General features: G+C 25.5%; 2 protein-coding genes across 2 annotated transcripts; both read left to right on the forward strand.

Annotated features, from left to right (window-relative positions):
* Window positions 1-5,400: 5,400 nt before the first annotated feature.
* On the forward strand, window positions 5,401-7,685 carry LOC145836036 (eukaryotic peptide chain release factor GTP-binding subunit ERF3A-like). The gene is made up of 5 exons (XM_082943828.1): window positions 5,401-5,738; window positions 5,975-6,534; window positions 6,657-6,847; window positions 7,130-7,243; window positions 7,515-7,685. The coding sequence occupies exons 1-5, from the start codon at window positions 5,401-5,403 to the stop codon at window positions 7,683-7,685; spliced, it is 1,374 nt and encodes a 457-aa protein (XP_082799954.1).
* A 17,264-nt stretch (window positions 7,686-24,949) lies between these two features.
* LOC145842783 (bifunctional peptidase and arginyl-hydroxylase JMJD5-like) lies at window positions 24,950-41,491 on the forward strand. The gene is made up of 8 exons (XM_082950268.1): window positions 24,950-25,163; window positions 31,208-31,339; window positions 32,149-32,227; window positions 35,520-35,659; window positions 37,517-37,602; window positions 38,634-38,799; window positions 39,651-39,817; window positions 41,273-41,491. The coding sequence occupies exons 1-8, from the start codon at window positions 24,957-24,959 to the stop codon at window positions 41,334-41,336; spliced, it is 1,041 nt and encodes a 346-aa protein (XP_082806394.1). The 5' UTR covers window positions 24,950-24,956; the 3' UTR covers window positions 41,337-41,491.
* Window positions 41,492-72,089: the final 30,598 nt, after the last annotated feature.

Here is a 72,089-nt window from a genome sequence, read left to right on the forward strand (position 1 = left end):
TAAATGCTTATGCTGTATACTTTTGGTATATTACTAAAATTCGTTAGATTACAAACAGTCTTAAATAAACCAGCTATAATAGTAATAATTAAAACTACACTTTAGAATAAAAATTTACAAGAAACTAATTATTTAAAATTTATTTAATAGAAGGATCTGAAAAGTCTAGTTTGGTATATAAACTTTTTCTGCTTAGAAAAACTGGGCCTTATGATTGAATACATAAGGCTTTTAGAATATGCAGTTGAAAATAGTTTTCCACTCTCACTTAAACTGAAAAGTTATTTTATTTTTTATTTTTAGCACACTCAGGATTGTCCAACAAATGTTGCCTAATCGCCGAGAAGTATTTTTTCGTTAGTTTCTCCGAACAGCCATCAAAACAACTTTTCAAAACTTTTGGTACATGCTGACCGATTCTTACATGAAACCTTTAAGATGTTTTCCCCACGTAGTCACTACCACAGTGACAACTAAACTTATAGATGATGTTACTTTTTCTTGGGTGGGAGAAACATCTTTGTAAATTCCACTTTTAGGAATCTACTTAATAGGTAAAAAAGTTTTTTCACTATCAAAAATTATTTTTATTAAAAACATATTTAAAGTAGTTTTACAGCATCTTTTCCATGTTTTCCAACTACCTAGCACAGTGTTTCACCTTAAAGTTAGCTACAAACTAAAAATAGATCCAAAGTGTGTTCTTTAAAAAACCTGGAAGAAATTCAGAAAACTTGGAAAAAATTTCTCCAAATAATTTGGCAATTTTTAATTAAAGAAAACAAATAAAGCTTTGACTATTTGCTGAAAACCAAAAACCAGAAACTTTACCAATGCCATTAGCTTGCTTTTAATCTTGCACTTCTTTAAAATTTTGAACACTTAATAAACTAATACGTTATTTCACGCGATGAAACTTAATTTTTATTTAAAAGCATGCTGTAAAATTTAGACCATAGTTGTCAGGAAGCATTTGATGTAAAAATTTTTTCCTATTTATTAAGAGAAAACTGAGCTTTAGACAAACAAAATAAAACACGCCTGAGTGAACAGCTACAATTAGTGAATTTCTAAACCTTAAAAAAGTGGTCTAGACTAGACTTTTTTCAACTAACCTAGTTGCATTTATATGATTTTTTTCTCCTTTGGTTCAATGAAGCAATTTTGTAAAGAGCCAAAATGTAATCTTTTTTTTTATTTTTCTGTTTAACTCTTTTGCTGGTTAGTCAGTCATGCTGAGCATATAAAATTTTATAAGTAGAGAGTTTTACATATATCACATTGAGTTTATCTTACTTAGCTTAACTATTTCATTTGTAAATGATTTTACCATTAGTTGTATACTTAAAAATGTTGAAAATCCTATAAATGATTAGATGTCAAAATTTTGAGATACCCCCTAAACTTTTATGTGGTTAATTTTGAATTATTCAGCTGTAAAAGCCATAGTTAGATTTAACTTTTATAGCTTTATCATCATTTAAGCTTAACATCAATAGGCTATTTAACCCTTTAAATCTAGCATTATTTTGTTGATACCTGATCTAAAATTCTAGTTCAGTTTTAATAACAAAATTTAGGAGGCAAAGTTATGGTTTCAAACTTTCTTCTCAATTAAAAATATTGGTTTACAGGGTTGCCACATACTCAGGCTACTCAAGTAAACTAAAGTTAATTGAAAAAATTGTAAAATTAAGGCTGGCTTAGGAAAATTCAGGCCATATAAGCATAGTTTAAACTTTTTTGATGTCTCAGGCCAGCAATGGAAACTTTAAACCTATTTGAACAACTCAGGCTACTTTTGACATTTTTTATAAGTTTTTTAGAGTTTTCATTACTTCATTTTTTTTTTTGTTAAGAAATAAGTTCTTATTTTAGTATTTTTAAGTAACTAAGCTTGATTTTTTTTTTCTGAATATTTGTTCTAATATGAATATCAATTTGTTTCTATTTTATTTTTAATTCAGCTTGATTCAAGCTAGCTTAATGTCACTCAAACGAGTTTTGGCTTAATTATGCTGGATAAAAAATTTGAGTATAGTATCAGTGTTAAAACTTAAGTTCGAAATCCTTAAGTTAGGTTATACAAAAACATAAGTTTTATTTAAAAAAAACCTTGAAATTATAATTTACTACTTCAAATTGCAAATTCATATTACGAAATCCAAGGTTTAACTGATTTAAAACTTTGTAAACATTTTCAATTTAAAACCAAGGACAGCTCAAAAGCCTATGCTATACTTAAAAATAAAAATTATCAGGATTACCGAAAAACTTAGAATTCTGGAAAAAGATAGAATATGACAATTTAGGCTAAAAAAACCTGGAATTTTGAACAAAAATCACTGAAAAGCCTGGAATTTTAAACAAATGTAATTTTTAAATCTTCAATTTTAAAGAATTGTTTATATTAAGTATTAAAGTTTTAGTTTTACACAAAAAATCTACTGTGTACATAAAAAAAAAATTATTATTAAAAAACACATTTTAAGTACCTTTACAGTATCTTACAATGTTTTCATACTACTTAGCACAGTTGTTCTACTTAATTTGAAATATAATGGTAAAATTTACTTAAACTCTAATTTTCAAACATTGCTAAGAAAGGATAAAATAAAAAATACACATGTAACTTTAAGTTCAGTCCCTCATGCTATTTAATAAAGTATAGAGCTTTCTAGAAAATCTTAATTTAATAAAATGGCTTTTATTTTATTAAAAACTTTTTCAAAATTTTATTCATTTTTCTTGTAAAATTGTTGAAATAAGTTCTTCAAAGGCTAGTCTTAGATATAAATTATTTGTAGTTTTTGTTTTAATTTTATTTTATCAGTTAAGCCATAATGTGTAATTAAAAATTTTAGTTTGTTAAAAATGCATTGAAAACTTTACTTAGAAAAGTTGATCAGTTTGTTAAACTTGTTCTCAAAATATTATAATTTAAATTAACAGTTATATTTCTAACCATTAAAAATAGTGAAGCACAAATAAGTATTAAACAATTTTAAATCAGCTGTATCTAATTTTAAAAATACTTTTATATAAGTAGTTTAGATGGTGCATTGTGTTTTAGTTAAAATTTTCTTTATTTTTATATAACTGACTATATATTTTTTAAATTCTTTTAAACTAAATTATTTATGTTAGACTGCACTAAATTAATTGTAAAAAATAGTTTAGGTGCATAAACCTCTTAGTTTTAATAAATTAAAAATTAAAGAAATGTTTAATTTTAAGTATACTCCTAAAACATTTTAGAAAAGTATTTACTTACTCAAATTTTTTATAAGCTCAGATTATTTATTGTAATGAGGTTTTATGTTCCTAAATACTATTTACTTGACACTAAACTTTTGGCAGGGTTACCCTACACACTAGGAAACCAAAAAGCAATTTTTAGTACAAAAAAATTTAGAAGTTATAGATAACACTTTTTTTTCTAGTTGCAGACTATTATTTAATTCTAATATGCTATCCTCAGATTTTTTTCCTCCTATACGTGCAATTTGGTAACTATATGTAAATGTTTCAAAACTAGTTATCATTTAATATAATTTTAAAGCTAATTATCAAAACTTATTACAGGGTTGCTAAAAAACCTGAAATCTGGTAAAATCTGGAACTTGAGAAAAAAAAAGCCTGGAATTTCTAATAAATATTACCAAAAAACCTAGAATTTTAACAGTTTTTACATTATATGTAGTTGAATTTAATTTTAAACAAAAATTTACCATAAAGATAATAAAAACTGTTGTGATCAAATTTTCTTTTTTAATAAACACATTTAAAGTAGCTTAACAGTATCTTTTTAATGTTGTTATACTTTTTTTTACAATTTTAAACCTTAAACTTAGCTTTAAACAAAAAGTAGACCCAAAAACATGTGCTTTTAAAATCTTGAAAGAAATTCAGAAAACCTTGAACAAATTTTTCATTTGCAATCCTGAATAAAAGAAAACAAATAGAATTTTGACTAATTTCTCAAAACCAGAAAATTTACCAATGTCATAAATTTTATTGTAAACTCCCACTCAGGTTTAAATGTTTAGTGCTTAGTTAGTTAACAGCTTTTGCTTTGTGTGTCACAAAAAAAATTGCACTGTTCAGTGGAAAGTACTGTAACTCATTCAAAGTTCTAAATTTATTGAAAAGTTTTAAGTTTTAGTAGAATACCATCAACAAATGCATATTTAAAAATTAAGCTTTTCACTAGCTTTTATAAGTTTTTATTGAAAATGCTAATAAAAGTATATAAATTAATATAATGCACTATTTAAACAAAAATTTGTATCACTTGAACATTTCCAATGCCCATTTATCAATATTTAATTTCACTCATTTAAGTAAAGAAAATCTTTCTGTTTAGCCATAAAACTTTTATTAAAAAACCAAAAAAAAAATTTTGTTAAACTAGATTATAGTAAAGTAGATTTCCTTTTGCTTTTTTGCATGTTATTCTACACTGGTGTTGATTGCAATGACAAATTTTAACCACTATTTACAACTCATTATAAACTATACTTGTCAATTTATCTTTTTGACTAGAAATACACATAATTACCTTAAAATTTTTCTTTAAACTTGACATTAAACAAACAATTAATGTTGCATTGTTTTAAAAATATATTCTAACAGGGTTATTATTTTTGAATTTAAAGTTAGCACTTAACATTAAATGTCATATAATCTTATATAATCTTATGAAGCATCTATGAGTAAAGATAGTGAACACTTTTAGTTTGCAGAAAAAGTTTAAATATCACTACACAAATGTTTATTTATTTGAGCCAAGTTTCAGGCTATTAAAAGTATATTATTAAAGCTTTACTTATATTGTAAAATTTATAAGTAGCATGAAAATTAATAATTATTTTTAGTCATTAATGCAAAGTTAATTAACATAGACAACTTAGGCTAACTCAAGTATGTTAATATTATTTTTCGATGCTGAAGTTAAGTTTTATTACTATTATGTTAACATTTTTATAGTAATTAAATGACTTTATTATTAAATATGAACTTGGTTAGCACTTTTTTAAAATTTAAGGCTGGTATTACTTAGTTCCTACTTTTTTTCCTAATCTAAGACTAGCTTGATATTACTCAGACTTTTTTGATCTCTGAGTTTTGTTTTATAATTTTAAGGTTCGTATTATATCTAATAAGAAACAATAGATAAAATAACAAAAAATAAAATAAATAGGAACAACCTAGTTTGTTTAAGTTCTAAAAGATCTTTTAGAGAACTTAAACTTGATTAAAGTATTCGTGCAAATAAAGCTCATACTAGTCTTACTGACTTTTCACTCAAGTACTACAACTGTATCAAAACAAAATTGATTTATTTTTATGAAAATATTCAACTATAATTTTCATTTCAGATTTATGTTAGATTCTAATATGTCAGGATCGCCAACAAAACAAGACTCAAGGAAAGGTGCACGAGCAGCAGAAGACGTGCCAACTTGCGAACTCGCCAATTTAAACCTCAAGCAACCAACCAACTTGAACGTGATCTTTGTAGGTCACGTGGACGCTGGCAAGTCAACACTGGGTGGCCAGATCCTCCTGCTGACCAACCGGGTGGACAAGAGGAAGGTTGAGCAGTACAAGAGGGAGGCGAGGGAGATGAACAGGGAGTCGTGGTACCTGTCGTGGGTGCTCGACGAAAACGAGGAGGAGAGGGAGCGGGGGAAGACGTGGGAGGTGGGCAGGAAGTTCTTCAGGACCGAGAACAGGTGAGAGAATGAATTTCGTGTACACAAATTTAAAATATACTTACGTAAATTTTCATACGCGGTTTTTTAATATCAATTGATTTCTTTAACCTTGACCTTGTGTTGGTTTTATAAAAGTACACTTCTTTGATGTCTGTTCACAATTTATATTTCTAATTAAAACATATTCAAACTCTCACATAGTTCTACTTAATAAAACTATAGTTAACACTTCTGTAAACTTCATATGCTAACAGGCAATTCACCATCTTGGACGCGCCCGGCCACAAAATCAAAATTTCCGAGATGATCGTGGGAACCTCGCTGGCCGACATCGCCGTGCTCGTCATTTCGGCGAGGAGGGGCGAGTTCGAAACCGGCTTCGAGAGGGGAGGGCAGACCCGGGAGCACGCCATACTGGCCCAAGTGTCGGGGGTCAGCCGCCTCGTCGTGCTCGTGAACAAAATGGACGACCCGACGGTGGGCTGGTCGAAGGAGAGGTACGACGAGTGCGTGAACAAGCTGCAACCGTTCCTCAAGGGGATCGGGTTCAGGAGGAACCTGCACTTCATGCCCTGCTCCGGGTACACGGGGGCGAATTTGATGGTGGGGCAGCAAGAGAACCACCCGTGGTACACCGGCCCACCATTCATACCCTACTTGGACCAGCTTCCAGACATCGAACGTGACTCAAATGGGCCTGTTAGGATGCCGATAGCGTACAAGAACGTGGACATGAATAACAAAATGGTGATTGTTGGCAAGGTGGAGAGCGGAACGCTTAGCTTGAACCAGCAGTTGGTGTTGCAGCCAACCGGTAAGAACCACTTATATATTAAAAGTCCCAATTATTTTAATTATAATTATATAAAATTTAAATTGAAACAAGCATAATTTTATAAATTTTTAAAAGACCAAATAAAAACAAAATAAATTTAGGTAAAAAGGTGAAAGTGAGCTGTGTTCAAGTGAACGACGTGGAAGCGACTTCTGCGAGCGCAGGTGAAATTTGCAAACTGAAGCTTGAAGGTGCGGGCAAAGACGAGGTTTCAGAGGGATTCGTCCTGTGCTCCCCTGGTAATTTGTGTCGAACGGCGACTGTGTTCGACGCTGAGATAAAAATTCACGAGGTTCCAAGGTTATCGAAATTTATCACTGCGGGTTCCGAGGCAGTGCTGTACATGCACAGGTTTGAATATGCAGTTTTACTAAAGTTTTATAATAATACTGGTAAATATAGTTTGCTACATATTTTTTTAACATAAACTAGCGTTAAAAAGTTTTTCTGATTTATAAGCTATTAAATTTATTGAAAATTTTTATGTTTTAGTGATTGATAATTTTAAAGCATTTTTTGAAAGTGTTATCGTTTATAAATATATTTTATTTATTTTTTCAGTGTTTCTAAAAAGAAAGTTTTCATTGAAAAACTACTCTACATTCCTAAAATAAAGAAACTAGAAGAAACTAGGAAAGAAGGAAAAAGGAAAGAGAGAGAGAAATTGAAAAAACCATTTGCTGTACAAGTTAGTGAATTAGATAAGATTTGTGTTGAAATAATCAGCAACTATTAATTTTAAACAAAAAAAGACTTGTTGAAGTTTTATTTGAAATCATTATAAATGGTTATTTAAGCTTTATAGTTTATAAACTTTGTCTATACCTACTAATACAAATTCATAATTGTTTTCTGTCGTTTATGTAAAGCTATATAAAGTACATTAAATTAACAAAACTTAAGTACTCTTAGCCGATTAAATTTATCTTTAAAGTTTATTTGCATTCCAACTATTTCAGGGTCAGAACGTGGGTGTCAGGCTCAGCGTTTGCAGCCCGATCTGCGTGGAAACATACGAGAGCATGCCGAAAATGGCCAGGCTCGTCCTGCGGCAGAGCGGCGAAAGTGACGTCACAATAGCCTTCGGCAAAGTGACCAAGGTGCACGGTGACGTCAGCAATGTCGAATAAGCGCAGTGTTGCTCCGGCCCGCCAACGTTAAAAGCCCAGCGAAATTCAATTTGTCTTTCACTTGAATATCTAAACGTTAAATTTAATGCGGGCCTTCAGTATATAGTTTAGATAAATGGGCTTTTAAAAAAATATTAACATATTTTCTCTTTTACCTTTTGGCTTTGATCTACGGGCAATTTTTCAGGGTTTACCAGTTCTTTTGCTTGTTTTTCGTTGTCAGTTCTTTAATATTCTCTAACAACTTCTATAAAAAACTAGGTTGACTATTTAAAGATAGTTTCTATAAGCATGTTAAAATGTTCTTAAATGAATAGATACAAGTTATTAAATGTGTAAAGGCAAGTATATTGAAAAGTAACTTCTTTTAACGAGCCGGAGCAACATACAGTGGTTTATTTAAAATTTGTAGCGATGTTTTAAACAAGAGGATGCCACAGAAGAAGGTATAAAAGAACATGAAGAGTTTCTACACTAACGGTTTTATGGACTCAGTATAAGAAAGGTTCTACTTGAGTATGAACATTTCCCAATAAAAATTATTGAATTAATTGTGTTTTTGTTTCGACTATTAATTAATAAATTAAATATTGGTTTTATTTTTGACTATGTATTATTTAACTTAAAAATTTTGAGTGTTTTAGAACAATATTTTCATTAAACTTATAAGTTAAACGTTTTTTTCGATGAGTAATGAAAAAAAAAATGTCATATTAGTAATATAAGTTTAATAAGTAATTTCCCAAGTAAAACATACAAACTACAAAATTAAAATACATCAGTTAAATTTTGACAAGATATTCTGTATATCAATTAAAAATTACAACATTCAGTAACTTTTCTTATCATTTTATAGTTAGATCAAATATATAGTTGATAGTTTTTTCTATATTTAGGTACAAATATAGTATCAACGTTTTATTCAAGATTGTTACTTTAGCTGTCAGTGTTTTTCCTAAAAGGATCAACAGAGCTTTTCAAGTAAAATTATAATAACACTAACTACACAGATATGTATAATAAGATCAAGTAATGATAAATTAATTAGTTAGTCATTGTATTTAATAATCTAACTAATTAACTTTTAAAAAAACACTCGTCAAAATAAACTTAAAATATTAATGAAAAATCAAAAAACCTAAGGTGGTATAATCGACATAAAAGTTGTTTAAAATCAATAAATAAGAAGTAGTTAGATCTAAAATGAGGGCACATTGAAGTTAAGCCGATTTTATATATAATATTAGCCGTTTAATTTCGAAAATTTGGATATTTTTCGATATAGTGACTTTAGCCAGAACTGTTTCTTGCGATTTCTTGAGGATGCTGTACTTGTGTTATTGCCATCTTGTTTTGAAAGAAACTCCTGTTGAACCAATGTACTACGTATTTCTGACTGTAGCTTTGTATACACCCTTTAAAAGGTATTCACTATTTCTAGAAATCACAATCACTAGCTCTGGCTAAATTTACTAGAATAAACAATATCGAATTCTCCACATATACAATAATTTTTTTTTTCAACTATTAAAACAATTTTAAAACAATTGCATTTTTTTGAATTACTTGTTGTCAGTAAATACCAGTTCTACCTAAAGATTTCCAAATCCCTTTTCATAACCGCTCCTTTAGTAAATTATTTTAGTAAGATATTCTACTAATAAGTAATTCTAGTAAGAATATCACAGTATAGTGCAACACTACAACTGTTACGTTTAAATAGATCGCAATGATAAAACTATCACATCTCAGTAGATCGCAACAATTCAATTATCTACGTTGCTTAAGTTTTATTTTATTAGTTTTTTAAATAAATATTTTACATATCTTAAATTATAGAAAAAAAATATTCATAATATACTATGAAGTAAAAAGTTTCTAAATTTCAAACATATAAAGTATGTTATAAAAAATAATAATTTAACTTTATATAAAACACAGTAAGATAACAATTGGCATATAAGTGGATAGAAAAATTTTTCCAATTTTTGTTTTAATCTTAACAATAAAGCTATTACATCACAGTAGATTGCAACAACACAACTATAACATCACAGTAGAAAGATACGATACAACTATCACATCACAGTATACAACAAAAATACAACTATCACATCACAGTGTACGAAAAAAAATTACAAGTATCACATCACAGTAGATTGTAACGATACAACAATCGCAGAAGATTCCAGCAGTACAAATATCACATCACAGTAGATTAGAATAATACAACTATCACATCACAGTAGATTGCAACAATACAACTATCACATAACAGTAGATTGCAACAGTACAACTATCACATTACAGTAGATACAACTATCACATCACAGTAGATTGCAACAGTACAACTATCACATCACAGTAGATCTCAATGATACAACTAACACATCACAGTAGCTTGCAACAGTACAACTATCACATCACAGTAATTTGCAATAATACAACTACCACATCACAGTAGATTGTAACAGTACGACTATCACATCACAGTAGTTTAATAATAAAACTATCACAACATAGTGATTGCAACAGTACAACTATCACATCACAGTAGATCACAATGTTACAACTATCACATCACAGTAGATCTCAAGAACACAACTATAACATCACAGTAGATCGCAACAGTACAACTGTCAAATCACAGTAGATTGCAACAATACAACTATCACATCACAGTAAGCAAAATGTTCTTAAAAATTCAAAAAAAAAAAAGGAAAAGACACTTAGTGCGAAAAGAAAAATGTAAAAGATATTTTACAAATCTTGGCTTTTTAATATAACATTAAAACTTTAATTATAATTTCAAAACAAGAAATCTATTTTTTTTTTTATTTAATAATTGAATTTTATAACAATCGGTATATTTAAAACCTAAAACTTTAAAAGTTGTCAAAATTACGAATAGACTAACTGTTAGTTCACGAATATTTATAGCTAATATCCAAAAACTGTGTTGAGCTGCAAAGTTTGAATCCCTGTTTTTAATTATTAGAATAATCAATTTTTGACTAAACTCATTGAAAATCTCAGTATTTTTTAAAATTGTCTTCCGTTTACATAAGTGTTTTTCCTAAAAATCTTGGCCAAATTGAAGTAACTGTCGGAAAGTCATCACTGTAAATATCATTTTTAATAATGTTTATACACGTATTTGTATCGTCGCAATCGTTGTACTGTGATGTAATAGTTGTGTTGTTGCAATCTACTGTGATGTGATAGTTGTACTGTTGCATTTTATTGTGATGTGATAGTTGTAGTCTTGCATTCTACTGTGATGTGATAGATGTGTTGTTGCAATCTACTGTGATGTGATAGTTGTATTGTTGCAGTCTATTGTTATGTGATAGTTGTGTTGTTGCAATTTATTGTGATGTGATAGTTGTATCATTGCAATCTACTGAGATGTGATAGTTGTATACTTGCAATCTACTGTGATGTGATAGTTGTACTGTTCTAATTTTTTTGATGTGATAGTTGTACTCTTGCATTCTACTATGATTTGATAGTTGTATTGTTGCATTCTACTATGATGTGATAATTGTATCATTGTGATCTACTGTGATGTGATAATTGTATCGTTGCGATCTACTGTGATGTGATAGTTGTATCATTGTGTTCTATTCTTATGTGATAGTTGTAATGTTGCGGTATACTGTGTTTATATAGTTGTGTTGTTACGATCTACTGTAATTATATAGTTCTATTATTGCATCTACTTTGATTTGATAGTTTTATTGTTGAGGTCATAATTTGAAACTTTTAAAACTTACACTATATATTCTGGAGTTCATGGTGAAAAGCAAGAATAAATGGTCTTAGGTTTATTTGCTGGCAGTTTTAAAATAACAGATATTATAGGAATTTTCAGAAGTTGAAAATGGTAGAGCTATAAGTTAAAAAGGGCCACAAGTTGAAAAAGGTAGAGCCATAAGGCCGTAATTTGAAATTTACATTAGATATATTTGAGTTGATGATGAAATCCAAAAATAATAGTTCTTATGCGTAATTATTAATATTTTTCTGAGAAATCGTTTTGGAGTGGGCCATAGCTTTATTTATTCTTTTAGAAAAAAAAATTGGGAAACCCTGCTGTATATGAGTATAAATATTTCAATTAACTTTGATACATAGTTAATTTAGTAAAAAGTTTAAATACAAAACTATAAAAGTATAAATAATAAGTTTAATGTTTAAATTTTTGCGAAATTAAAAAACAAATTAACTAAAAACTTCTTACTTTATATAAAAAATTCGCTTAAATTAAATAGGAACGTTTTTGTTTCCTTATAAGACAAAATGTGTTGTAAATCCACATTAAAATATGAATTTTATTACCAGTAGTAATTATACGACACTTTATAAAAAAAGCCTTTTTTTCAACACAAAAATGTCTCCACAATAAAATTGTTTGTCATAAGTTAAGACTAGACTGAGAAAGTTTGCTTGAAAGCTGTAAGAGAGGATAGTAGGTTTATTAATATGGATGAAAGTATTTTTTTACTATTTGATCAAGAGTCTATTCATTTCAACGATTTTAATCAGTTGTACCTCAAAATTTTTTCAGGTTTTAAAATTATCTGATAACTTAAGTGAAACTTGATGAAATTAGACCTACTCGTAAAAACATAGTAAACCCCTATGCCTTAAATTTTAAATTGAGCCCCTGTAAAGCCTTCAGCAATGCATGAACTATTTTATAATCTACTGTCTTCTGCTAATAAATATAAACTTTGCTTTAAGGATATAAGATAACAATAGATCAAGTAAGTAAATTTTTTTTATTGAAAACTATTTTTGTTATTTAATAATTTTATAAAATTAAAGTTTAAAGTTTTGGTTTATAATATCTCGTCTATTTTTGTAGTAAAAACCCCGAATTTCGTTTTTTAAATCTTATCTTATCTAAAATACTTAATGGTATTAAGAATGTACAACTATTCCAAAACCAGAGTCAATATTACAATTAACTTCGATTTAATAGGTCAAAGTTTTATATTTTTTAAAGCTTTTATACAACAACAAAATAAGATTTAGTATTTCATGTCTTCTATTATTTTAACTTACAATATTGTTTTAGGCTTGTTTAATATATTCTTTTACTAGTTATTTAAAACAACTAGCACATACTTTTTTTAACTAGTTACTATATAATCCAAATGATCTTTATTGCTTATTATTTGTACAACATTAGCAAGTAATAAAATATTAATATATTGCAACAGTTAGCATCAAATTTAATGTTTAAAAAATTAAGAATAAAAGTTTTTAACAACATTTATATTTAAACAGAAAAGTATTTAAAAAGTCAAAAACATTATATCTTAAAAAAAAGTTTATCAATAGGTGAAAATTAATTAACATTTATTAAAATAAATATCATGACTAATTATATTTTAAATTTAAAACTGTATACTATTCTTCAAATTAATAATTATATAATTCGGATATGCTTCGGATCTTAAGTTATTTGTTTGAACTTAATTACTTTCGTTCTATTAGTTCTTTTATCAAAAATATTTAAAATTTTTTACGATAAAATTATTTATTTCATAGACAAAGTATAAAAGGGTAAACCAAAACTAAGCGATATAGGCAAGCTTTGTTTAAAGAAGTCTAAAAAAAAAATGTGAAAGTAGAAATTTGAATAGTTTTTTTATGAAATAGCATTTATAAAATAAACAGAAAACAATTTAGTGTTTTCATCTCCAGAAAATTTTTATTATATCGTATTGATTTATGGAGGTAGTTTACGAAAAAGTAATTTGATAGAAATGAGCTAAATTTTTTTTTGCATTTTTAAACTAAAAATAGAGTTACTATACATTAACTTAATATTAAAACTTAGATAAAAATTGCATCTTTCTTTCAATCAAACTATATTTTATGAAAACGCATATAACAGAACAGAAATGAAAAGTTAGATGAAAAAAACTTCAATTCAATTACATAAGTTATATGATAGATGTTAAATTAAGTACAGCGCTTTACTCAAGCTTGTGAAGTTTTTATAAAAAGACACAAAGTATCAATACAAGTCAGTTAAAAAACTCGTTTGGATAAACTTTCATGATATTTCTACAAATAGATGATTTTAATGAGTTTCTTATAAATCAAATAATTTACCGAGCACAGTCAGCTTGAATTTAAACACATATAACATTGTTGTGGATAACTAGTAGCTATACAATGGATCTGTCCGTTTGCTGATGATTCGCAACAACTGCATCCAAGAATGCTCTGACGTGAGTAAACTGAGCTTAGATCACTGTTCCGATTTATTTGAAATCCTGTTGAAGGTTTCAACCAATCTGTTCAGGGCAGCAGCAAGAGGAGAAACTAAACAACATTCAGGCTTGCAAGGTTGACAAGCAGTTCCACGGCAACTTTCAACTTCACCTAAATTTTCTGCATTTTGTACACTCATCACTCTTGCGTCTCTAAAAACTGTCAAGTGATTGATGCTGGTGTGCATACCAGAACTGCTGCGCAAGTTTTGTTGCTGTTGACGGATATCATTGCCAAACATTCTTCTGTTTGCTATATACGGAGCTTCCTCGTTTGTCTGAGTTTTTATTCGAAGAAGAGATCCACTGAAATGTCTGGAGTTTCTAACAAGAACTCTACGTTGCGGAACTGCTTATAAAATTACAAGTTTAATTGCTTATTTATGTTACTTTTTTAATTTTGTTCCTTCATGAAAGCTGTATTTTTTAAACAGCGAATTAAATAATTTTCTGCTTTATACAATAAAAATATATTTAAATTAAAAACTACTAACATTTACAGAGTTTAAGGTGTTTGAATTATGTACTAAAAATATTGAATTTAAAAAATAAAGTACGAATAAATTTTAATAAAAATATGTTAAACTTTAACTTATATACAATTATACTGTTCTTGAAACAAATATTCACACTAAAAAGTCTTTAATTTAAAGATAATTTACCTTTAGAACAAACCTTTGTAATTTATTAATCTTGGAATATGAACGTATAAATTATCAGTTCGGTTCTCTTCATTCAATTGGAAAGATCCTTTGTTCCACATACTGCTGTATCTACTATCAAAATACTTATCCATTGCAAATTTGGTAACTTAAACAAAAACTAAAAAAACATACTTAGAGTTTTTTTATTATTTTTAATTGATTAAGTTGTTTATCAGATTTTAAATCATTTAAGCTTTAAAGATTAAGATACTACAGAATGTAGTGTGGTTCATCAATGTTTAATTTTTATGTAGATGTTTGTAGAGTTATAGTTTGAAGATAAAAAACTTCTAGTAACTAACTTAATTTATTTAAGATGTTTCAATGTTAGTCTCAAAATTAAATTTTTAAGTGTTTTAAAGCTTTGTAGAATTCTTCTATTAAAAAAAAACATATAAAGTCCAAAAAAATAAAGTTTATGTATAACTTAAAAACAAAAGCAACAGATATCAACAAAAAAAAGTAGTATTTTAAATGTTAATGGTCTGTATAAGTTAATATGAAAATAAAATAAAAACAAAATACTTTGTTAAATGAAAAAATAAAAATAAAGAATTAGACACTAAATGACTCAGCGTACTTAAAAAAATAAAAAATATTATTGTAAGCTAACAGTTGTAAGCTAACTTAAATTATTGCAAGTTACATAAAGTATTGTTTTACCACTTATACAAAAGTCTTAAGTTTTAAAGAAAATTTAACTATGTTTCTTCTTTTTACTGTTAAGTATTTTTTAAACTTTTAAAACTATTTAAAAATTTTGAAACACTTGAAAAAAATTATTTGAATAATTATTTTATTTATAATTGGCTAAAAAAAACGTAAATCCAACAATATTTTAAATATGATTTTCAAACTTAATGTGGTTGTTTTTCATAAAACACAATAACTTAGAGTATAGTATTTCTAATACAAAATTTTCTTTGCTTTTAAATTTAAACATAAAACTATAGTTTTAGTTAATAAAAATCAAATTCAACTAGGAAAAATTCTAAGTCATATTTTAGATACTATCTTATTTAGATATTTTCTGTAAAAAAGACTAGTAATAATAACTATACACATAACTTAAACATTTAATATTATTCTGTTTTGTTTAGTATTTTTTATATAAATTTAGGTTAAAATTAAAAATAAAGACTTGTAAGCGGTAACACTATAAGTTAGTTTTAAGAAAACATAAAAACTGACTGAAAAAAAATTTAATAACTTTAAAGTAGTTTTAAACAGATAAAAAACTAACCAATTTTTTTTAATTTTATGTAGTAAAGTTTAATTATTTTTATAAAAAAAAAAAAACTTACGTTAAGTTGAAAGAAGCTTATACTTCACTTTTTGATGAAAAAGTTAATAGACTAGCATTTCTGAATATGATTTTTATCAATTACACGTACTTTGTATAAACATTTACTACTAAAATATTACAAACTCGATGAACTGTAGTTTTTAAAAAAAAAAAAGTATAAATTAAATGTTCCATTTACGTATTTTAAACACTATAACAAATTGAAATACAATAAATTACAAGTAGTTTTACTATTTTAACAAAAATAGGGTTTCATTAGATTTATGGGAAAAACATAAGTCGCTTTTAATTTTTGCAATGATAAACGTTTTTAGGTTGTATTTTAGTCGTAGGCCGATCATTAAAACAAATTCTTACTTCAATAAAACTGTGGTACTAAAGTAATTTTGGCACGAACAGTAAAAAAAAAAGTTTCGACTGATTTTACTGTATTTTAGATTGCTAAATAAAGTTTAAAAAAAATAATCAAAGACTTTTTATTCGAATACCTTTTCAAGATGACACAAAAATTTTTAGCTGATCGAACATAATTTTATAGAACTCCTAAAATAAAATTTACAAATGGTTAAAGGAAAGAAAGCTATATTCAAACCCTAGTAAATTTTATGTTTTAAATGTTTAAAAATCACTACTATCTCTACTTTTGACTTTAAAATAAACAATATTAAATTATCTTCAACTAAAGTGTTTAAAGATCTTGGATTTTTTGTTGCTTAAAATTAAAAATAGAAACACCATATTTATTACCTTTACCGAATTGCATCAACTACATTTTTTAAAGTTTTAAAAAGCTTTATTGTCTACGTATATTTTTAAAGTTTGTTTAGCGACAAAATATACGCTCATAAAATTTGGTCCTAGGACCTGGTGCACAAAAAAATCTCTCGGTTTCTGAGTCGCACACCACGGATACTTATTAACGTTTTGTCCTGGACATATCTACATCCTTAAAAAGTTTTTTATCGTATGCATTCGTCCTAAGTTTAAATATAACACACCAATCTGGTCTCGTTACTTAAAAAAATATATTAACGTGTAGAATCTGTTCAAAGAAAATATACCAAAATAATCTTCAACCGCCGCAATATTTCTTATACGTCTACTTTAATAGATTAACAAAACTTAATATTAAATTTTTAGAATACTAGAGACTTGAATTTGACCTCAACGCTTTTTTCAAACTAGTTAACGGTGAAACAACAATTATTATACAACCAATTTTTGAGCCTTATAGAACTAATTACTTACTGAGAGGATATAGCAGAAAAATTATTTGCAAACATTATTAAAATAATGAAGCTTGGCATAATTTTTTTTATCGGTTAGTTAAAATATAGAACAAACTTTCCAATGATTTAGTTACTTGCAAAAAATTGAAAATTTTCGATTATAGTTAAAAAAGTTTGATCGAAATAAAATATTTGTTACTAAAAATAATCAATTATTTTTATCAACCGTCGATTTAATTTTAAGATTTTGTTTAGTCCATAGTTTCCTCTATTAATGATGAGTCTATGTGTTCAATGATTATTTATCTGGCCAGTCTAACGTTAATGTGATTTAGGCTTCAATAAACTTAAATATTTCATGTTGATCGTTCTACATCAAAGTGTACATAAGTATAAGTATCTAGTTAAAAATTTTGAGTTTTATGTTAATCTAAAAATCTAAGATTAAAATATTTTTTCATCTTTTTTTTAACTAAATTAACTTTTTGTGTTATTTCTATTTTTGATGTTTTTTTGTTTTATATCTCTCTATTTAAGTAGCCTAGATTTTGATGTCGTGGTCCATTATATGGACAATAAAATTGCAATATTAATGCTATCCAGAGCAATATTAAACAAAGTCTTTTGCTACTAAGCTAATATATTTTTTTTTACAGTACTTCTAAGGAAGTCTTTAATTTTATACATATAAAGGTTTTAGGAGTATCTTTAAAACTTATTAAAAGTCACTAAACTAATTCATAAACAAGGAGTACTCATAGGAAAACAGTTATAATTTTGTCATTTTTTTTTTCAATTTCAGCAAGTGTATAAAAGTAAAAATGCATATTGTACACTATACTACGTTTTAATATTTTTTTTTTTAATTAGGGAGCAGTCGGCTTTTGCTAAAGATGAACTTTATCATGGGGTTAAATTCTAAATTGTTAAATAAAATATATTTTTTACGAAAAAGCGAGAAAACAGAAAAAAGGCAACAGAAACTTTAGACTATTAAACATTATTTAGTCCTAGGACCTGGTAAATGAGTTGCACACCACTTGGGTACTTTTTAACAGGACACTTAAAACTACTTTTAATTTTTTTTGAAATAAGTTGAGACTTTTTGAAGAAAATTTCTAGCTCATAATGACCTTTTTTAAATTGATTAATGCATTAATAAAGTCTTAGGTTTGAATTTAAAATAGATGTAAATGTAAAAAGAGAGGTTGATAAGGTTTTTTGTTTAAATTAGATTGTTAAGTTAAACTATTTTAAAATTTATAAAAGCTTAATTTTCTTATTAATATTAGTTAAAGTTTTTTTTTTTCTTTTATACAACAGTTAGTTTATTTTATTTTAAAAGCAGGTATCATTTTTTTTTGTAAATGTACAACGAATCGGTTTTTTTAGTTGCTGAACTATAAATGATAAAATTTAAAATTGTTTATAACTGTTTATTTTAATTTTTTTAGGTAAAAAAGAAAAAGTGTCGCTAAACTATTAGTTACTTCATTCAAACTTAATAAAACATTACATTTAGTTAAAAACTTTAAACAACATTTAAAATATATAACAGAAAACTTTATTTAATTTTTTAGAATAAATTAAAATAAAATAATAATATTTAGCACTTAATGAAATTTACATGTATGATAAAACAAAGATTATGCTTTTTAAAACTAAGTTATAAAATTATAAACTGATAAGCTACTCTTGAAATTGATAAGCTGTCAAGTGAGGTTATTTTTGTTAAATAGACAAACAATTGTTAATGTCTAATGCTTAATTTTTCAATTCTTTATTTTATATTCTATGTTTAATATTTTATTACTTTTGAATCTTTGATTTAACAAATGCCGTTATATTTAGCTTTGCCAAGTTTCGTAAACAATTTATGCAGTTTTAAATTAGGGACTTGTGAAATAAAAGTTTCTTCTGCACACACACAATGCACCACAGAATGCTCTGCAAACACAAATTTCAAAATTTATTAGAACCAGGATCAAACTTGGATTTATTAAAGTAAAAAATTTCAAGTCAGAAAACCAAGTTTTATAATAGTTCCTACCAACAAAATTTACTTATTTAGCTATGGATGATAAAGCAAAAGAAGATAAAGTAAGTTATTTTGAAAGAGTAAAATCTATTCCTGTACTTGAATGGTCAAAACAAAAAGCAGTTGATTTAGCAAATGGTATCCAGTCCAACTCTAAGCACTGTATATCAGGAACTGAGTATTATTTAAATCAAGTAGGAAATGCAACAGTTTCTTCAATTAGTTATTTAGGAGAAACTTCCTGTTGGTTGGTAGGAGCTGAAACAAAAAATGACAAAAACTTCAAATTAAGTTTAAATGATCTGTATCCAAATGTATTAGTGCTTAGTGATGACATAAGTGCTTACTCTAATATTGATGTTAGCCCCTATATGTTTAGCTATGTCAGTTTAAACTCTTTCAAAGAGAGCATAGTAGATTTAGATAGTCTTGATAACAAAAATGCTTTTCAGAGAGTCAAGTCCATTCCAATACTCAAATGGTCAACACAGAAAACATTTGATGCAGCAAATGCTGTCAAATCTTTTTCCGACCACTACATACCAGGAACTGTGTATTATTTGAACAAAGTTGGAGATGCAACAGTGTCTTCAACAAATTATGTAGGAGACACTCTTTGCTGGCTTGTGGGGTCAAAAGTCTCGAGTGGAGTAGATGAAATATCAAACATGGGCCTTGACATGATAGAACAAAAATATCCAATCATAAACAAGCCAATTGACAATTTCCTTGAATTTTCCAAGGAAGCAGCTGCTGCTTACATGTTCAGCTATTTTGGCCTGAACTCTTTGAAAATGCACAAAAGTGTAAATACAATATCTGAAACTTCCAAAGAAGCTGAGAAAAGAAGAGACAAGGATAATAGCAAGTGGTTTTCTCTCAAAAGTTCTATTTCCTTTGAGTTGAAAACCCCAGAAGGAACTTCTTATGAGCTTAATTACGTTCCATTCCATTTGAGAGATGGTTTTGTTTGGAAAACTGTTACCAGTTGGTGGTTTAAGCCCAAGGATGAATAAAAACTATTAAAAAAATTAGAATTGACTCACATTTTTTTGTTTTATTTTAATTACAATTATCACTTTTTACATATTTAGTTTTGAAGTAAAATGTCTTTCAACTTCAATTTTCATGACTTTTAATAAATAAACTCTTAAACTATTAATTACATAAGTTTTTGTTTATAAAAGTTTCATACTAACTAAAATGTTTTAAAAGTTATCACTAATTAAAGTATTTTAAAGGACTCATACTTTGAGTGATGTACTAATGTTTTGTATTTTATACAGAGCTATTAATGATGAACTTTAATAGTTCTTTTTTTAGTAATTGAAAAAGATGTAATTGTACAATTTATTTTAAGTTTCTTTTTTTAGCTCTATAATTATGTAATTTTTTTATATTCTTATTTTCTAGTGCTCAACTGCTTTTGATTTGTTTTTCTTTGTTGTATAAAACCAAGTAGAGAAAATAAGTAGCGACCAAAGCAGAAAAGAAAACTTTTAAAACTGCCTTGCAATATTAAAATTATAAAAGAATTCTAATAATGTTAAGTATTTAATGTCTTTTTTTTATGACTTATTTCATATTTTTTTTAGGAAAAGGCTTTGTAAATATAAAACATTCTGAAATCATTTATATTTTTAGAAAGTATGCAATGGTAACTTAATAAAAAAAACTTTAAACCTGCCATTAGTAGTTAAGAATTTGTTTTATGTGTTTATACTGTTTTTCTGGCTGGTTTGATTTGAAGGTGTTATGGTTTGTAAAGTAATGTTAGTTTTGATAACAATTTTATTATCTTTATTGAAATAGTAATTTGACCTAACATACATCTTTTACAGGTTTTGTAATTTATACCTTTTTATTACTGGTTTTAAAAAAGACAAAGAGGTAAGCTTTTATTTAATGGGCAGTTTTTCTAAATTTGTTGATCAGTATTTCATTATGAGACTTGAGTATTTCTTTAAAATATTTTAAAGACTTTGTTTCATTTTTTTATCTTAAAAATTATTTTGTATATTTTAAATATGTTAAAAGCAACTTGTAGCTTAGTTAAACCTTTACAGAATAAAATGAAATTGTAAAAAAAAAACTGTACCCCCCTATGCCCTTAAAGCGGTCTCAGTGAAAATTAATTTACTTAATTAAATCCCAATTCTTTTTTACATGTACTGTACATAAATACTAAATAGCAACAATTGTTTCGGTTAATAGATACTGAGTTGCTAATCACTTCCGCTAGATTGAAATTTTTGAAACACTAAACAGGGTTGCCACACACTCAGGGAAATCAGGTAAACTCGGGGAATTTTTGAAGTTATAGAAAATCACAGGAAAACTTGGAAAATTTAGATTTTTTTAAACTTAGGGAAACTCAGGGCGGTTTTTGTTTTTTCTAAAATTTTCAGGGAAATTTTAAGATTTTATTAAAAATCTCAGGGAAAATTTTTCTAGATCTAGAATGAGATTTAGTTAATCCAGTTTCAGTATTTTGTTCAAAAAATTAATTATTTTATATTTATAGTTTATTTAGAAAATTTTTAGCCTTGAGCTAGTTCTTCAATATTCTTAAAATTAACATTGTATTTTTTTGATAGTTAGTTATATTTTTAAGGATTTGAAAAAAAAACTCAGGGAAACTCATGGAAGTTTAAGGTTACTCAGGTAAGAAATCAAAATCGAAAAATAATAATTAATAATTATATAAAAAAAAACAAAAAAAAACAGTTTTTTTTAGTTTTTTTGTTATAAAATTTTTATTTGTTATTTTTTTAAAATTCTGTTCCTACAGAACTTTTTAAATATTGCAAGGAACATTACCTAAAAACTTGAGGGAGTTATCTCAAAAAACGTAGGAGGAGATAGATTTTTAGTGATTTCTTTCTATTTTCTATTTTGGTGATATAAAATAGCCTTAAAATAGTTGTCTAATGAAACATAAACCAAAACGCACTAATTGGAAAGTTTTCGTCTTTTATTTTATTGAATTTTAATCCAAAAGATATAACAGATGAAAATGCTTTATATAGACACTACTATTTTAAACACAAGAACGATCTACAGAGAGTTGATTTTGATGGCGCATATGAAGTTGCTTTTTTGGAAGAACCAGATTTTAAGAATCTTGACTATAAAGAAAATTTTTGAATAAATCAACTCAAATCAAATATTAATTTAGCTAAAACACAATACAGTGATTTATAGGGGTAAAATAGTTAAAGTACATTTTGTAGATGCATCTTTTTTGTACCTTTTGTATGTTTTTGTGTTATTTAATAGATCTTGACATATATTTATATATTAATGTACATATGTAATTTTATAAAATAAAGCTCTTTTAAATATTAAAGCATAAAGTAAATGTATTTTTTTGTTAGTAAATTTTTTTTGAAAATTGTTTCGTTTGCTGTTAATAAATAGATGTCATTTTATCATTTAAAAACATTTATATATATATATATTTTTAAATTTTATGTTTATATTTTAATTTCTGTTTTTACAGCCGTAGTTTTGCACTGAAAGTGTTCTAAATTAAGGACGAAAGCTTTGCAATTAGTGTGTTTTGGTTTATGTTTCATTAAACAACTACTTTAAGGCTATTTTATAGCTTTTTTTGTATTTAAAGTTGTTAAATTTATTTTATTTTCTAAATTGTTACAATAATTTTTTATAATTTAAAGCAAGGGACATTTCTAAAAGTTTGAGGAGATAAATTTTCCTGTATACACTTTTATAAGAAACATTTTATCTCAAAAGAACTTATCATATCTCTTTTTTTTTCTGTGGAAAGTATCTTATAGTATATATTTGTAACTTTCATATAAAGGTTAATGTGAATTTTCATTAAAATAAAATTGGAAATCTCCATTGCCTTTAAGTACTATGGTATGTTATTTAGAAAATAAATTACTGTAATTTTATTGATAGAAAAATACATTTGTTCTACAATATTACTGCTCTCTTAAATTTGAATCTGGCTGGATTTTTAGGTATGATCTTCAGGGTTGCCACTCGGTCAGGTAAAGTCAGGAAATCAGGAAAAGTCTGGAGAAATTTGAAAAAATGACAAAAGTCAGGAAAAGTCAGGTAGAAATGGGGGGTTTTGAAAAAAAGTCAGGAAAAGCCAGGAAATTTTATAAAATTTAAGAAAAATTCAGATTTGGTCAGTTTAAATTTACAAAATTCCTTGTTTTTCAAAACCTTCAAATGGTAAAAATTGATTATAAGTCCTTTGAAGTCAGAAAAAAAATCCAAAGTTTTCCTGGAAATTTACAAAAATATTTAATTTTATTTCCAATGCCTTCACCTGGTATAAACTAGTAAAATATCTTTTATAAAACTGCAAAAATTTTCTATTAACATATAGAACTGATATATACTTGATGATAATAATATACTTGAACAAGCAGATTTTGTAAGGTTTTTAGTATTGATGATCTGTAGCAAGGACACTTCCATAGTGAAACTGTGATATATACACAAAAATTGTAAAAGTTCCTTATATGTCATTTGTTTATCTAGATACATTTTTGCTAGGAAATGCTAAAAAAATGTGTCTTTTTTCAGAAAAGCTGTGTTTATAAGGTGATAATACAAGTATTTTGCTGATAGAGCTGTTTATTACAAACATGAATCATACACAGATGGTTTAAGTGATGTATACTGGAAGTTTGATAAAATTCAGCAAAAAACTGTTGTTTTTAACCTGTATTAAAACTAGATTGAAAGCTTTATATAGTTTTAAGTGTTAGATTATGTATTTAAGAATAAGTTTAATTTAAGAGTATGATTTAGAAAAGTCAGGAAACTTTTGTAAGCTTGATCAGTGGCAACCATGGATCTTGCTGGAACTGAATCTGTTTTTATAATTAGGACTTGGCTAGATCCCGATCTGTTTTTAAAAATAGGACCTGGCCAGATTTGGATCATTGCAAAAATGTTTTAGATCTCTATTTTAAGTAAACTAAACATTAATTTTATATAGCTCTCCAAGTGGGTATGTGTTTGTACAATACACTTTTTATATAATTTTTAGGAATTACAAGTAATATTTATAACTCCAAGCAAGAGTTGAATTTAGTTTACAACATTTAAGTTTAGTACTTCTTTCTTATAACTATTTATATAAACAATCAAAATGTAAGTAAGAAAAAAAATTGATAAGCAGCATTTGCTAAGTGTTTTGTACCAAGTTGAAACTTATTCATGTTGTAATTGAAAAACATAAACTTGATTTTAACTTCAAAAAAAGTATATAATAATTGATTAATGTTTTAATTATTTTAGTGCTTATTAAATTTTAACAAATAAATATCTTAATTTTGAAAAGAATTAAAAAAGCGGTTTATTATCAAATAAAATAAGTCTGTTAAATCTAGAAAAGAAGACAGTAAATACAAAAAAGCATAATAAGTACAATTAGATGATAATGATAAATAATAATTTAAGCAAACATATAATAACAGATTTACATAAAAATTGCATTAGTTCTTTTTAAGCCACACTGTATAATAAAAGTAATTAGTCTTTAAATGATACAAATCAATGTAGAAGGTAAGACAAAAACATAGAAGATTAGAAAAAATAAGACAAAAGAATAAAATAACTTTAAGTTGCCTAACCTGAGCTTGTGTTGTAGTTTTGTAAACAAATGACAATCTACCTATTAAAAACAATTGAACCCCACAGTAATCTAAGTAAAATTATGAGAAGCGAGATAACCCGAATACACCACTCTGAGTTGAGTGTGGAAATATTCAGGAGGAAGTACCTCAAGCAGGGTAACCCGTGCGTGATTGAGGGACACCTGGATGAGCTTCCTCTTTCAAAATGGACGTTGGAGTATCTGGTTGAGAAGGTGGGCGGCAACAAGGTCAGTGTGAGAGGAAAGACTGATCAAAATAACTACAAGGTTTGTTTTATAAATTTGAAAAGTTTGTGTTTGTTTTTAAAACACATATTAAGTATTGTTATCCTGCTTCATTTAGTTGTTTAAACCAGGGATCTCCAAAATCATATTGGTATATATTATATATACCTTATATTATGTATATATATTATATAAATGTTAAAAGAATCTCGCTTCACTAGCTAATTGCCCAGTTTAGGAGACCCTGGTTTTTGCTAATCAGGTTTTACTTTTCTGAATCAGTTATTTGAAAAAAGGTTTCTAGTATAAACTTTTATGTTAGCTTTATACTAATCAAAAATATGTTTATTTTGGGTAGGAGTCTAATATGCACGAAGATGCTTTTGCACAGATTGAAATTTTATTTTTTTACTCTGACCCTTTCCCTCGATTGGTAACTTTTTTTGCTTTTTTTTTGTTTTTACATAGTTTAATTTTTATTAATTTTATTATTATTTTTATTTTTATATTGATAAAGTTAATAAGGGTTTTTTAAAATTTTTATTTTTTCTTTCACTGTTACCCTTACCCTCAATTGGTATTTTTTTTTAGTTTATTATTGTTTTTTGTAGACTTTTTTTTTTGTTATTTTTTTTGTTATCTATTTTTACTATCTCTGTTACCCCTAATCCTTATCCGCTTTCAGTAATTTTTTTATTAATCCATCTTTTTATTTTCTTACTTTATTTTTATTTTTTAATCACTGCAAAAATGACTCCTTGTGGAAAAGTGACCTTTCATGAAACAGTGTCTTGGTGCAAAAGTGTCTTTTTGTGCATATTTAACCCTTTGTGCAAAAAAGTCTTTGTGCATAAATGCCCTGTTCCTGTTTACTTGGGCTAATCTTCTTTTTACTTATAATTTTCTTCACATGAATGTTTGTTAGTGTTCTGTTTTTTTTACTAGCTGTTTTTTATAAAAGTAGTTATAAAATATTATGGTTCATGATGTTTTTGTTTAAAATTTCTGATTTTTGTTAAATATATACATGTACACAGTGGGCTAGCAAGCTAACTTACACTTTTTATCTAAATGTGTTTGTAAGCAATCTTTTAGTTGTATATATTTTGAAAATTTCTACATTATGCAAACAGTATTGAGGCTATAAGAATGAAGCAATATTTATTACAAAAATTTACATTGATCTGTGTTTTAAAACTTAAATGTTATCCTATAAAATATGTATTGAGACATAAAAATGTATAGTCAGTTTAATGAAAAATTCAGAATCAATTTGTTTTATAGATAAATTTCCAAGAACTCAAAAATAACTACTAATATTGAGTGGTTGTAACTTTTCAAAAAGTCAAGGTGACATTTTTCAAAAAGGAACACTTTTGCACGCAGGGTCACTTTTGCAAGAGTGGACAATTTCGCACCACAACTCTTATGCACAACAACACTTTTGAACACGCTGAACATTTTTATTTATATATTATTATTCTATTTTTTTTGTTTTCACTATAACTCCTAACCCTTACCCTCAGTTGGTAAACTTTTCATTTTAATTTTTTTGTTTTATGTAGTTTATTTTTTTTATTTTCCTGTTTTTTTTATTATAATTTTTATTGGGTACATAACTTTTTTTTTTTTTATAAGTGTATTTTATACTTTCTATTTTTTATTTTTTTATAATTTTTAATTTTTACTGTCACTGTTGCCACTAACCTATACTCTTGGTCGGTAAAAACTTTTTTTTTTCATTATCTTTTTATTTTTTTTCTATATTTTTCTTTTATTTTTCTTTTATATATATATTTTTAATCTTGTGCAAAAATGACCCTCCTTGCAAAAGTGTCTCCTTGTGCTAAAGTGATGCTTGTGCATTAGGGACGCCAGGCAAAATTACCCACTTGTGCAAAAGTGACCCTTCGTGCAAAACATTCTCTGTGTAAAAGTGTCCCCTCGTTCAAAAGTGATCTATTCCTACGATAACTATATCTTTTTATTTTTTTGATACTCTAGATATTTTGAAGGCCTTTAGAATTTAAAAATATTTTTTATCAACTTAATAAATAATTGACTAATAATTAAATTTATCAAACATTAAAATGATGAAATATTAAAAATAAGTTATGAATAAAAACATATTTTTGTTTGAAATTAATTATAAATAGAGTAAGGAAGTTTGATAACTGTTGGTTAGAAACTTAAGGAAAAAAATAGGTTATAATAAAGCAGTCTTACTTTTTTGACTCTTTTTATAAGGTATCTTTTAAATTTTCTGAATGTGTACCCAACCAGTCATGTTATAATCAAGATGCCAGTTAATTACAGCTGTTAATATCAGCTGTTTACTATAGCAACTAAAATGCTAAAGTAACAATTTGTAGCTAACTTTTTCACATTTTTTACCTTATATTAAAATTTCATTAGTTATTTTTTTTTACTTTTGTTTTAATAAAATTAGTAAAAAGTTAACTTTTAAAATTTTTAATTTACATTGTACTTTATTATTATAACATTTTGTTTGTAAAATTAAAACAGTATATCATATTTATTTTATACATAAGCTCTTTCTTTTATAACAAAAATAAAGTTCTTTAGCTTAATGCTTTAAAAAAAAAAAACTTATAAAGTACAAAAAAAAAAATTCTGTGATTTTAAGTTTTAATTAACATTTTTGTTTATTGACTATAATTTTTTGTATCATGTGTTTAAAAAAAATACATAATTTCTTCAAGGTACCACAAATTTAAATGTTTCAACATCTTAATATATTTATAAAAGTTTTTAAATTTTAAAAATTTTCAGGAAAAGTTCTTTTAAATATTAATGATATGGTTATACTTAATAAAAAAAACAAATTAATATCAAAATGTTAAAAAATATATTCATCCTCCTATGATCTTAAAAATCAATTTTTTTTTTCTTTTATTTCTCATTAACAACAATTTTTAATGGGCCATAATAATTTTGGTTAAATTCAATCTATAAAAATAGAACAATTAAACCAACGCCAGGCTTTAAAAACAAGTTTATTGTTAATGAAAAATTATTTTTAGATTTTTAAATGTAGTTAAAATTTAATAATATATATTATTTTTATTGATAAAATTTTAAATATAATGGTGAAACTATTTTTCATCCTTGTTATTAGTGCAACATAAACCTTGGCAAATTATTAATTTTTAATTTAAATTAATTTATTTTTAAACTACATTTTAAAATCTAGAACAGTTCTATTTATTAGAAAAAAGATTAAACATTGCATGTAACATATTGAGGTGAATATTTTACCCTTATTTATGTAAAAATACTAAAAGACAGCTATTCTACAATATACTATAAATAATTAAACTTAACTATGAAATTCACCTCTTTTATAACTTTTTTTTTAAATATAAACAATTTTGAAAAAATTATAAACAGGTAAATTATACACATAAACTTATTACCCAAAACACTAAACCTAGTGTTAAATTAAAATGAAATAATTCATTCACCTAAACAAAACAATTAAATTTTAAAATATGCTAGATAAACTTATGTGTATTATCATTGTTTTACTAAGAAATGCTACAGGTTATCAAACTGCATACAAAAACTGCTTGTTCAAGTAGGGTAGTTTTAGAATATTTTAATAGAAACATTTAGCAGTTTTATAAAGGATATTCATTTAATTTTACAAGATGAAGGCATTGATAATTAAGTAATTTTGTAAAATTCTTGGAAATTTTTTCAATTTTAATCACACTTTAAAGAATTTTAATTAACCTTTCACCATTCAAAGAACTTGTTTTTAAATATAAGGAATTTAGTAAATTTAAACTGACAAAATCTGGTATTTTTTTTTAATTTAGTCAAATTTCCTGACTGTTTTCAAAAAAAGATTTACTTCACTATTCCTGTTACTTGTTTTTATTTTTGCTTTTCCTGAGTTTTCTGACTTTTCCTGACCTTGTTGCAAGTCTGCTTAATTTACAAAACTAGTTGTAAAAACCTTGAGTTGTATACTAAAACTTTCAAATATAAATTTTTTTTTTAATAAATTACCTAATTATAATAAAAAAAGACTCAATGAATTTGCCATATCAAAAATTTAAAATAGAATTAATCTAAGCAAATAGTAGTTTCAAGTTTGTTAATAAAAATATTAAATTATATTAATAAAAGGAATTAATAAAGCTTTCAATTTTATATTTCATCTTATCAATAATTATAAAATTAGTAGTAAATATTTTACCCTTATTTATGTAAAAAATATTTAAAAACAACTATTCTACAATAAACTATAAATAATTAAACTTAACCATGAAATTCACCTCTTTTATAATTTATTTAAAAAATTTAAACAATTTTGAAAAAATTGTAATGAGGTAAATTATAAACATAAACTTATTACCCAAAACACTAAACCTAGTGTTTAATTAGAATGAAATTATTTATTTACTTAAACAAAAAACAATTCAATTCTAAAGTATGCTAGATAAACTCTTGTGTATTATCATTGTTTTACTAAAAAATGCTACAGATTATCATACTGCCTACAAAAACTGTCTGTTCAAGTAGGGTAGTTTAACAAAATTTTAATAGAAACATTTTGCAGTTTTATATAGGATATTCATTTAATTTTACAAGATGAAGGCATTGATAAATAAGTAATTTTGTAAAATTCTTTGAAATTTTTTCAGTTTTAATCACACTTTAAAGAATTTTAATTAATTCTTTACCATTCAAAGACTTGTTTTTGAATATAAGGAATTTAGTAAATTTAAACTGACAAAATCTGGTGTTTTTTAATATTTAGTTAAACTTCCTGACTGTTAAAAAAAAACCTTACTATTCTTGTTATTTGTCTTTTTTTTCTGCTCTTCCTGAGTTTTCTGACTTTTCCTGACCTTGTTTCAACTCTGCTTAATTTACAAAACTAGTTGTAAAAACCTTGAGTTGTACACTAAAACTTTCAGGTATAATTTTTTTTTAGATAAATTACCTAATTATAATAAAAAAAGACTCAATAAATTTGGCCACATTAAAAATTAAAAATTTTAAATAGATTTCTACTTAGCAAATAGTAGTTTCAAGTTTGTAAACAAAAATAATAAATTATATTCAAATTACTTTTAAGTGAAATCTATGTCTTAATAAAATAATTTATAATGAATCTTAAAAAATTATAATAATCAAACTTTATTTTCAAGTTTAAAAATTCAAATAATTTGATAAAAGTAGGATATAAGAAAAAAAATTTGTCTATTTCATCTAATTTTTGGAAAAAAAAATCAAATAATAAATTAACTTAACATCAATTAGTTCCAAAGCTACAATGTTTTTAGTTTATTAACCATTTAAATAAGTGGAAGATACTTTTCTTTAATTTTTCTAACCAAACATTACCTACAACTATAAGGTTAAAAGGTAGTTATGATTAAATTAACAATAAAGTGACTAAAATTAACCTTATGAAAATAAAAAACATGAACTTACATTTAAGGCATTCATATTTATAAAAACAATATGGTTTTAAATATGTTGGTGTAATTGAATATATGAAACTTTTATGTTCTCAACTTGTAAAATACAGCTTTTTCTTTCATAAGAAATTTTAATTCTATTGCCGGGGATTTTATTTTTTTATTCTACTGCGGGGATTTTGTGCTCTGCGATTTAACATCTCTGTACCCAACCTATATATGTAAAAGCTATTTTAATTTTTTCAAATGGTAACAGCTACTACTTATGAAATATCTTTAAAACAAGTTTAACTTTAAAAAAATGCCTTTCACCTCAAACGTTTGTACATTAAAACTTTAGGTATTGTTACATAGCACTTAATTAGAAAGAATTAATCAAGACTTAGTTATAAAATTTAATATTGAATATAATTTATAATAAAGATGTCTTAATAATTTTACCTACCAGTATGATTACAACCAAAAGTTAGTAATAATAAATACATGAATAACTTTCTTTTTATTATTCTTTTAACTTTAATCTAGCTTATAATTGATAACTAACCTATATTTGATTAAATAATAAATCTCAAATGTTTTACATAACAAAATTAGGTTTTAAGAACTTAACTAGTAAAATTTCGCTCACAGGTAGGACTAGCATACACAATAAGAAATTCGACTGTCGGACAATATGTTGACGACCTCATAAATGACCGACCAATTTCCCATTCATCTTACATGGCTGTGCAGAACATCAACTACTGCTTCCCTCAAATAAAAGTGAATACTTGTTTAGTTGAATGTTTTTCAACTGTATTTATTTGAAAATTTAAATCTATGCTTCAACTTGTTTATGCAGTTTATGTTCTATAATAAGTGTTAATAAATAAGAACACATGAATAGGAATGTTTTTGCTTTTTGTATTAATTCATAGATGTAAAAAAGTTAAAAATTTATTTTAAAGTTAATCTTAATAAAAGTGTGGGTTTTGTTATTTTTTTAGTAAAGATAACATGAAAATATACTTTATGTAATTTTACTGAGATTTTAGAAAAAGTTCCAATTCTTTACATTTTCTCATTTAAAATAAGAACATTAATAAAACACACTTATTTAAGTAGTAAAACCTAGTGTAATGCTTAATTTTGAGTTTTAATATTTTTTAATTTAATTAGTGTTTACACAAGCTATATTTTATAACAGGAAGATATCTTGAGGTTTACTAAAATAACATGCGTTGTTTGTTTTACCAATTTTAGCAACTTTTTTTGAATGTGTTTGACATTTATAAAGAGAAACAAACTTAATACAGAACCGGCTACAAACTATACCTAATTAAAATACGAGTATAACAAATCTTATTGTCTTTGTTTATTAATAAAATTTTCGAATGTCTTACATTCCATCAAATAACGTTTGAAACGAAACTTAATGTAAATCTATAAATCAGTCAGTTTATATAAAACATTAACATTTCAAATAATTATAATGTTTAAATATATTTTAGTTTATTTTGTGCTAAATTTTACTTTCAATATATGTCACAGTCAAAACTAACTAGTTTATACAAAAATTCAAATATTTTTAGGACGAATGTCAACTTCCGAAGTATGTAGAAAAACATCACAATGGCCCTTTTTTGTGGGTTGGAAGAAAAGGACATTATGGTAAGACGGTTTTTGTACTTAAGTTTTATTAATTATAGTGTTTCATTATTTATTTATTTTTTATTTTTCTTACTGAACACATAGTTTTTATACTTTTTGGTTTATACTTTTTTTGTGCTTGTATAAACATTAGATTTGGAAACAGGTCAGAAAAGCACGGGTGACACTTTAGCACGGTGTGACACTTTAGCACGGGATGACACTTTAGCACGGTATGACACTTTAGCACGGTGTGACACTTTAGCACGGTGTGACACTTTAGCACGTTGTGACACTTTAGCATGGGGTGACACTTTAGCACGGGGTGACACTTTAGCACGGCGTCACTTTAGCACGGAGTGTCACTTTAGCACGGAGTGTCACTTTAGCACGGCGTCACTTTAGCACGGTGTGACACTTTAACACGGGGTGACACTTTAGCACGGGGTGACACTTTAGCACGGTGTCACTTAAGCACGGGGTAACACTTTAGCACGGCGTCACTTTAGCACGGAGTGACACTTTCGCACGGCGTCATATTAGCATGGAATGACATATTGCGGAAGCAGCGCATCGAGCTTTGTACGCAGTATTAAATGGAAACCATCCCAATCTGTGGAGTTTTATAAATATTCTGAAAACGACTCAGAATTCTCGGGATATGGGACTAGAACACCTTCTGGCAGGGATAAAACCAGATCCCAAAAGAATAAGGTTCAGACAAGCAGATGAGCGTCTGTTTTATCTGGTGTCAAGTTTTAATGAAAATAATAATATAGTTGAATACCTACGCGGTATTCAATACAATTTTGATATAGATTAAATGTATATATTTGTAGATTTCGTTTGTGTTCGTTTTTATAATAAAATTTAGTGCTATGCATAAATTTTTTATTATTGTTTTACACAAATAAAGTTATTTTAACCATTTCAGCCAAGCAAAGTAATTAAATAAAATGTAAGTAAAGTATTACTATTTTATTAACAGAAGTAAAAAAGAATACAGTATAAGAACATTTATATAATTAAGGATTTTTAAAACTAGTTACCATTTAATTTACCAACTTCTTGTTTTTCAGTACTTATTTTTGTTATTAAGTATAGTTTTTCTTAAAAAATACATGCCACTAAAGATGTTTTCTAACGTTTTGCTACCTACAAATGATTTTTCTAAATATATTTCGAAAAGACTGCCAAACTTTGTCTTACAATTTACTCCTTACTTAGATAATATTTTTATTAAAAATAATTTTGAAGACACACTTTTTCTTGAAATCACACTTTAAAGTGCCTAAATTGCATAATTAACAGCATGCTGGTTATATAAATTTAATTTTAAACGTTTTATTAAATACAAACTTTACACGTATTTGATTAAGTTACTTAAAACTATTGATGGCGCTTAAGTGTCACTCCGTGCTTAAGAATCATTTTGTACAAAAGAATCAATCAGTGATAAAGTTACACTCCGTGTTAAAGTATCACTTGTGCTAAAGTGAAGCTGTGCTAAAGTGACACTCCGTGCTAAAGTGTCACACCGTGCTAAAGTGACACTCCGTGCTAAAGTGACACCGTGCTCAAGTGTCACCCAATGCTAAAGAGACGCCGTGCTAAAGTGTCATCCCGTGCTAAAGTGTCACTCCGTGCTAAAGTGACGCCGTGCTAAATTGTCACCGGTGCTAAAGTGCTACTCCATGCTAAAGTGACGCCGTGCTAAAGTGTCACCCCGTGCTTAAGTGTCACACCGTGCTAAAGTGTCACCCCGTGCTAAAGTATCACCCCGTGCTAAAGTGACGCTGTGCTTTTCTGACACCTACCCTTAGATTTACATGATCAGACAACCCGGCTTAGAATCTTTATAGTTAAGGCCATAGGGGGGGGGGGGGTAAATCATGTTTTTTACAAATTGATCTGATTTTATAGTTTTTTCTAAGCTTCAAAATGCATTTTATCGTTTTGAAAAATTCTGATTATTTTTTGAGATATGACCAGTCAAAGTCGGGCCGCATAATAGGCTCCCTATGGGAAGGGAAAACTAAAACAGCAAAAAAGACTATTTAATTTAACATCTATCTCCTCCTACATTTTTCAAGCAATCTTCTTTAAACTTTCACAGTCTAATCTTTATACAATAACAAAAAAACGTTACTTTGGAATTAAAAAAAATTGTAAAAATATATTTTTTTGAAAAAAAATCACTTTTTTTTAAATTTTTGTGATAAAATTTTTATTTTTCTAAATTACTAAATACTAAAATAAAGTTTTTTCCTTTTATTATAAGGAACGTTTCCTGAAAATTTGAAGAAGATTGCTTGAAAAATGAAGGAGGAGATAAAATTAAGTAAATTTAAAAATTTCCGAGAAAATTGACCCCGAAAAATTTGTGGTCCATACCTTTATATCGGAAAATTTTTACAAAAAATTAAATATCTCAAAAGTTAAATGACGTTTTTGAATTTGATAAAAACTGGCTAGTAGTTTGTACTTAAAGCTTTCATATGTAAGTCAAAGTTAATTTTTGTAAAATAATATGTTGGACCCCCCTATGGCCTTAATTGTACTAAATTGGTTTGCTTATCAAAATTAGTACTAAGACTTTGACTAATAATTTCACTACGTTTGGTTAATATTATTTACAAAAAATAACTTAAAAGTTCTAAAAATGATAGGTCTCATTTTTTTTTTGTTTTTATTTACTTTACCTGCTTATTTATTTAGGCTGCTCCCTTCTCAACAGTTCATAAGATAAAAAACTTTTACAAAAACTTTAAAAGGTCTGTTATATTCAATGGAAACATGATAGTAAATAAAGCAGAAAAGTTACCCTAGCTGTTATTTATTAGCTGAAAGTGAATCGAAAACAACCTTGCAGTCACAGCAAACTAAATAGGCAACAGTTTGACGGAACAATATCAAAGTCAGGTTTCTCTCCTATGAAAAGCACCAGATATCACCTATGTTTAAAAAAAAGTTCTCTAATCGTATGTTATTCAATAAATACAATCTTTGTATAAATTTAAAACGAAAGTTTTATTGGCTCACAAGTATATTAGTAAAACAATATTTCACTCGATTAGTAGATAATGTTAATGAAATCCGCACTTATAATGTACATCTGAAATTAAAAACAAACATTTATGAAGACAATAAGGCTTAGCTATGTTTAAACACATAACAAAAATGATAATAACTAGTGAAAAAGCTTCGGACTACTTACTGTAAAAAAAACCTAAAAAAAAATTGTAACTTATTTTAATGTTAAGTTTATTGTTACTTTTGAAACTAATTGAATGTAACAAGTTTCATTCAACAGAGTACTGCCACTACGACCCGGATGCGAGCATGCTGATGATGATTGAGGGTCGGAAGGAGGTGAAGCTGTACTCGTGCGAGAACCTTAAGAATTTGTACCCCAACACCCTCGGTTCCAACGGCAAGACCGTTCAGTCTCAGGTTGGTGTACTTACCTATCTATGAATGACTATTGGGACACGTACAAAATCCACCCGCGTTCAAAATCCACCCAGTCAAATTTGAGAACCGCTACCGATCGAGGGTAAGGGTTATGGGTAACAGTGATAGTAAAAAATAAATAGAAAATATAAGTCTCAGGTGAGTCTTATTTAAGTTCTAGGTGTTTTGCCAATATTTGCTGAGTCAGCATAAAAAATATTTTTTCATGTCATTTTTAATTTTATTTATTTTTCATGTTTTTTTTTTGTTATTTTTATAAGGGAAAACACCTTTAATTTAAAATGTCTCAGGTTAGTATGTTTTGTTTGCAAAATAAAACTGTAAATTGTAAGGGTGTTTTTATTTTTACCTATCTATGCATTATTATTAATGTTCAAAACTTTGAATACGATGAACAATAAACCAATAAAAATGATAATTGTTTTATTAAAATTTTCTAATAATATGCTTTAGTTGCAATGTTTAATCTTCAATTTTAAAATAACATTTCAGTCTTAACTTGGTTGTTTGTTTTGAAATAAAACATTGGTAATCGTTTTTAAACTTTAAAAAAGTCTTAGTATGTTTTGTATCATTTGATACATTTAAGCTACACTAACAGTACTTTTTGACGAACAGTTTTTAAATTGTAAGTTAATTTATTTTACTGTTTTTTTTTTATTACTGTGTTAGTTTTCGATTATTTTTTTATTTAATGTTATTGTGCACAGTTTATAAAAGTTTTAGAACCACTGTGCTAAAAATTTCAAGTGTAATAACATCCAATACCTTATAGTTAAATTAAAAGTTTTTCAATTATACATACACTTTATACGTTAAAAAATACGGAAAAGTTTCTGAAATGATTTAACTGAATAATTCAGTTATACTAAAAATAAAAAAGCTTACAGTTGTGTTTTTTAATACTTGTTTTTAGCAATTTGTCTTTTGAAATGATTAATATTTACTAGAAAAAAGTATTTAGAGATTATAATAATTACCAGCAGGGTTGCATAAAAAAACTGGAATCCTGGAAAAATTTTGAATTTTACAATTTAGGCAAGAAAAAGCACCTTTAATCTAAGAAATTATAAAACAAACACTAAAAATCCTGGAATCTTTAACTTTTTTTTTTCATGTAAAATATTGAACATTTATTAGATACGAAAGTTTAGCATATGCATCATGCAATAATCTTTATTGTACCATTTAGAGTTTTATTTATTATAAAAAAACATTTAAAGTAGCATTACAGTATATTTTCAATAATTTTATACTATTCAAGACTATTTTTTTTCTTCAACTTAGTTTTATACAAAAATTTGCAAAAGTAAATTGCACTTTCAAAAACCTGAAAGAATTTTAGAAAACCTGGAAAAAAAAGCCTTTGGCAACCCTGTATAAAGCTTTTTAAATTTTAGATATACTAATTTGATGTGCTTTAAAACAGTTTTTCTTGCTTTTTATATGTTGAAAAGTGTATAAAACTATGACTATAAACAAAAAACATTACAAATTTTTAAATCTAAATTTTAATATGTTTAGGTGCTTAATCGAAATTAAGTCTTTTATTTCTCCTTACATTATTATTAAACTAAAATTTTATTTAATAATTAACTTTTCACATAATTTTAGTATTTGCAACGAACCGCTAATAAATATAATTTTTCATTATCTTCAATTCAACTTGGTAGTTTCTTCTTACTAACCATTTTTTTTATTTTATGCATTTCTAAACAATTTCTATCCGTTCAGATACTGTAATTAAAAAATTTAGAATATTTCTGTAAGGATAGAGTATTTTATTATTACTTAATATATTCTGTTCCTTATTTTAATTTAGTACTATATTTTCAGGTGGACTGTGACAATCCTGACTTGGAAAAGTTTCCCCTTTTCAAAAACGTTCACTGCCATACGAGTGTGTTGAACCCTGGAGATATGTTAGTTGTTTCAAATTGTTATACAGTAAAGTTTGTACTAAAATCTCAAGTAAGTAATAGTTGTTTTTGTGGTGCAGAAATAGTTTTTCATTGTATAGATATTTGTTTATTTATAAATTAACTTTATATTATTGTTATCAGTAAAAAAATCATAGCAAAAAACCTAACTGAAATCTCTTTTGTTATTTACTAATACTCTAACATTTATTAGTTTATATAAAAAAGAAACATTAAGTACCTCCTGAGATATACTATATTCTTTGATTAAATGATTTTCATAATTGCCCCCTTGGCAGAATATTAAATTAAATATTCCCTTAATCAGATATTGCTAGTTAAGAAAAGATAAAAATTGCACGACGATGCTTTTCCACGAAGACAAATTTGCACGATGACAATTTTGCACCAAGGGTCAATTTTGCGCGAGTTACAATTTTTCATAAAGGGTCATTTTTACACGAGAGTTAAAATAAAAAATAAATCTAAAAGATAAATTAATATAAAAACAAAAAAAAAGTTACTGACCGAGGGTAAGGGTTAGGGGTAACAGTGAAAGTAAAAAAAATACTAATAAAAGTTGTTAATTGATAAAAATTAATCGATTAAATAAAATAAGTCACCGACCGAGGGTAAGGGTTAGGGGAACAGTGATAGTAAAAAAATATATACAAATAAAAAAAAACTAAAATAAATAAAAAAAGTTCAACTTGTACAAAAATATCTCTGTGTAAAATTGTTTGCTCGTGCAAAAAGTTCTTCGTGCAAAAGTGACTCTTCGTGCGAAAGTGTCTTCGTGCAAATTTTGTCCCCTTGTGCAATTTTGGCAGCTACCGTGTTAGTCAATTACCTATTTTATTTTTGGCTCCCTTACTAATTATTGACCCATAATAGCTAAAAAAATGCCTACATTAGTTGTCATCTCAAACTTTCGGAGACCCTGGTTTAAACGTCTATGTTGATGCTTCCGGTTGCTGAAACTTAATGCTGAATTATTAGTTTCTTTAAATATAAATGTACAAAATACTTGCAAGGTTGTTCATACCTGCGTTCTGGTGGCACCAAGTGACGTCACTGACGAACTCGACCTCAGTCAACGTGTTCTTCGGGGATCCGGGAACATCCGATTACATCAACAGGATCACCAGGCCACCCGTGGTTGATTCCTTCCACTACTGGCTGCTCAACATTGTCGAACAGGTTGGATTGATGATAGTTGATAATTAAATAAGAAAAAATAAGTATTTTAGTTTTATATCACGTTCGAACAAGGTAACTTAACATTTAATACTGAATTGTAGTATGCTAAAACGTTTAAAGTTGTTTTATAATAACTTTTTAAAAGCAATGTCCGGCATACAGAACAAGTTTTACATTATGTCAGAGTTGCCTAAAAGTCTGGAATCTTGGAAATACCTGTAATTTTACAACTTAGGCAAAACATAGTAAAAAATGTACCTGAGATTTAAGAAATGTTGAAAAAGAAATGTAATTTAGAACAAAAATCACTAAATAAACCTGGAATTTTAAACACCTTTTACATCTGAATTGATAGAATTTTGAATAGGTACAAAAAATGTATCATACACAATAAGTTTTATTGGTATCATTAGAATATTATTTATGTAAAACAAGTTTAAAGTAGCATTACAGTATCTTTTTAATATTTCTAAGCTACTTCGACTGTTTTTATCTAAAACTTAATTTTATACTAAAAAAGTAGAAAAAAAAACTTCTACATTCAAAAACCTGGGAGAATTTTAGAAAACTTGGAAAAATTATAAACAACTTTTTGTAACCCTGATTATGTATTTATATAATGTAGAAATACTTGCTAGGTCTATAGAAAAAATTCTAAACGGTAACCTCAACAATTAAAAAAATATATTTGCTTTTAGTTTATTATAAACCCAAAATAAAGTGTGTTAGATTGTTTGTTCTTCCAAAAACAGTTCATTAAAGTTTAAAATGTTGACTAAAGGTTATAATTAAAAAAAAAGTATGGTACTAAATTTGTACAAAAAACAAAACAATTAAAAACTTGTGAACAGAACAAAGATTTTGATTCGTTCAAACGATCGCTTGAGAGATTGGACGAGTGCATCCAGAACTTTCTGCTGAAACAGTTCCACGAAATAGTGGATGAAGAACGCACTGCGGAACTGAGGAAAGTCATCATGAGCTACCTGAAACTCGACGAACTGCCCGAGTATAACGGGTTGGTATTTGATTGTTCACAACAGGCTTCCGAAACTTTTTTTTCAAATGGTCCCCTTAAAAGAACTTAAAAAAGCCATGGCCCCTTTCAACACAATTACTTAAAAACTACCATAAAATACACCTAAGACCTTTTTTTGCTCTTCATCTACAACTCAAAAATATCTAGTGTAAGTTTTAAATTATGACCTCATGGCCCCCCTTTGACCCCTTTACTGCTCAAGGCCCCCTGAGTATATGTCATGGCCCACTTTGGGAAACCCTGGTGTACACTATCATAATTAATTTTATTTGAATGAGTGTATAGCTGGGTTTCCCAAACTCGTTATCATGAAAAAACCCCCTTGAGAGAAACTTAAATTTGATTTTGATATTATTGAATAAGTGTTTAGCAAAAAGCCGGCAGCGATTGATAGTATTTGGCCAAATTTTATCGGAAAATTATTTAGCTGGCGACCATAGTTTTGAAAATATTTAACTAAATATTAAAAGTGACTATTTAAAATCGAAAATGGAAGTGAAATTACTGATTAATAAGCACTACTGTTTACTTTGAATCAATAAGACAGTACAGTTTTTAATACAAATAACTTAATTTTGGTTGTTTTTCAAAATACTTTGGTAGTTGAAATATAAAATGAGGATATGAACTGCCGACCAACTTATAAAGTAAACATAAGTTAAGGTTATGTTATTTTATTTAATTTTATTATAGTATTAAATTTGTTACTAAAATGCATTTTTCTACTAAAACTATGATTTAATAAAGTTTTAGCATATTTATGTAAAATTATAAATCAGTTTTTCTCTAATTATTTAAACAGTTGAACTATTCCTTAATAGTTATATTGATAATGGAACTAATTTCACTATCAAACTAATATCTTTTTATAGTGCTTAAATGACAATTCAAATTCTGACTATTATAATTCTTAAAAAAGTGTTTAAAGGGCCATAATTTAAAAAGAAGTATATATTTATTTTCTATAATGGAAGTGTAGGTCTAATTCATACTTACAAACGCTTTTTTGTTGTTGCAATAAAAATATGTTTTAAAACAATATTTAAAAAAATACTATATTTTATTACTTTTTTAGTCATATCTCTAAAATATACTTAATATTTCTCTAAGAAAAAAGAGTGTTTGTAGGTATTTAATAGACCTACATACGTGTTTTTTTATTTTATTTTCAAGTACCTACTATTTTTAAAGTTGAGGCACTTTAAAAATAAAAAAAAAGTTTAAATTGTCAGAATTCAAATTGTAGTGATAGTCGTGCACCCATTTTTTGTAATACAAGTGCATTAACTTTTTTTAATCAGGTACAACTGTTTTAAACTATAAATTTTTTATCCAGTTGCTCATCGATTTGTAAATAAGTAATTTTATTGTTGAAAATTTATTTTCGATATGAATATATATTTTTTAGCTTATCTAATATAAATATTTTTATAGCAACGGAGGAAAACACCCACCCCCAATCAAAGTGAGAGGTCTTCGGTACAGAAGTGCAAAGTGATTTACTTTTATATTCAATTTCATATTTTGTTGAGCTTTTTGATTTATTTTATTTGTACTTATATATGAAAACCCTTTATTACCTTTTAAATTTCGATCAATAAAAAAAAAAATAATTCGAAAATTTAGTTTTTTAATGTTTAAGCGAAATATCAACCTTGGAACTGAAGAAATTAACTTTAATATTATTCTGAACAAAGTTTTAGTTAAAACAGTTATAATTGTTTATGAAGTATTTTTGGTCGAATTTTTGTAATTTATCTTGAGTAATTAGTACATTAATTTATACTTTTTTAATAATTATTAGCAAAGAAGTGTTAAATTCATTTATAAATTCAAATACTACTTGTTCTTTTTTTAATTAGTTCCGTATCTTTTTTTCTCATTTAGAATTAATAAATGATAGTCAATTTTTTTGTATATTTTGCTTATTTCTTTATTATATACTTTTTTTTGGTGTTATTATAATTTAACTTATGTATATAATTAAAAGTTAAAAAAAAATGTTTAGTATTTACAATAAACAGGATTGCCAAAAATCCTAGAATTTGACAATTTAGGCTAAAAAAGTCCGGAAAAATCTAGAACTTGACAAATTTTGTAAAACATACTGGAATTTTGAACAAAAATCACTAAAAAACTTGAAGTTTTAAACAATTTTTACATGTTAAGTGTTACATGTGTGTAAAATTTTGATTTTAGACTAAAAGTCTATAGATACAATTTGTTATCATTATAAAAATATTTTTTTTAAAAACATATTTAAAGTAAATTTTCAGTGTTGTTATACTACTTAACACAGTTTTTAACCTTAAACTTAGCTTTAAACTAAAAATAGACCCATAAATGTGTACTTTTTAAAACCTGAAAGAAATTCAGATAACCTGAAAGAAATTTTCAAAAAAAAAAAACTTGGCAACCCGGAAAAACTTTAAATTATTGAGAGTTTAAATTTTTAAATAAATCTGATTTTACAAACTGCTTTTTGTAGTAGTTTTGATTTATCAGATTTAAGTCAGATTTAAATTTGATAAACTATATAATATAAACTAAAATACATTTTGCATCTAATAAAAGTGCATCAAAAGCTTTATCAACCGAAAATATGTTTAGAACAGTCACATTGATCGTACAGTAAAAAAGAATAAATTTAACATAAATACAGCTTTTCTCAACATCGAGATATCCTCACTAAGCAATTGCGACGTAAGTATAAATTGTTTTCATTACTTATTAAGGCGCTCGCTCATTTCGTAGAATAAATAAGTTTGAATTTTTTAGCAAGTACGGTTTTTGAGTAGCTATAGCGTCATTTAACTTTGAATTACAAAATTTGAGCAAAAAACCTGGAGGTTAATATTTAAAGAATAACCTGAAACTTTGACCACATATAAATATAAACATTAGATATATGATGTACCTGTTATATTAGATAATTGCTTTTTTTTGTGTTTTATAGAATTTTATTAAAAAAAAAACATTTTAAAGTAGTGTTGGAGTATAGCAAGTTTCGATATTTATACAATCTGAAATAGTATTTTTTTATTGAAATTTATTCTAAAAATGAACAACAAAACTTGTACTTTCTAGAACCTTGAAAGTATTAAGAAAACTTCTAAAAAAACACGCTTATGTTCGAACATTCAGCCAGGGTTGAGATTTATAAACTGCGTAGGTTAGTTTTGGTGGAACGTAAACGAATGAATAGGTTGCTTTCTAGAGCATTATTTGTAAAAGGTGGGCACAGTAAGTCTTTAAGAAATTCACTTATACACTATTACTAAAATTAGAAATTATGAATGATAAAACTAATAATTTATCAATATAAACAATAAGTTTACACAAAAGCAGTTGCTAGAATAATGCTATAAAAACTTCATCGCCACTCTACGACACTCTTTTCAAATTTTTTTGCAAAACTAATTTTATACACCATTTTTAAGTTACACCCTTTGCATTTTAAATAAAATGTTAAGTAGTTTTTTTACTAAGATTTGTATACAGATTTTTTGTTATAGATAATGTTGCTTATGTCATTTTAACAACTGTTTAAATTTTTCAAAATTGTAATCATTCTTGTTTTTCAATGTTTTTTTCTGTTCCAAAACAATAAGCTGGAAACAAGACCAAACAACTTCGTTTTGAAAAATATAGCAAATGTTAAAAGAAACTGTGTAATAATATACTATAAACTTAAAAACTAGTAAATAAAAAAAAAACGAAAACGTCCAAAAGATTAATTAGCTATAAAAAACCACACAGTTTATTAAAATACAAAATAAGACTAAAATGACATGATTAACTAACAGATTTGATAATTTTTATCTAAGTAAAGTAAAAAACAAACAGTTTAGTAGTATTGTACGAACTGTTTTACTTACATCTGCTTAATATATTCCGACTAACAGATTCAGATCTTACAACTTTTAGTTATTACAGGTTTCAATTTGATGAAAAGTAGATTTTGTTGATATAAACATAATTTATTTCCACCCAAATTGGTGTTTACTTTGAGAAGCTTAGTACTCTAATCTAAAGATCAGCGTCTTTTTGAAATGTTGTTTTAACTTATTAAGTGTATAGCGGTGCTTATGACTGCGTTTTTATAAATTGATCAAATTTTATATAATTTTAATAGCCAAACTAATTTAATGTTTGTATGAAATAAAATAATACAACTAGTATTAAGCATTGTAAGGGTTTATTAAATTAAAATTTACCTACTTCAGTTGTTCTCTTAACAGTTATACTTAACATTAAAAGGTTATGAAACAAGCTATAGGAAGAATAATTTCTTGACTAGTTAAAATAGTCATGAGATTACGAGTTTGCTTACCTGTTTTCTTAAGACTAAATACTAAAACTATGTCTTCTTACTGATTTAAAAAACCGAAGAAAAGTGCTATTTTTGATTTTGAGCTTAAACTTGCTTAATAATTATATAAGTTTCATCAAGTTTTTTTGAAGAATTGTAAATTGTTTATTTTTTTGTTTTTACAATCGTTTTGTATTTTTTTACTTAAACTTTTATTTTCTACATTTTATTACAATAAGAGATTAAGTTTATCTTTATGATAAAAATAACTGTGTTTTTAACAATACATTCGATGTATTTTTTTTTATGCAATGAATCAATTTTATTCACTGGTCTTGTTATAAACTATAAGTTCTTTACTTTGTAGCAGTAGCGATTCTCGACTTATTTCAGTAGGATTGCAAAACTTTTTGTTCAATTGAAGAGAATTTTGTGTAGTAGCTTTTAGTAGCACACTTTAGAAAATCAATTAAGTGTTTACTACATGACTCACTAAAATTCTCAGGTACATAAAAATGTTTAAACCTTAGAAATTTTTAAAATACATTTATTACTTTTTTGTAAACTAAATCTAAGTCCTGTTTTTTTTTTTTTAATGTAAAATTTTTGCCTTACATCGAAAGCTTAAATGAAAAACGAAATATTTTATACATAAAAAAGTAAATTACGAAGTAGTAATCACAATTATTAGCTAAATAATGTCATCAACGGAAAAAATACTTTATAGTATTTAAATAACTATTTTGTCAAATAGTTCTAGTCAAAATAACTCAGCCAAAAATAAGTCTTAAATCAAATATATTAACTTAAATTAACTTGAAAACTTAAATCAAACTTAAGTTAAATTTTTGAAGATAAACTAATAGTAGACGTGAACAACTATTATACAACTTAATGGATAGAAAATTTTTAGTGCAGTTTTTCAAATGTTATAAAAATAAAAAGAATATGTTATTTAGTCAATTTTTTTATAAGTTTAGTAAATAAAACAATTTTACGACGACTTAAATGATCTAAAAAGCTTAAAAACTGAACATATAAAAAGACAGAAAAGTTCTTTAACAACTGTAAACAAAAAAACACTGAGACTAAGCATACAACATAAAATTCTTAGTAATTTGTAGAGCATGTATAAAAAGTTTAAACTGGTCTTATTTTAATAGTTGTATAATATAAAGTCTACCAGTTCATGTAAAAACTTGTTTTTAAAACTTAACATAAACTATTTTATAATGTAAGGTTTTTAAAGTTGATGAACTATTTAATGTTAATAGCTATAACGACTAATTTTATGAAATAAAATACAATTATTGTACTTTCTTTGTTTATTTTTAAGACAAATGTAATGTTTACTTATGTGATTCTTAATTAGGATTTATTTTTAGGATTTTTCTTTGTTTTTGCTTAAAGTAGTATAAAATAAGAATTTTATACATAATGCATTACTGAGTTTGCAAATTCTTTTAACCATTGAATAAGTGTAATATTAGAAGCAAGTTTAATAGGTAAATATTAAGACTTTCTACTTGCAAAACACAGTCAAACAGTGTGTTGAATGACTTTTATTCAGTAAATATTAAACTTTTTTGTCAAATTTAGCTTGATTTAATGTGACAAAATTAAAAAAACTATATTATTATAAAATAATTTTTATCTAAATAAGTAATTTTTCACTAAACTAAGTAAGTTTTAAGTTGTTTTTAACAACTTCTAGATCAAGATTTTCTTTTTTTTTTCATAAGGCCTATTATTTCAAAAACGTAAAAAAGCTATGGCCCCCTTCCGATAAAATTTCCCAAAAACTACCCCTTATATACGACTAAAACTTTTTATTTTGCTCTTCATCATCAACTTTATAATGTCTAGTGTAATTTTCAAATTATGTCCTCGTGCAGACATGTTAAAAAGCTCTGCTTTGTTTACTCGAGCGTGAAATTACTAACTTAAAACAAACCAAAGTTTATACGCTTCATTGCTGAATTACCATAGTAACTATTAGCATTTTACCAACTCTGTCCTCGTGGTCCTTAATTTCTGTAGTTTTCCCGTAATATCTAGTGTAAGTTTCAAAACTATCCTCAGGTACGCCTAAAAACTTTTTTTCTTTTTATCACCACCCTCATATTATATATTATAAGTTACAAATTATGACCTCACGGCCCCCTAACGCCCCTTTACTACTCACGGCTCGCTTTTCGGCGACTTTGCAGCTTATGGCCTCTAGATTTCTAAATTTTCTAGATATTTGCTATAAACTGCGCGGCGTACAGGCCGTATTGACGTTGTATATCAAAAGTTTGAAACCACGACAGCACATTTGTATTAATATTAAAAAAATACAGTTGAGATTTTTTTAGCTGTTAAATGCTTAATAAAATATTTAGAATCAGTCTTGGGCAAACAAAAAAATAAATCAAATTTAAAAGAGATCTTGCCTAAACCTTATTTATTAACTATTGTTTAGTTTTAAGTAGTCCTTTTTGAATAAAAAATTTCGACTTAAATAATATTATTTTCCTTATAAAGTTAACTAAAGTGTGTTTATAACACTTTAAGTAAAACTTTGTCTCACAAAAACCAATTAAAACCTTGTGCTTTATATTTGAACATTTTTTCTTAGGTTTGTAAAGTTTACATGTGCAGTTTTTTGATTGTCTTTTCAAATAACACTAGTAAAACAACAACATAGAGGAATTTCAGAACACATTAATGATAAATATAAGTTGTTCCTACCAAGGCGGGTTGTCAGATTGCAATTTTCTGAACGTCACACGAATTTAACAAACAGACATAAACTCAAAAGTTTTGGAATCTCTACTGCAAAGTGCTCACTGATCCTTATAGTATGAGGTAACATGGTAGCAGGTTAGAAAAAGAAGTTACTAAATTACATAAGTACATTAGTGTGATATCAAATTATTATATGTTCTTATTTATAGCTTTACAGATATATTGTAAAATGAACTTTGGTAGGGTGATCAGTTAAAGTAAAATAGTAAAAAAACTTAGTTTTAAACACAATTTTATTTATTTTGTTTTACTCAAGTCTGTTGTTTTTTATATTAAATGTTAATTTTTTTTAAATAGTTTGATAAAGCAAGAACTAAACTAAACATTTTCTATCAACTTTATTCATTAATGTATTTATTAATGGCTTATAAAAGGTCAAAAGTAGTTCATCAATTCATTAAGTTGTTTATTAAAACAATTGCAGCTAATTTTTTTTTGATTATGATAATTAACTAAAACTAGAATAATGATACTATCAAGACTGTTATAATGTTGCCAAAGTTTTTTTTTAATTTTAACATAAGTAGAGTTATATTTCGTGCTAAAAATATTAATATTTGTTTAACAAATACTAAATAATTGTTTTTATAAGGCTATTCAACTATCAAAAATATTAAAATCCAGTTACTATCGGTGGTGCGCTTGTGTCTTTTGGTAAAGATGATTTTCTTAGTTTTATAAACATAGGTTTAAAGTTAATTTATTTTTGCTTAAATTTCATTTGAATAAAAACATACAACCTCAAACACATATCATATCATATCTAGTCATATAAAATACACGCAGCCTTCAAAATAGTATGACCGTTTGAAAAAGTCCCAAATACAGTTAACTCATGTTATAAACGATTTAATAAATACAGTTTACCTTTTTTTTTCCTTTTTTTTTGTAAATTTATACATAATTATCCTTAACTTTGTTTTTCTGTATTGATTAATAATTTATACACAGCTTGTGTTGGACAAGACGTTGAAAGGTATCCATGTGGTTTACAACCCGATAACCGAAAGGTTTTTTCGGACACCAGGTTTTGGACCAAAATATTTGAGCAATTTTTTGTCGTTCGATATATTAATCGTCGTCTCTTTGTTATTAAGTTTCAGAGAATATTTTTTTAGTTCTTGAAGAATGTGCGAGCCTATTGGTTCGCACATTTCTGCTCCGTTTTTCCAAAACTGCATAAGTTACAACGCAGAATTTTTATACATATTTTGAACTTTGCCAATTATTGGTTTACTTTTTTTTTAAATGGTGTTGATTTTTTTTTACTGTAATTTTGCTTTTTTATCCCATGTCACAGTTATGGGTTTTTGTTTTAAAGTTGTTGTTGAACCCATAATTGTGGGTTTTAAAAGTTTTGTAGTTCATCGCAAATGACTTAATTTTTACAAGACAAAGATTAATAAATTTTTTTTAAGTTTCTTTATTTATATTTTTTGTTATGCGTTTTATTTACTAAAATGTTGTTATATTCTTGCTTAGAGATTTTGTAATAGTTTGTTATTGTTTTAAGGTAAAATAAAATTAAGTTTGCATAACCCAACAACTCATAACACTGCTGGTAAAAGATAAGTTTCTAAAACAAACTTTTTCCATTACTTAATTTCTATTAGACCTTGTTAGTCAAATATGAATATAAATTTAACTATTTTACATTCATATCGTTTTAAATGTCCGTATTTTAGTTTGTTTTTTGACGGAAAAAGTCAGTCTTTTAATTTCAAGCTTTAACTTTACTCGAAAGTAAAAACAGGTAAGGATACTGGAGTTTTTAAATACCAATTCAATGAGAAACACATTCTAAGTTTAAAATTTATTCGCAGACGACGTTTCGACTAAACTTTTATATATTGTATTACTTAAAATTTTTGTATACTTAGTTGTTTAGCACTAATTTTTAGTTATTTTGCACAGTATTTTGTTGATAATGACTGATGAAAAGTTGAAACGTCGTCTGCGAATAAATTTTAAACTTAGAATGTGTTTCTCATTGAATTGGTATTTAATTTTACTATTTAAACTGATATTTCATGGTGTTTTGTATTAAAAGAACAATTTGTTACTAACACATATATACGTTGTTTTATAATGAGTTAATGAAGTTTTTTTAACACGTCTATTTTTCATAAATAAAAACCTTCTAATATTCATAAGCATAGCGATAATTGCGAATAATTTTACAAATATTTGCGGAAATTTTTATTTACATGAATTTTTCGCGTTTTGTTTAGATTTCATGTAATATTGCTTGTATTTGTTTTCGTTAAATGACATTATGCATTTTTTCAAAGTGCTTATTTTAAGATGAAAAAAGTTGTAAACAAAATACGTCACTTTGGTCAATATTTTTACTGAATTTGATTTGCGGTATCTACTGAGTTATGTATCGTTAGGCTTATATGTATCACTAGTTTCTGTAAATATTAAGCTTTAAAGTAAAATTTCACATTAAAAAATTATTTTGCTTTACAAAAAGCTTTGACTATAAAAAAGAATAATAAAATAATATAACAATAAAAAATGGCTTAAACTACAATTTATTCTTTTAAAAATTTACTTTATATAACTAATGAAGTTTTGTTTAAAAACTTAATAAGTTAAACTTCTTCAAACTGATATCTAAAAGCAGAACTGGAGTTTTCAAACAATTAAATATTTTATTTATTCAATTGAAATTAGTTGCCATAGAACATGGACTGCAGGTTTTTGTGAGTAATTTTTTTTGTTTCATAAAAAGCCTTTAAAAGCATTGACAAAAGTTTATCATAGACAAAACCTTCATTTTTACTTGGATACAAGCTTATTATTATTTAAGGCTCTGATACAAATTACTATAATTGGCCATACATTTATTGTTTAACCATTTTTCATACTAAAAAGCAGCGATTCATAACCTGGGGACAAATTCCCTCGTTTTCGAGGCTAAACTTTCTTCGTTACAAGTTAAGAAAATTAATTTTTATTGATTGTATTTTTAATTTATAAGTTAGTAGTTACTGTATTTTTTAAGTGTAATAGACTTCATAAGTTTTACGATTTATTATATAAAAAAACCTTAAAATTGAGAAAAACTTTTTTTGCTCAAAATTAAACACTGTTTTGTATATTGGGTGTAAATTTAGTATTAACCTTCCAAAATGGTCTAAAACATAAAGAAGAGGTTAGGAACCTCTGCTGTAGAGCAAAATTGGTTTATTTTTAGCGAAAAACTTAAACTATATTTAGGTTTAGCTTAAAAATAAATGTGTAATTTTTAATTGTAGTCTTTTAAATTTCGTCTTTAAGCTCACTATATTACAAGTACTACTAAAAGTGTATAAAAGTTTTGAATTGTATTAATTATTTAGCTTAAGACTATTATTATATTTTTGTAATTCAAAGTGTTTTACAAATATGGTAACTTATATAAAAAAATGTTTCGATGTTGTTGATTTTATTAAGACTAGTTTGAAGTTAATATGTTTAAAAGAATTTTTATTTCATACATAGATTTTTATTTTCCTATCATTATCAATCTCTTTTTTTTTTACTAACAAAACACATTTTAAATATATTTTGACTTTTAATTCAACCCTAAATAAACATTTCAGATCTCCAATTAAAAACAAGAAGACAATTACAGTTTATTGAACAATAAAGTAACGCTCAAAATATTTCGCCCTAAACTCGGTGCACGGAGAAGCTTACGGATGTTGAGTCGCACACCAGGGATGCCATTTAATACGTTGATCAGGACATTAAACTTGAAACAAGAAGATAACTTGAAAAAAGAAGTCGAGGTTTTGAAACTGCATTACGATTAAAGCTATATTCAAAATCACGTATACTAACGTTAAATTAAAAAAAAAATAACCAAAATTTTAACTTTTTTCGTTCATTTTAGTTATTTAATTCTACGGATAATAAAGTATTTTGCTGCTTTAGTTCATGACTTGTAATCAAGTTTAAAAATGTTTAAACTGTATTTTTTATCTTGCACTACTTTTGCTTTTTTGATTTTTGTTAAAATAATTATTGCCATTTTGTAGAATGCGGTCTGCCAAGCACGAAATCTCTGGTTTAAGATGTTTTTTTGTAACAAACTGTTTGTGAAAAGAAAATTGAGGAGTTTTGTAAAATAGTTTTGATGCTCACTTAAATTAATATTTAGTTAACGTTGTATTTTTAAATTGTAGTTTTGCTACATTTTGCTTTAAAGAGTTTTATTTATAAATTAGAAAGTTCATCTGAAATTAAATAGCCCATGAATAATAGTTTGTTCTTCCCTAATCTAATGTGTACTTTTTATAGTTTTTTGTATCTTGGTTAAACTGTAGTAACTTCAAGCTGTTTTGTAAAATATTAAAAAAACTATAGCTTACGTACAACATTTCTCACTTTGTTTGGTAAAATTATAACTTTTTATCATTAATTTAAAGCCGTTTATACTTAAATTACTAAGTATTTTTTCGTTTTAATTATTTTATGTTTTAAATTGTGTTTTAAAGAGCTTAACACATTTGCTGTTTTTTAAGTATTATTTACGGTAGATCTGTCAAATATATTTTTTTTTCACGTTTGATCATTTTTTTAGTAACGTATTAATTATGTTTTGCATTTTTTAAAACCTCATTAACCACATTTTATTAAGTATTGTTCATGTTCTAATAAAATATTGGGAAATCCCCTTTTAAAAGGCATAGCAACTTAGAGGTCAAAGTAAGAAAAATATAGTTAAGAAAAAAACTGACCCATTGCTAAAAATATGCATTTTTTATTTTTCCAAAATACATTATTAAGTTGTATTTCCTTCTTATACTTACTAGTACAACTATGTCTTTGAATACAGCCTAATGTTTCTCTAATCTTCCAAAATCAAAATGAATATACAATTTGGAAGCTTAAATAATGATGCTCATGTATAGTTTACATATATTAGCCACTTAGTAGTGAAAGATATTTTGCAAAAATAACACCTTTCCTTGCCTTCAATGACCATGTGGCTGCATGAACAAACTGTACATGAGCAACAATTTCTTTAAAATAGAATATTATATTTCACACTCAAGTAAACAAGTTAAGTATCTAAATTAGAAAGTTTTTAAAGTCAAAATAGTTTACACTTTGTATTTAGTCAGCAAATTTTAATCATATTCATAAGTATATTAATGAGCCAACTGTTGTAATTATAAAGTGCATCTAAGTTCTTAGCAGTGTTATATGGCTAATGTGAAAATGCTAAGCTCTTAGCAGTGTTATTTATTAAAATGGCCACTATGAAAATGCAAATAAATGATATAAATTTTGAATAACTAACAAAAAATTTTTTGCTTGAGCCTTAAAAACTTTTTTAAGTTTTGTAAAATGATGGCTTGTTTCAAAACTAACTATATTTTTGGAACAAAATTAAGCTACAATAATATTTGTTTTTAACTAAGAGTTTAACTTTAAGTGTTTTATTGTGCAGAAACTAATGGTTAAAAGATCTATATATCCAAAGTTAACAAAAGTTTGAGAATACTTATATAAAAATAAGAAGCAACGTCTGTATAGTTTTAAAAATATACTAGTTAAATCTATGACAAGAACTTTTTAAATTACTATTTGGTCTACATTTTGTAAAAAACCAACAAAATAAGTTTGAACACTTTTTTTTGATAATATTTTTTTTTGTAGTCTATTGTCTACTTAATTTATTTTGTGTTTTTGTATACTAAATTCTGTTCATTATAGAAAAAATAGAACTAAAAAAGTATTTTACTTGAAATATTCTAAAATTTTTTGTTAAACTTTATGTTTAAAAATAAAGTATACAAGTGAAATATAAATAAGTATACAGAAAAAAAAAACAGTTTTATTTACTTCAAACTTGCCATTTTTTACTTAAAAATTTGTTAATAAATTAAAATTTTAATAAATTCTATGCTACTCAGGTAAAATCAGAGGCTCGAAAATGCAGATATTTTTCAGTGCTTGTTTGTTTTCAATCTTATTATCAGGCTTATTTAAAAGACTAAAAAACCTATTTTTATAAAGTTTTTTTTTTGTTTATTGAATAATTCTATTAAAAGTTTAAGCTAAGCATTTAAAAGTTGTATTATGTGGTTTTTTAGTAATACACACCACTGTTGTTTAAAAAAGCGTCTTAAAATGAATTTTGAAAGTGATATTTATTGTTGTTCTTAAAGATAATTTTTGTATATTATACATAATTGTTTTATTTAGTTTCCTAAATGTCTCAGTTTTTATACTTATTTTAATTTGATTTCTTGAAAAAAAAACAGTAATTCAAGTAATTTTTTGCATCAAAAAGTAAAGGCATATTATTAAGTGATTTTAGTTCAGTACTTGAAATACTTATATATACCTGATGCTCTAACAAAGTTTTTATGTTTTTATTTCTCAACATTAATTTTTATTACTTTTATGTTTAAATAAAAACTGGTTGATGTTATGATTTTTTAAACAGAAAAACAGCACGATTAGAACACTCGTGTTGTATAGGTAAAGTTTTATGTTCATTTTATTGAGTTTGAAAAAAATCTATTTAAAATACGAATCAACGTGTTTAGTTTTCTTTTTTAAACAAATTATTTTCAATTAAAAAAGAAGTATATAATACTTTATTTTTCTTTTAAATACTTATTTCAAAATACAATGGCTTAAAGTATCTAAACATTTCGGTTTATACATCAAGTTTGTTTCCATATAAACACTGATGAATTCACCAACTAAGTTTAAAAAGTATATTTTACAAAATTAAATTGGTTTATGTTCACACTAATATTAATAGGTGTTGTAATAATTATTGAAAGCTGCTTCAAAATCATCTTATGGTATTTTTTTCAAAAACCAAAATACTTATACCAGTTCAATACAAAAATGGTTATATCAAAGTAATAAATTATTCTGTTATCTATCAAAAAACATTTAAAATTTTCAAAACACTTAAACAAAAGTAAACAATTTATACAATTTTAATTTCAAACATAACCAATATTTGTACAAAGTTTAAATAGTAATTAAATTGCAATACTTTGTTAAATGTTTTTATGATATACAATATCACATATACATGTTTTTCTTAATTTTTTTTTTTTAACGCGATTTGAAACCATATTTACAGAAACAACTAAAAAAATAATCCTTAACTTGGAAAAAATTAGTAATGATATAAGTTTTACTATTTTTCAAAAGTTACTGAAAAAAAGTACAAATAGCTTTAATAACATATCATTATACATGCAAAAACGTATTTTTATATTGCAGAAAGTAACGCTTAAATTACCATGTCATACAGCCATCTTATAACCAAAGGCGTCAGGGTTCATGGAAGTTATGTTGATCCCAAAGATGGACAGGTTATTATTCAGTATAACTTTACTTTTTATCTTTTAGCTTTTTGTTTCATACCTTTTAAAACATTTTCCAAACTTGAAGTCGATATGAGTTATTAAAAATAGTTTTTACTCACAAAAAATATTTAGTGTTTTGTTTTTTTTTTAATTGTTTAGTCTTATTACTTTAAAACGAAACGTTACAGTATAGAGAGTTTTATTGAAATTCTAAAACTTTAAAGGGTAAAGTTGAGGTGAAAACGTACCGATGGGATGCCACCATGGGTGAAGTAATGAAGAATGCTGTAGAATTCTTCAAATTCTTAGGAGTGGAAAACGTTCATAAAGGTTAAACTGTTTTATTTTTGTTTACCTAACTGTTTTAAAAGGATTTAATAAGTGTACGTTAGTTATAAAAAAGCGTTTTAGGTGTGGTAAAAACAGGTGTTATGTATTTAAAACAAGTTTGCTAACAATATAATACTAATTGATGCTATGTCGTAGATGAAATAATAAGCTTTATTGCTAAAAACAACGTTTTGAATCCATATATATTTTCTTAAACCAGAACCGTTTGAAAACTTTCTTTTAGTACTCAAACTTTTTCAACTAAAGTAACAAAATGACCAAATAAGAACTAGGCAACTGGTTTGAAATTGCCGATAACCAGCAATAAGTTTCAAACAACATAAGTTAAAATTGCAACAATGATTTAATACTTGCAGGCAACATCACATGTCAGGTCTTTGACGTGGACAATGAAGTGGAGCTTGACCTGATCGACCCGAAGCAGACTTTGGAGGACATCTACCAAGAGTGGCGGGAAACGGTGGTCGAGATGAAGGAGTTCCCGCATGAGGAAGGATTCTTCGAACTATTTCTCGCCTTCGGTACGTTTGATTTGTGTTGAGTGTTGCAATATTTAAAAATAAACAAGTTTTTTATACCAAGTATTTTGTATATGATTTTAACACTTACTTTAAAAAATTTTTACAGATTCCATCTAATTATATATTTTAAGTTTGTAAAGCACTTGTGAGCAAAACTTAATTTGCCATTTTTTTTAAGTAGAGTTTTATGCATCATTATTTTGATATAAATGTTATAGTTGTTTAAAATATTTTCATTGTTATAAAAAAAACTACTTAATATTTAAAAAATAGTATCTTATATTTTTTTTTTGGATTTATCTTTTTAAATTGACAAAATGACAAAGTTCTCGATACAAACGCAGAGATTAAAATTCATGGTATAAAAAAACAATTAGTTATCGAATTATAAACTGCTGTATCAATGATTTATGCATATCTTTAGAAAAAATGACAATAAACTTTTTTTTTTAAAGTAACATAAGTGCACAATGTGACGAGTCAAATAAGCTTGAATAAATATTGGTAGCTTGTTCTAAAAAAACTTCTGTACAAGTTAATTTATGTTTTGTTTTGTATTATTTGTCCTTATTTTGGTTTTGTTTTGTTTATACTTTATATTATAACTACGTTAATATATTGTATACTTTTTTAAACTACATATTTTGGTTAGGAAGGCAGAGTTGCTGACTTTCTTTTTTTTGTTTAACAATAATTATTTTATAATATTCTCAATTTTGTTTCTAAGCTACATAAGTTACATGTTCTGTTGTTTGTTGGTTACATTTTAGTTCTACAGAGTTTTTTGTTTTTAATTATAATTATTTGCGTCTTTTAGTTTTCATATGTAATTTAGTAGCTTAGTTTTATATTTTCTTAATTTATTCTTTAAACTTGCCTTATGATTACTGTATCTATTACGTTTGATCAACTAGTACATCATTCAATTATAAATACAATGTTCATAAGGCAATCAAAAATATAGCACTAAACTACCAAGTTACATATAGGAACTAAAAGACGCAAGCAAAGATTAAAAATCAATATAGTAAATACACTGCACAACTAAAACTAAACTAAAAAATAACAAAACATGTAGCCTGATAAAATACGAATTTGTAAATATTTAAAAAGAAAAGAAAGACAGCAACCCTGCCTTAAAAACAAAAAGTATAAAGCAATAACAAAAAGTAACAACAAAACAAAACTGAAAAATAGGACAAAACACTCCAAACAAAACATAAACTTACTTGTACAGAAGTTGTTTAAAGAACAAGCTACCTATATTTATTCAAATTTATTTTCCACGTCACAATGTATATTTTTGTTACTTTTTAAAGTATTTGACAATAAACTTTATTAATACTCTGATGATATGTGTAAAGCATTGAAACAGCCGTAAACAATTTGAAGACTATTTAATAGTTTATATAACGTGGTTGCCACAAAACTTGGAATCCTGGAAAAAACCTAGAACTTATAATTTAGGCTAAAACATTGTGAATTTGCCAAATTTTGAAACAAACCTTGATTTTTGAACAAAATCACTAAAAACCCTTGAACTTAGAACAAAGTTACCAAAAAACCTGGAATTTTAAACATATTTAACATATTAAGTAACAAAATTTAGATTTGAAACGAAAAGTCTATCACATGTTTGACAAATTTTTCTAAACATCAAAATTTTTGTTTATTAAAAAACACATTTAAAGTAGCTTTACATTATCTTTTTAATGTTATTATACTACTTAACACAATTTTGAGCCTTAAACTTAACTTTAAACAAAAAATAGACCCGAAAACGTGTAGTTTCAAAAACCTGGAAGAAATTCAAAAAATCTGGAAATTTTTCCGAAACCTGATATAAATAAAATTTATAAACCTTGTCTAGAATTTAGTAGTTAAAATATTTTGTTTGATTTTAAACTTATGTTTATAAGAGTTTTATACGTCATGGTCTTAAAATAAATAGTGTAATTGTTTATGGAAACTAAACTTATCTGTTAATAAAAAATTGATCTTATATGAAAATTGTAAATAAATTATGCAAATTTTGCGTTCGGCAACTTGATTGACTATTTTAGTCTATAAAAGACTTTTTTGAAATATACCTTTGAGAATTTTTGGATTTTAAAGATATTCTTTATACCTTTTAACATTTTTTAAAAATAAGTTGGAGTAACTTTATTTTTAAAATAGAATAAATATATTATTATTATATAAAATATATTCAATTTTTAAGACGGATTTTAACTTTTTGTTTTGATATTTTATAAGTTTTGCTTTTTTGTGGTTTCTGGTTTAATTTGTAAATAATTTAAGCTATTAAAATAAACGTCTTTGAAAAATTACGAGTTAAATTTTAAGAGTTTTAATGTACTAAAGCTGTGCTTAAAATTTGTGTAATAATTAAAGTTAATTTTAACCACAGAGCAATTTATAATTTTGTTTTATTTCAAATTAACTTTTGTGCATAAAAAAAGTTTACATTTAATAAGTACTAAATTTTTTTCGGTATTTAAAATTTTGTACTTTTTTAGAATTTGAAGAATAGCTTGAAGAAGGAAATGAAAAGCAAAAGAAAATCAGAAAACTCGGAATTTATTTAGTTAATAGTTTTAATTTCTAATAAATGTTATATACTAAAATGTTTTGTACTTGTCATATTGAACTACGTTTTATATAATAAAAAAGCTCATAACTAAGTTTAATCTAATAATGTTTTTTAAAAGGCTCATAGCATATTCAAAACATTTTTTTAAAGGTCGGTCACATAACCTGGAATACTAAAAAAACCTGGAGTTTGTCAATTTAGGCTAAAAATACATTGATTATGAGAAATTTTGAAAAAATAAACTGGATAACCTGGAATTTTAAACAAAAATCACTGAAAACCTTGAATTTTAAACAATTTTGAGGTTGACAATAGAGTATTTTTAATGTGAAATAAAACAACTTTTACAAAGAAGAAAATAAATTTTTATCATCATCCAAAATTTTTAAAACTCAATAACACACTTAAAGTAGCTTTACAGTATATTTTCAATGATGTTGAACAGTTTTTACTTTAAATTAGTTTCAAACCAAAGATAAACCAAAAAACGTGTACTTTAAAAAACCTGGAAGAATTTTCTAAAAAAACAGTGGCCACCCATTATTCATTATAAAGTTTAAAAAAATATATTTTGCAACACAATATTCTGTATATAAAAAACTTTAAATAACTTATTCTTAAATGTTGTAAAAGTTAAAAGTATAATTATATTTAATATTTTTTTAAAAGTAATTAGACTACTGCTTTAGCTCATAAAATGTTTTTCATATTTAAATTTTATTAGGTTGCCTAAATAGTAAATAGAAGGTTAAGAAGTACTAAATTTGTTATGTTGAGTTTTTTTAGTAAATAGTTATAAAAAGACTTAAATTTATTTATCCTAACATGCCTTAAGTTTATTTATTTGTTATAAACATATTAAAAAAAGATTTTTTAAATTGTTTGAGAATAATAGTACAGTTTTCATGGAAATTTTGATTTTAAAAATGTTTTGTCGATTTAGATAATTAAAAGTATTCTGTGATTTTCTTTTTAAACTTTTAAGGCCATAGGGGAGTAGGCATAATTTTTACAAGTTGACCTTAATATATAGATGTTTTAAAAGCTTCAAATTGCATTTTATCGTTTAAAAAATCGAATTATTTTTTGAGATATGACCGGTCAAAGTCGGGTCTCTTTATAGGTTCCTTATGGGAAAGGAAAACTAAAATAGTGAAAAAATAATATTTTTTTCAAAATCTATCTTCTCCTACATTTTTCAAGTAATCTTCTTTAAACTTTCACAGTTTAATCTTTAAGCAATAACAAAAAAATGTCATTTTAAAATTAAAAAAAAATTAAATAAAAATACCTTTTTCCTGGATTTTTTTTTAAATTATAATTTTTGTCATAAATTTTTATAATAAATTTTGAAATTATTAAAATTCATAAGTAGAGTTTTTTTACTTATAATATAAGGAACATTTTCTGAAGATTTGAAGAAGATTGCTTAAAAAATGAAAGAGGAGATGAATTTTTAGTGAATTTTAATTTTTCCTAGAAAATTGACCCCGAAAAATTTGCGGTCCATACGTTTGTATCAGAAACTTATTACAAAGTATAAAAGATAATATTGTAATTTGTTTTAAATTAAACAATTTAAAGTTCTCGACTTAAATGTCTTTAAGGAGATTTTTATCCAATATTTATTTTAACAGTTTATTACTAACAAAACAATGTTTCACTTATACTTGCATATAGGAGATCCTCAGTTGTTGTAAATAGGTCTAAAAAAATTCACACCTATTTACAACAACTGAGGGTCTCCTATATGCAAGTATAGGAGTGAAACATTGTTTTGTAAGTAATAAACTGTTGAAATAAATATTGAAGTATAAAAAATAAAAAAAAGCTAAATGATATCTTTGAGTTCTATAAAAACTGGCTTGTAGTTAGTACTAAAAGTTTTCATATAAAAAAAGTCCAAGTTTATATTGTAAAAAAAGTCTTGGACCCCCTATGGCCTTAATAATAGGATATTTAGTATTAATATTTTTTTTATAACAACGGAAACTTGACTCATTAGTAAATAGTAAATGAATAATGTTGCATTTAAATATGTTCTGTTACAAAGTTAATTAAAGTTTAAAATTGTTTTTGTGTTTCAAGTTAAATTATAGTGTACTTAATACCTTAAATATTTTGTAAAAATGTTTTCTTTACAGCTTATAATAGTGTTACGTAATTAACAGTGCTTATAAAATATATTTGTTGTCCACAAACTTTGGAGGATTGTAAGATTCCAATTAAACTTTTTTACACAGAAAATCTTATAAAACATAAAAAAAACCTCATTAATAAACTCAAAGTTAATTGCTTAGAACTCTTTTAGTAAAAGAATAAAATATGTTATTGAGTTTGTTTAATGATGTTTTTATTAAAAAGCATTTAAAAATTATTTTGATAATAAAAACATAAAATTTTACATAAAAAATACATTAATTGGAAACGTAATTTATTGACTCTGATTAAGTATTGCTTAGTGCGACAAAAATAAGAAAGCTTAAGTACAATGAGACAGTTTAGTTTTTTTTGTTTTAAGACTAATTAAAAAAGTGTACCAACGAGAGTTTTAATTCTATCTTAAATTACTTAAATAATATTCTTGTTTTTATATTTCCGCGCAAAAGTAATGATTTTTAGGACTCAGTAATAATATTACACAACCTAATTATATATAATTTCTACAATATTCTTTAATTGTTAATATTGTAATCTATATTATATTGTAGTATATATATTATTTTAATAACAAAAAATCAAATACTGCTTACAAGGATTAAGAAATTGTTTGTTTTTATTTGTTTATAGAGTTGACTGTACTAGTGGCTAAGATGATTTCTGGTCGCCACGCAAAGTTTACCCAAAAGGCTATTTTGCTATTCTGTTATGATAAAAATAAAAGTAGGCCACGTAATTTTAAAATAAAATTGTTACAAAATCGGAGTAAGTTTGCAATAAAGTAGTTTTTTAGTGGTTTTACAAGTACTTTAGTAAATGTCAGTCAGCGGCGACGTTTTTTGGAAAAGGGGGCTGCAGATTATTAAGTGACAATAACATCAGCTATTTTGTAATTTATGTAATATATACTAACTATATTTATTAGTATAAATCTACACAAGTTTAAGGTTTTAGCACAGTTGCCGTAAATTTTAGACACTTTTTTACCCTAGATTTTGTTATATTTCTAATATATAAATTAAGTAAATTATCAATATTAATATATAAATACCGAACAAGCTTATAAAGCTAACAATACTAAATAATTAACTTTACCACACGACAATAAACAATAGAATTCGAGATGTCTCCTTGGATACTGTCTTTGAGGTTGTCTCGGATGCTGTTGTTGGTGGTCGTGTGGTAAAATTAACTATTTAATATTGTTAGCTTTATAAGCTCTTTCGATATGTTGATAAAACTAAAAAAACAAAAACTATGGTATTAAGTTTACAATAAGCCTTATAGTCGTCTAAAAGAATTATTCGAAGGTCAATGACTAAAAAATAAGTAATTTTTAAATAGAAATTGGATTGTGGTATTTTGTTTTTGCTTTTTGATAATACGTCATAACTACAGCATGGATCGACATAACTTTTATTTACTATTGTCCTTATGGTCGTTTAAAAAAGTATACGAATTTTCAAAACATAAAAGCGAGTGGTTGCCAAGAAAAAACTTTATTGTCGTACATTTTTTTTAGTAGCGTGACGTCACTAATACTGTGTGGGTTGAGAAAAATAGCTTGTACTTGTCTGAATACGTATTCGAATTTTTATCAATTTCAAGAGAATATTTTTGCTTAAAAGTTTGAGATTGTACTATTTAGTTGTTTCATATTAACATGCCGTAACTACAACCATTTTGATATGATATAAAGTATTTGGTTAACAGCAAAAAAGACAGAAAAGTTGAACTAAACTGTAAACATCAAATAGTGATAGAATAAAAACAATGCAGTATTTTACGGTTTTATATACAGTGAGTAGTATTATATTTATATACTAGCATTTTATTAATTTTAACAGTTACTGTTTTGAAAAACTTTTATGCTAAACCTAGTTTGTAATGTAACTTCATTATGTTTCAAAAATAACATTTAATTTAACTAAATTTTATTTTATTAAAGACACATAAGCTATGATTTTTGTATTAGATTACTTAGCATAAAATGTACAAACCTTAGTAGAATATTCTTATGTAGGCTTATATCTGAACATCGTTTACAGTATTTTTTTGCATTAAAATTTAACTAAGGTTTAAAAACATATATATACATACTTTCCTTTTAGACATTTGAAAATTAAAAAATAGTATTTTAATTAAATATACTTAAAAAAGTAATAAAGTAAAGTTACTTTTAAACGAATATAATTTTTAATTATAATACTACATTAGAATAAATAAGGACAAAAATTCTTGAATGCAAAAAAAAATACTTAAACCATAAATGTAACTGTAATTTTTAATATAATTTTAGACTAGTTTTAGAAAGAATACTCTGTAGATTCACTTAAAAATGTTACTAATACAAAAACTATAACAGTTACTTACATAATAACTCGAATTTTTATGTTGACAATGTTTAGTGTCACTTATGTATTCAAAATATTAAAATTTCTTCCATGATCAAAACTTTATACAGTGTTAAAATTAAGTTCTAAAAGTGCTACTTTATTCATATTTAAACAATTAAGCTTCAATCTGTTTAATCTTAAAAAGTTTATGTTATTGTGAAGTACTTGAAAAAAAGAAGAAATTATTTCACTAAATCAGTAATTAGACCTATAGAAATATTAATTTTTCAGACCTGGTTAAAAAAAGTTTTAAAATATACAAAGTATGACTGTTTTAGTTATTATATACTGTCTCTTTTAATATTAAAATAAAACTTGTTATACTTTCAGAGTATTATTTATTAGATGTTAAGAAACTTCTTATAATTATAATTTTCAAAACAATTTTACATGTTATTCCTTATCAATTATTATAAGCGTCTGAATAGTAAGTTAAATGAATTATTAAGTTTAAAAAACTTTTAAAATGTTCACTTAGATAATTTTTGTAAATTAAAGTATATCATCATTACACGTAAGCACTTTTAGGTGAAATTTTTGATAGGTTTAGCTTTTACACTTGTTTTAAATATTGTATTTGCACACTTGATTGTGTTTTTTAATTAAGTACTTTTATTTGTTTAATTGGGTGCAGGTTTTGCATTTAACTCGGAGTCCAGTAAAAGTTATTATATACAAAATTTTGAAAAAAAAACCTTGATAATCGTTCAATTTAGAATTAAAAAAAATCATTATAAAGCGTAGGAAAATATCAAGTTTTGTAAAATTTCAACATGTCGAAAAATGATAGTTAAATTAAAGAAACAAATAATTACTACTAAAAGTATAACATATACAACATCAAAAAATATGTTACTTAAAAACTCATTTATTTTAAAACACATTAATTGTAGTCTACAGTATTTATAAAGTAATTTTTAACTATTTAAAAAGTTCACTTTCTTCTAAAAAGAGTTTAAGATAACTTCTATATTCAAATACCTGAGTAACCTTTAGAAAAATCCAGTGCAAATACTTATGGATATAACCGATTTTATATTTACTGTAGTTTCTTCAGAGATTACAATACGAGTTGGCATTTTTGCACTTAACAATTGGCTAAAAAAGGGGGCCAAGCAGTCATCGTTACAATATTTCATACGTTCTTTGATATAAATATTTTTTTATTTCAAAACTAGTTTTCTTTCTTTTCTGAAAAAAAAAACTAGAAACCAAACTCGTATCAAAGTTTCCTCCCACTTATGAAACTTTGAACAAAAGTGCATGCCAAGCCGACCTAAAAATTAAGGTTTTTATTATATAAAGCTTATTACATGTTCAACTTAATGGGTTTCGTTAATTAAGGACATTTTACATTTATGTTTTAGTCATGGAGTATGTAAACGTCAATTACAACGCTCTTTGTTTCGTTACAAAATTGGTATAACCGTTTTTATATTTTCATGACTATTATTTAATTATAGGGTATGAAAATTTAAATTACACTGTTCATTATATTCATTTAAAATAAACTTAAATATAAAGTTTCAAATATTAGATTTGATGTACAAATTGTAAGCTCTTAATTATTTTTATAGCTATTTTTGTTTTAATACATCCAAAATAGATAAAATATAAATTACTTCATAATAAGGTTTATTGTTAATTGGTTGGTAGTTTCTAAGGAGAAAAAACAATTTGGCTAAAAGGCGTACTTAACTGACTGTGCGTATATAAGAAGCAGCTTACTGTACATCCATTGTGAGCAACGTAAATAAATTGTTAATTAATAATTTTTATGCGTTTAAAAAAGCTCAAAATGTCCATAATAAACGACTTATTAAAAAGTAACAGTCATCGCACAACTAAAACAACTAAAACATCAAACATACTTTTTATATGTAGACGGTACAAGTAAAAAAATAATAACTTACTTTCTTAAAAAAATATTTACAAATACATTGCATGTTATTAAAGTAGAACATTTTTCAAAAAGCGTTTTCCAACTACTGTTGTGTTTAACTAAGCTATAAAATTTAACATTAATACCTATTAAAGCTTGAAAATAGATATGTAATTATTAATTTAAATGAAAAATGTGAAATAAATACTGCTTAGATAAGAATTTTGTAAAATTAAGTAAACAAGACTTTTTAAGCATAAGTAAGTAAATAGAAAACTTAAGATGTTAAAGGATATTACAAAAAAAGTATATACATATAAGATTCAAAACTATATAAACGTGAATAATAATAAAAAGGCTATGAAAAAAATTGAAGTAAAATATATATTTCCTATTGTGTTGATGTATTTATCTAAAAGGAATAGAGCTATGGTATTAATTTACTAAGATTTCTGAACAACTACACTAAAACAAACTAAAAAAAATAACTAAATAAAATTTAAATAAAAATTAAACTATAAACTATGAAAACTATAACAGTTTATACAAGTTAGTATTGTAAGCAAACTTTTGTTTAGAAAGCTTAGGCTAATAGGTTTTTACAAAATGCTTAAACGATACATGGTACTTCCTTTAGTTAAAATTGTAAATTTTTTGCCATTATAATGTTTAGAGAATTCTGGTTAGTTTTGTAAGTGATCTCCAATTGCTCAAGGACTTTTGGTCGGATTATTAACTCTATTAGCAATCCAGTTTTTAAGGGATTTTGACACATACTTATATCTTCTCAGATGAAATCTCTAAGAAGTTCTCATGATATATACGTTCACTGTCATATTAACAATTTATTGTAAAATTACTTTTAATTTATTAGTAACATTTTTTTTAAAGAATAGAGCAATAATAACAATCAGTAAATAATATGTTAACTAACAAGGTTTCTTTTTTAACACTTGATGTTGTTTGAATTTAAGTTAACTTAAAAAGCAGATTTAATTTCAGAATTTATTACATCTTCAAAGTGAATTTAAATGCACATAACTACCAGTAAAGTTAATCTAAATGAACAAATAGTGAGATAAATGTCCAAATTATGGATGAAATTTCTTCTACAACAAAAATGAGGTGATATGTGTTTTTTTTTTTTGATTAACTTTAAAGTTCAATAAAGAAGGACTGTTGTCCGAAATTGATTTGAACTAAAGTATGCAATAAACTTGTAGATTTTTAAAACATCGTTTAATAATTTTTTTGTAACTATTGATGCAGGGAAAAAATAACAAACAAAAACAATTGACTGTGTCCTGGACCGATTTGAGAATTATATATAATTTTTTTTTCAAATATATTCAAAAATAAAATATTCGAGAAAAACTAAAAGAAAAAAAATCTATATACTTACTAGGATTATATCGTTTACCTTTAATTAAAAAAAAAATATATTTTTAAGCGTCGTACCCCATAATACTAGTTTATTATTAATTTTAATAAAATCAAAAACAAACAAAATACAAATAAAGAAAGCAAAAAAAAAAACTTAAAGTAGTATACCATGATAATAGTAATAATAATAATAGAAAAGTTAAATATTTTTAGGCAGAAAATATGTTTTAGTTTAACTAAAACCTTCAAGATTACTTTAAACAAATTTACTAAACCGTAATTGTAATTAGTCTGTAAAAACAATTTTTTTAACAATTTTAATAAAGTAACAATAGTTACAATGATAAAAACAATTAAAAAAAGTTGTGTACAATTTATGCATACAATTTTAAATAATAACTTAACGTTTCATTTTTGTCATTTTATTGTACATACTAACAATATAATATAACCAGTAATTTTCTTCTAGAAAATGTCTAAAAGAGTATAAAGATTTTTCTTTCTCTTTTAAGTGAACAATGTAAGGATTTTTTTTAGTTTATTAGTTATTTACAAAAAAAAAATAAATTGTTTAGAGCCATCTTTTTATTCAGTACGCTTTATTATTAGAGCATAAAATTTTTTTACTAATGGTTTTTTTTTTAATTTGACATGTGCACTGCGTTGTGTTCAATAGTAAAAGCATTGTTATATAACAAATACAGAATATGAGTCACATGTACAAATCTAGTCGTGTGTATGCTTAGCGTTTGCTTTTGGGTCTGAATATCATAAAAGTATGTTTTGTAATTTGAATTGTTCAAACATAAAAATTTAGCTGAGTGCTAGGGGCTGTTGTTATACATTACTCAAATTATGAGCCTGTGTTTGTTTTTTATAACTAGAAAGTACAACAGTTTAATATGAGTAATGTAAACATCTAAAGTTGTTGGTAATTATCGAAAAATTTTATAGTATATAAAAATTTCTATAAAATGTTTTCTAAAAAAGACAACTGTAAAAAATTAACTAGTTTAAATGTGAATGTTAACTGTTTGTTTGATTCTAACTTTTTTTTAGATGTTTAAAATAGAAAACAATTTAAATGGATAATTTAATATATAAATTTTAAAAAACAAGATTTAAAAAAATCTAAACTTAAGGGTGTTTATTAAGTTTTTCAACAAACATTTTTCATATAATTAAAAAAATACATAGCTCTTTAATGTAAATTATTCCAGTAGTTAAAAAAATAAAGTTTTATCTTTTAGAAATCTTTAGGAGTTGTTTGCAGTAAAAATTAATTAGTTAAATATTTCATTTTAAGCGTAAACCTCGGTGTGCTTAGTTAAAAAACTCAAAACATTGATTTTTTTTAAACTGTAAAGAAAATTAATAAAAAAATAATTTTCATTTAATAAATATGAAATTTATCATACTTTTTAAAGATTTAAATTTTGTACTTATAAAAGAGAATTGTTGTTCATAATCCATAAATTGCTAACTTTGTTTAACGTTCTAGATCTAGTAAACTTATTTTTCTATTATATATAAAATCTTAAGTAAAATTTTCATAAGAAAACTACGTATAAATTATTAACAATTGCAAAAGTTTTTTCAGATAATAGAAAACTTGTATTTAATATTTTTTTTTAATTTCTAATTAAGACAACTTTGATTGAAAAACTAAGTTTTATTTGATGGTAAATTTTCGGTTTATTTAACAATAAAATCAAAAAACATTAGCATTCTAAAAATTTTACATCACAAAGTTTTACTTCATGTTATGTTTTAATAATTCAAAACTTCAAGATTCCTAATTGAAACAAAAAAAAAAATTCTACAATCTTGCTGTTTTTTAACCTCTTAAACGAAATTTATAAGCAGGATTTGTTTTATTTAACAATTTTTTATTCAACATTTTACTGAGTCGCTTATTGACTAACTATGACGACGATTGTCGAAAAAAGAGTTTAAACTTTTGGCAGTTTATTGAAGTCCTCAATGTAATTAAAAATTTTATTTCTAATAGAAACCCATTACAACAGTTAAAAACAACTACAACTTAAAATTGTAACTTCTGTTCTACTTTATTTAAGAATTTTGTGTTTGAGTTTTTATTGTTTTAATACAATTTATTTTTTGTGATCAGCATTTTTAGACTTGTTCCTAAACAAAGCATACCTTTAGCTTTTTTTATTCACTTTAGTTCAGAATAGTTAATATAAAAACTTTAAAACCGTTTTTTTCAAGTTAAATATTGATAATTTACAATAAAAAAATAATTGTGTGTATGAATAAGCAAATTAGCTATTTTTTAAACTTAAAAATAACCTTTTTTTAAACGCTTTTACTTTATTGAAATAATTTTTTCGCTTATCAAATAATTAGTTGTGGTGTGAAGTTTTCTACTGTTTCTATCCTAATATTCGCTATTGAGAATGTTGTAGTTAAAAAAAGGAAGTTATTCAACCCATTAGAATCATAGACATAAGTTGATATTGGTTTTTAATTTAAAGATTTATGAGTTTATTTTAGTATTTTTTTGAGATTTAAAAACCCTAAAGAGTTATTTTGAAATCAAAACAATTATTGGTCTGATCTTAATAAAAATGTTTTTTTAAAAACTATGGATTTGTAAAAATTAGGTTGTTAGAATTTTTTGACTGCAGAATAGAGAATTAATTTTATCATAAAGGTGTTTAAACATTTTTGTGTTCTAATTTTTCCTAGTATTTTTCCTTATTAAAAAAATTCAAAATGATAAGTTTACAATTTAACTTGTTTCTTTTTGTGTAGTTAAGAAACAAAGAACCAAATTTCTAACTTTTATCTATTTAAATAATTAAGAACCTTTTTTTTATGTTGAACTTCAAATAAATAAGATTACTCAAGAATTTAAAAGGATACAAATTAAAGAAATGCAAAAATCCATGTTTTATTATAGTTACTTAAAAAGTTTAAAAAAAAAATTTATTGTGAACACAGACATTTATGCTTACTAATGTCTTATTTTGTTATGTATAAAACTGTTGATCAAATTTTTATGCTTAACCAAATTGAAAATAATAATTCAAAATTATATTAAGAAATGTTAAGGTTTGGTATTTTGCTTCACAAATGAGCACATAGTTATTCTAAATTTGTTAATTACTTACAAACAAAATATCTGAAATTATAGTATACATAGTATCAAAACCGTAATAGTTTAATATGTATCTTTTTTTCTAACTAGGAATTCTAAAAGCTAGTATATAAAAAAATTCAAGTTTATTTTTTAAACCTGCAGGTAATTTTTGAGAAAAATTAAGAAATGTCCTACAATTCTCTCATCCCTAATGGTGTGCGTATTTACCCCACCTACATTAGCCCAACAGAAGACAAGGTGAATATTAATGCTATTTATATTTAAAACTATCTATAAATTTTATAATTGAAAAAAATTATTTAGCTTAACATAACTTTAAAATTTTAAATAGATAAGTTTCTAGTAAAAAGTAACTGTCTATTAAGTTTAGTTATGCTATTTTTTGAAAATTTAGTTTTTCTCTATTATTTTCTACATAGTTTAAAAGTTACTATTAAATATAGCTATAAAACTTTCTTTCACAACAATTATGTTTAATTATATTTTATAATTATCTCAAAACTTTCTAGGGCCTAGTTGATGAACAGAATCCGTTCCAAGAGTATAAATGGAACGACACTTTGAAGAGTATTGTTCAAGCTGCGACTAAGTTCTATGAACGGAGCTTTGACATGGCAAACTTCAATCATAGTAATTTTACTTTGTTTCACTTTTAAGAGTTGTTATTACGGTTTTTTGTCATATTTGTTGTAGCCAAAAAAAAAAAAAAAATTTTACTAGTGTACATTTTTACTTTATCAGAGAAGTTAAGGTGCCAGATCTTCGATACGACGAACGAAGTCGAGGTTGACCTAGAGGACCCTCAGATGACTCTCTCGGACATCTACAATCTTTGGTTGGAAGACCACGAGGAGAGAGAAGTGGAAATCAACGAGTTTCCCCACGAGCATGGCTTCTTTAGGCTTTATATTGCCTTTGGTATGTTTTTTGTTAATAAAAGGATGATTTAAAATGTTATTTTTATAAAGTAAAGCCATATAGTTATTTAAAAAGTGGTACATTGGAGGTACAAAAAGTTTTGATTTGATAACTAATAAACTGGTATTCATATTAATAAAAAATTGTTACCTTTTGTTGATTTTAGTTTAATTAGTTTGGCAATAATTTTTTTTCTATTTTATTAGAACACGAAGCGGAGTAATCCAAAGGCGAAAGTGGAAGCAACAGAAACCCAATAATTTTAAAAATGAATTTTTTGGTTTCTTGTTGTGATTTTTAATAAAATAATAGTTTAAAAAATCATGTTTGCCTTGTACATATAAATTTAACAGAGTTATAGAAAAACTAAATTTGGTTTATATTAATATTTTGTAATTTTAACTTTAGTTTAATTTTAAATTTTTTTATTTTAAGAATTACAGTTTCTATTATTTAACTACTAAAGTTTTATTTAAAATATCACAATTCTGTATTTTTGATTTAAAATTTAAGTTTAGCTTAAATTTAATCTTTTAAATAATTAACTAAAAAGATTATAGTAAAACTTTAATACCAATGTTTTAAACTACCAGGGTTATAGTGTTAAATTTAAAAGTTTAAAGTATTATAACTAGTATTTAAATTTTTTATGTAATAAGTAATAACTTAAACTACTAAAATAAAACTTACTTAAATACTTAAGTACTTAAATTATCAAAAAAACAGCTTATAGTTTTAAAATAAAAAGCTTATAGTTAAAGTAAAGTTGTTTGTTTTAATTAACTAAAGTAGCATTAAATACTTATTACACCAAGTAAATAATTTTAATAGAACATAATATAATTTTTCAAGTTAAGTACTTGTTTTAAATAGATATTTTCAGTTTTTAAAAATTTTAACAATATAAGCTATCTATTTTAACATTTTAAGTTATATATTTTGTTGATATAACACATGTTTTCTAATACATTAAGCTGTAAAGTTAACACTATAAGCTTGGTAGTTTAAAATATTGGTATTAAAGTTTTACTGTTATCTTTTTAATCAGTTATTTATCAGATTAATATTTGTGATCTATAATAATTGTATCAGATTTATAATTTAAAATTAATTTCATATTAAAAATACAGGATACTTTTATTTCAAAATATTTTTTGTATTTTAGTACTTAAAGTTATGTATTTTAACTTTTTAAGTTATTAGGTTTAGTACTTAAGTTTGTAATTTAATACTTTAAGCCGTGTAATGAAATACTTGAAAGTTTTTACTTTGTTCTTTAAGGTTTTCTTTTCAGTCAAGTTGTACATTTAATTATACTTTAATTTAAAAAAATTGCATTAAGTACGTACTAAATCTAATAAATAAAAGCAATTAGAAACTTATAGGAGAGTCATGGTACTTTATCTTACAAAAAAGTGAAATTAACAAGGTCATAAAATAAATAGGAAATATTAGGAAAACTGTTTTTATGATACGGGAACTTTATAACGATTTTCAACGTATTTACTAAAAGTAACTAGATACTAGCTAATAATTTCTGTGAAGTTTTTAAATTACTTTAAGCTTCTCATTTCAAGTAAACTACGTTTCTGCCTTGACAAAAGTGCATGTCATGTTGATGTCTAAATTATATTTTATAAGCATTGGCAATATAATTCTGGCTACAACACAAATACAGCTAAAATTGTACAAGCTGCAATTAGTGTATGAACCAAAAAGTAAATGTAACTTAAGTCGGTAAGTTGTTACAAATAATAAGAAAGTATGTCATTAGTCCTGGACAAGACGTTAAAATGTATCCGTTGAGACTCAAAAGTCAAAAAGTTTTTCAGCCAAGTTGTTAAAAAGCACCAGGCAAACATTTTATGCGCTTTATTTGTCCTTCAATAAACAACAACTTTAGACTTACGAGGTGACACCAAAATACAAGTCATTAAAAGGTTGAGTATATATAAAAGTCTATTAATAGAGCCTACTTGAATTATTTTATTTTCCTTAATAGTTTTGAAAACAAACAGAATCTGATTATTGAATCATTATTTAAAACTTCGTAAATTTAACTGTCTTTTCGAAAAAGTGTAAGTTGTTATAATTATACTAAACTATTGTGTTAAAAAACAAAAAACATTTAAAGATAATGTTTTAAATAAAGTTTTGGTAACAAAGTAAACGCTTTTGTCAACATTCGCAATGTAATGAATTTAGGTTTAGATATTAATATATGTCATTAAGTAGTAGCTTGAACAATTAAATGTAGTTTTCAAAAGCAGAACGCAAAGGAAGTTTTTGGAATTTTCACAAGTTTTTTTTGAGTTTGTAAAAAAAATATAAAATAAGTTTAAGCACAGTTGACGGGAGATTTGAAACTTTCCCTAGAATGGGGAGTCTATTTTGAAGAGTAAAACTTTATTACTAAATCAAAAACAATGGCCCCGTGTATTTATATTTTTAAATTTATCCTGTCGGTCGTGACCACCAGATGCC

This window comes from Thalia democratica, chromosome 1 (genome assembly GCF_965202585.1).
Source record: "Thalia democratica chromosome 1, ktThaDemo2.hap1.1, whole genome shotgun sequence".
Lineage (NCBI taxonomy): Eukaryota > Metazoa > Chordata > Thaliacea > Salpida > Salpidae > Thalia > Thalia democratica.

What these genes read in the sequence shown, in the direction of transcription:
- LOC145836036 (XM_082943828.1), top strand. Translation starts at nt 5,401, where the DNA reads ATGTCAGGATCGCCAACAAAACAAGACTCAAGGAAAGGTGCACGAGCA. An exon ending in CTGAGATAAAAATTCACGAG is followed by an intron (nt 6,848 to 7,129) that starts GTTCCAAGGTTA and finishes GTTTCTAAAAAG; the next exon opens with AAAGTTTTCATTGAAAAACT. An exon ending in AAAAACCATTTGCTGTACAA is followed by an intron (nt 7,244 to 7,514) that starts GTTAGTGAATTA and finishes CAACTATTTCAG; the next exon opens with GGTCAGAACGTGGGTGTCAG.
- LOC145842783 (XM_082950268.1), top strand. Translation starts at nt 24,957, where the DNA reads ATGAGAAGCGAGATAACCCGAATACACCACTCTGAGTTGAGTGTGGAA. An exon ending in CTGATCAAAATAACTACAAG is followed by an intron (nt 25,164 to 31,207) that starts GTTTGTTTTATA and finishes TTTCGCTCACAG; the next exon opens with GTAGGACTAGCATACACAAT. An exon ending in TGCTCAACATTGTCGAACAG is followed by an intron (nt 38,800 to 39,650) that starts GTTGGATTGATG and finishes ACTTGTGAACAG; the next exon opens with AACAAAGATTTTGATTCGTT.